At 50.8% G+C, this 54,692-nt stretch overlaps 1 protein-coding gene across 2 annotated transcripts; it reads right to left on the reverse strand.

Annotated features, from left to right (window-relative positions):
- Positions 1 to 13,814: 13,814 nt before the first annotated feature.
- Positions 13,815 to 40,245, reverse strand: ZFP64 (ZFP64 zinc finger protein). Of its 2 annotated transcripts, none has more exons than XM_066586357.1 (6): positions 40,078 to 40,245; positions 39,224 to 39,454; positions 37,605 to 37,757; positions 34,702 to 34,764; positions 25,386 to 25,637; positions 13,815 to 16,008 (listed from the first exon to the last, which is right to left on the reverse strand). In XM_066586357.1, exons 1-6 carry the CDS (start codon positions 40,118 to 40,120, stop codon positions 14,804 to 14,806), a joined length of 1,947 nt encoding a protein of 648 aa, XP_066442454.1. In that variant the 5' UTR covers positions 40,121 to 40,245; the 3' UTR covers positions 13,815 to 14,803. The 2 variants fall into 2 exon arrangements, with proteins under 2 accessions (XP_066442454.1, XP_066442455.1); XM_066586358.1 differs by lacking the exon at positions 40,078 to 40,245 and adding an exon at positions 39,861 to 40,017.
- Positions 40,246 to 54,692: the final 14,447 nt, after the last annotated feature.

Raw genomic sequence — 54,692 nt, forward strand, 5'->3', positions numbered from 1 at the left:
GTGACATCCCACAGTGTCCCCCAGTATAATAGTGACACCCCACAACGGCCCCCAGTATAATATTGACATCCCACAGCGGCCTCCAGTATCATAGTGACACCCCACAGCGGCCCCAGTATAATAGTGACACCCCACAGCGGCCCCAGTATAATAGTGACACCCCACAGTGGCCCCAATATCATAGTGACATCCCACAGTGTCCCCCAGTATCATAGTGACATCCCACAGTGTCCCCCAGTATCATAGTGACATCCCACAGTGTCCCCCAGTATAATAGTGACACCCCACAACGGCCCCCAGTATAATATTGACATCCCACAGCGGCCTCCAGTATCATAGTGACACCCCACAGCGGCCCCAGTATAATAGTGACACCCCACAGCGGCCCCAGTATAATAGTGACACCCCACAGTGGCCCCAATATCATAGTGACATCCCACAGTGTCCCCCAGTATCATAGTGACATCCCACAGTGTCCCCCAGTATCATAGTGACATCCCACAGTGTCCCCCAGTATCATAGTGACATCCCACAGTGTCCCCCAGTATAATAGTGACATCCCACAGTGTCCCCCAGTATAATAGTGACATCCCACAGAGGCCTCCAGTATAATAGTGACATCCTACAGCGGCCCGCAGTATAATAGTGGCATCCCACAGCGGCCCCAGTATAATAGTGACACTCCACAGCGTCCCCCTGTATAATAGTGACATCCCACAGCGGCCCCAGTATAATAGTGACATCCCACAGCGGCCCCCAGTGTAATAGTGACATCCCACAGTATCCTCCAGTACAATAGTGACATCCCACAGCAAACCCCACCCCCAGCCCCGAGACCCACATACTTACCCCCTCCTCCTTGTGGAAGCTCCGCTGCTCCTTTGCTCAGCGCTGTCCCAGGTGCACACCGTGATGTCAGTGTGCTTCCGGACGCCTCCTCCCCCTACTCTCGCGGAACCTAAGAGGAGACGTCAGGGGAGGGGGGGTAGGAGAATCCTGGCTGCACTCTGACGGTATTCACCAACGTGGTGAGCGGCCGACGGCGTCGTGTGCCAGCAGGGAGGGCTCTGCGTGATGCCGCTGGCAGTGGATTTTGCTGTGTAACCGGGTCAGAATCCGCATGTGCTACATTGTGGTGTGGATCTGAGCCACTCTCTAGAAGAAGTGATATCCATGTTGGAGATCCGCAGCATAAACGGTCGTGCCGTAGATTTACCATCCGCACTGCAGCTCTTCTACGCTGTGGATTTCCTCCGTAGCACGTGGGGGCGATTTCTTGTAACCTCATCCTCATGTCCTGCACTGTAAAGCGCTGCAGATTCTCCGCACCCAAATCCTCCGCAGCATTTCTTCCACCTGTGATCATCCCTGGAGATCTGTCAGGGAATCTGTCTCAGGGGCCGGATGGAGGACGCTGCAGAGAAAAGCCGAAATCTATGAGCGCCCTCTACTGGCTGCTTCTGCGACCGTCGCTTTGTTTTGGACGAGGATGGAAGGAAGCCACGTATTTACAGCCAAAACGAACCCATTTAGATGAATAGGGTGGATTCTCAGACACTTCTGCAGCGGATCTGCTGCGTGTGATTACAACACCTAGAGGACGAGCCCAAACTGTGTCCGTACACCTGCGCTGTGTCACACAGACCCCATGCACTACATGAAGGGGGCACAGACGCAGCGCTCCAGGGGGCCGCAGCCCTCCAGGGGGCCACAACCCTACAGGGGGCCACAACCACAGCCCTACAGGGGGCCACAGCCACAGCCCTACAGGGGGCCACAGCCCTACAGGGGGCCACAGCCCTCCTGGGAGGCCAGAGCCACAGTGCTCCAAGGGAGCCACAGTCATCAGTGCTAAACTAGCCGGGGTCTCACTGCCAACCGTGGGGGGTTTCTCATGTAACGATTTGGAGAGTATACAGAGAATGGCGCGATCGAGGAAAACATCCAGCGGAAGGGGATCCTGCGGACAGAAACAACTCATCACTGAAAGGGGTCGGAGGAGGATGTCAGGAATCGTTCTGACCAACAGGCTGAACAGTCAGCTGAATACAACGCTGGAGCTCCAACTAACGTGTCCGAACGCACAACTCGCCGTTCCTCCGCACGGATGGTATAACAGCAATCAGTTCCAGCGCCATTGTGTCTTAGAGAAACAGAAAGACTCCAGCGGGCAAAAGAGCGCAAAACTTGTATCACTGAGCAGCAGAAAAACATCTCCTGGTCAGATGGAGCCAGATTTCTGTTGCTGATGGGAGATCAGATTTTGGCACAAGCAGCATGAATCGCTGACCCCTTCCTGTCAGCCGGTCAGAACATGTCAGCACCGCCATCTAATCTGCAGTGACTACAAGAAGCTTCCTGTCCGCAGGGGCCGATATTCCTGCAGGAGGATTTCATCACTGAGTGGGATCTATACCGTGATGAATGGCTGCGGATCTGAAGGCCAAAGAAGCCCAACGCTACTAGACTGGGCTAATGACGGGGCCGTTCAGTGTATAACATTTGCTTTCTTGTGTTTGCATCTTCAGCTTTGCTCGAGTCACTTGTATCTTCTACTGCTGCACGTTGGCTGCCGGAATCCTTCCATTTTATGGCTAAAGACACTCCTCTAAGGCGGCGCTCCGGGATGTAACAGATGAAGCACCACAGGATGTTCTCACCAGATTTTGTGAATGATATATGGGTGAAGAATAGATGTAACTCACCCCGACGGGTCCGGAGCCCCTAGAAGAGGGAACTCCGGCAGTCTTTACTCCTGGTAAGTAGTGGATCCAATCTACAGGTCCGGCTCTTCCAGACATCCGAACAAGCAGAGCATCATTGGGGCTCCGGATGTGTATGATTGGGATACAAGTGAGAAACTGAGTAATGGTTCTATCACAAAGCCCCAGCGCTGCGAGCAGTAGACACACCGTGTGTGAAGCACTTACCTCCAGGGGTACCTCAGGAGGACGTTACTGCCATCCCGGATTAGGGGTGTCCCTGTGGAGCGCTTCACATGCATGGACTTTATCTATTGCCCGCAGCGCTGGGGCTTTGGTGAAACAAACTCCACAGACTTGCTAGACGTTTATTGGTACAGATCTACTGCAGCGCCGGACGTTGTGCTTCGTGCCCCTCTTTTCGCTGTTTGCACCCCCCTCCCTCTGGCACAGGGGGGGGGGGGGGCGGAGGGCAGCTCCGGACCCGGTGAACCAGCAGGTTCTTACTCATCTCTATAGTGTTTGTGGGCGCTGCTGGACAAAAACACAGGGTGACCGTCTGCTTTGTGGGTCATCATTTGGTTCATTGGATGTCATTAATTGGCTGGTTTGTTGGAGGCAAACCGCACACAGAAAGAAAGGAGAGGTCAGCTGATATGTTATTACAGGGGGGAATAACAGGAAAGATGGTAAATATAAAAGGACACAGTCCCTTTCTCATCACTGAGCCCAGATTACTCCAGAGCTGCACTCACTATTCTGCTGTTGGAGTCACTGTGTACATACATTACTTATCCTGTACTGCTCCTGAGTTACATCCTGTATTATACTGCAGAGCTGCACTCACTATTCTGCTGGTGGAGTCACTGTGTACATACATTACTTATCCTGTACTGCTCCTGAGTTACATCCTGTATTATACTGCAGAGCTGCACTCACTATTCTGCTGGTGGAGTCACTGTGTACATACATTACGTATCCTGTACTGACCCTGAGTTACATCCTGTATTATACTCCAGAGCTACACTCACTATTCTGCTGGTGGAGTCACTGTGTACATACATTACTTATCCTGTACTGACCCTGAGTTACATCCTGTATTATACCCCAGAGCTGAACTCACTATTCTGCTGGTGGAGTCACTGTGTACATACATTACTTATCCTGTACTGATCCTGAGTTACATCCAGTATTATACCCCAGAGCTGCACTCCCTATTCTGCTGGTGGAGTCACTGTGTACATACATTACTTATCCTGTACTGACCCTGAGTTACATCCTGTATTATACCCCAGAGCTGCACTCACTATTCTGCTGGTGAAGTCACTGTGTACATACATTACTTATCCTGTACTTACCCCGAGTTACATCCTGTATTATACTCCAGAGCTGCACTCACTATTCTGCTGGTGGAGTCACTGTGTACATACATTACTTATCCTGTACTGCTCCTGAGTTACATCCTGTGTTATATCCTCCAGAGCTGCACTCACTATTCTGCTGGTGGAGTCACTGTATACATACATTACTTATCCTGTACTGCTCCTGAGTTACATCCTGTGTTATATCCTCCAGAGCTGCACTCACTATTCTGCTGGTGGAGTCACTGTGTACATACATTACTTATCCTGTACTGATCCTGAGTTACATCCTGTATTATACTCCAGAGCTGCACTCACTATTCTGCTGGTGGAGTCACTGTGTACATACATTACTTATCCTGTACTGATCCTGAGTTACATCCTGTATTATACTCCAGAGCTGCACTCCCTATTCTGCTGGTGGAGTCACTGTGTACATACATTACTTATCCTGTACTGACCCTGAGTTACATCCTGTATTATACCCCAGAGCTGCACTCACTATTCTGCTGGTGGAGTCACTGTGTACATACATCACTTATCCTGTACTGACCCTGAGTCACATCCTGTATTATACCCCAGAGCTGCACTCACTATTCTGCTGGTGGAGTCACTGTATACATACATTACTTATCCTGTACTGCTCCTGAGTTACATCCTGTATTATACTCCAGAGCTGCACTCACTATTCTGCTGGTGGAGTCACTGTGTACATACATTACTTATCCTGTACTGATCCTGAGTTACATCCTGTATTATACTCCAGAGCTGCACTCACTATTCTGCTGGTGGAGTCACTGTGTACATACATTACTTATCCTGTACTGATCCTGAGTTACATCCTGTATTATACTCCAGAGCTGCACTCACTATTCTGCTGGTGAAGTCACTGTGTACATACATTACCTATCCTGTACTGCTCCTGAGTTACATCCTGTAGATCTTTTATTATAAAAGTATAAAACGCAACAATAAAAGCAAACTGTAACAATAGTAAATAATAATACAACCGTATACAGAGATAAGGCCCTTCACCCAGAGTCCATGGTCCACAAACAAAAGAAACCCCATGTCTGGACTCCCCTCCCCCCTGCCGCACCCTCGCACACACACTCAAAGCAAAACACAATATACCTAAAAGAAGAGCATCCAGCTATCCAGAAGAGAAAACTAAAACTAAAACTACAGGTCCAGCCGTACCGCACTGAAACCCCATCATAAACAAAATTAGGCAATAACGTAAACATAACATATATATATATACCAATAATTAACTAAATATGAAAATAAAGACCAAGCCAACCGGCATACAAAAATAACTAAAGAATTTTTTAGTTTTTTTTGGGTCCCCAGTGCAGCTTGGGGGCCATGCCCGCTCCACCAGTCCGTGCCCAGAGTTCAATGTTCGGGACGTGCCAGGCTACGGCTCAAGGCGTGAAACCACTCCCCCCAACCCCTCGCCCAACCTAACTACCACCCAGAATGTGAATATATACATATAAACATACATTAACCAATATACATGACATACACGATATATACTAACATAACCCGAAAGCCTAAGGTCGGCTCTCCTGCAGCCCTACTTCACTCCATCTTGCCCAAATCAAAACAAAAAGCTTCATGGTGCACTCACAGCCCGCCACCGGGATTGGAGGTGATAAGCCGGGCACAGACATCACAATGTACTATCCCTTGCATTTAAAAAAAGGTCTCCCTATTCTCTCCCTAATTTGCCCTAGACTGTCCTTAGTCTGCCCCTCAGTCTGACCCTTCATGGAAAACTGTCCCTGCCCTATCCCTCCTCTCTCCCTATCCTGTCCCTATTCTCTCCCTACTCTGCCCCTAGAAAATTAAGAAAACACTGTCCCTAACGAAATACAAGCCCTCTCCATAGGAGAGAAGCCTTAGATGTGCCCAGCCTCTCATACTCCAAAGAACGCACCTTCACCAGGTCACCCAGGATGTTCCTACAGACCGTATCCACGGGGAGGACTTTCAGCTCCGTCGAGATTAGACACCGTGCACTCCAGATGTGGAACCTGACCACTAGGCTAACTAGGAATAAAGTGCAGCGGTCCCTGCCACCAAGACCTCTGAAGGCTCCATAAGCCCACTCCGCATAGGAGAGGTGTGCCAGCTGAGGCCAGCCTATGGAGACCCCTACCCGTTTGTATACCTCTGTATTAAAGGGGCACTGAAGCAGGAAATGCTCCATGCTTTCCAGCACGTCGCTGCACTCCTGACGGGGGCAACCCCTGTCAATCAGAGGCCTGCTCTTCAAGTTACCCCTTACATACAGTCTCCCGTGAAAGCAGCGCCAAGCAAAGTCCCAAAACTTCAAGGGGACCCGGGTTGAATTCAGTAAACGTAACCCTCCCTCCAGGTCCAGACTTGGGCAGTCCTTGAGCGCCAGGGGCTTCTGGAAATGGGTCAACAGGACTCTTTCGTCGAGGAGCCTCCTCGTCAGAGTCCTGATCTCCCACATCCCTAGACCCTACCGGCGTATCACCTTCAGAACCAAGGTAGCGTAAGCCGGGAGATGTCCGTGCTGCGTGCGAAGGTCCTTCACTCGCCCTCCTGTCTCCCATTCCTGGAAGAAAGGCTGAAGCCATCCCCGGCAGGAGTAGACCCACGGAGGAGCCCTCTCTTGCCAGAGGTTGCCTATGTTGAGCTTAAAAAAGGTGTTTACAAGAAACACCACGGGGTTGACCATAGATAACCCCCCTAGTCTCCTCGTGCGGTATGTAACATCTCTCCTGATCAGGTTCAACCTGTTCCCCCACAACATTAGGAAGAACAGGTTGTAGACCCGAGTCCAGAGAGGTTCCAGCAAAATGCATACGCTGCCCAGGTAGATGAATAACGGGAGCAGGTATGTTTTGATCAGGTTAATTCTTTCCCGAAGGGTCAAAGACCAACCCTTCCACTGGTTTACCTTCTGAGTGGCACCATCCAGCCTGTCCACCCAATTTTGCATGGGGTAATCCCCTTGGCCGAATTTGATGCCAAGTACTTTTGCTGAAGTTTGGGGCGGAAGAGTTTTCGGGAGATCAAACGTAGGATCCCCCCTTCCTAACCAGAGACTCTCACACTTATCCCAGTTGACCATAGACCCGGAAGCTTCCGAGTAGCGGTCCACCTCCGACACCACAAACTCCGCCTCCTCTCTCTCTCTCTCGAGGACACGAAGAGCGTGACATAATCGGCGTATGCCACTGCCCTCAGAGTAGCCTCCGGCATCACCTGGTCCATCCCAACCCCTGCTATAGGTCCACAATCAACCCTCCTAAGGAAGGGATCTATCGCAAACGCATACAACAGGGGACTTAAAGGACAGCCCTGACGGACGCTGGACCCCGCCTCAAAAGGGCGGCCGGGCCAACCGTTCACCAGCGGGAAAGTCTCAGCCCCTGCATACAATGTTCGCAGCCAATCAACAAAACCCACTGGCAGGCCATATCTCACAAGGACTGACCAGAGGTACTCGTGATTAACCCGATCAAACGCTTTGACCTGATCCAAGGACAGCAGGTACCCCTCCCAGTGACCAGCCCTACCCTGCTCCACTGCCTCCCAGACACCGAGAACAGCGCTAAAGGTGCTACGGCCTGGAACAGTGCAATGCTGGGCCCCCGAGAGGAGCCGGGGTGCAAATTTGACCAGCCGATTAAACAGCACTTTTGCCAGAACCTTCCTGTCCGTATTGAGAAGTGCTATGGGACGCCAGTTCTCAATACGGCTCGAGTCTTTACCCTTTGACAGAATGATCAAGGCTGACCTCCTCATTGAGTTTTGGAGAGTGTCCGAGGAAAGACACTCATTGAAAACCTCCGTCAAGAGGGGACTCAAGAGGTCCTTAAAGGTTTTATAATACTCGGATGTTAATCCATCCGGACCTGGTGACTTTTTGAGCGCAAGCCCATCAATCACCAGTTTAACTTCCTCTATGTTGATCACCTCTGTCAAAACATTAAGGGAGATGTCATCCCCTGGCTCAGGAACAGCTTCAACCAGGAAAGCAGACATCACATCTCGATCTAGATCCCTCTTTCTCAAGAGGTGCGAGTAGAAGGATCTGACGACTTCCAGAATCCCTGATCTGGACCTGTTCAGAGATCCCGTACCATCGATCAGTCCAGTGACAACTTTACGATTCACTGACATCTTGCAGTTTCTGTAAGGGTCAGGTGAGTGGTACTTCCCGAAGTCCCTCTCAAAAACCAAAGATGCGTGCCTATTATACTGGCACCCTTTGAGCAAAGACTTCACTCTGGAGATATCCTCTCGGCTACCTCCAGTCGAGACGAGATGTTCGAGTTTCCTCCTCAGGCCCTGATAAAGACGGTACTTACTCAGGCTCCTGAGGCTAGAGAGCTGGCGGAAGAACCTCGCCGCCCTGATCTTGAACATCTCCCACCACTCTGACTTACTGCTACAAAGATCCAGTAATGGTACCTGGCTCTGCAGAAAATCCTCAAAGGACTGTCTTATCTCTGCTTCCTCCAGGAGTGATGAATTCAGCCTCCATAAGCCTCTACCCATCCGGGGGGTCTCTGCAACATTCAGGGAAAACAAAATCAGACAGTGGTCGGAGAACTCCACCTCAACAACAGATACTGGTGAAGAGATGGCTTCCTCCTTCAAATAAAACCTGTCTATTCTAGACCTGCACTCGCCTCTATAATAGGTGAAACCCGTGTGGCCTGGGGTGTGCCGGATGTGGACATCCACCAGGCGAGCTTCGCTAGCTATGCTATTAAGCGCGACGCTATCATAAGTCAGCTTGCCTAGGGAGCCTCCCCTGTCACGGGTCCTCATGACTGCGTTAAAGTCACCCCCAAAGATCACCTGCCGACTGGTAAAAAGGTACGGCTTGATCCTCATAAAGAGATCCTTGCGGTCCCGCTTGGTTTAGGGACCATAGATGTTGATTAGCCGAAGCTCTTGTCCCTTCATGAGAACATCCAGGATCAGGCACCTCCCTATTTCTAACTCAATAACCGTCAGCATTCTACCGCTGCGGTAAAAAGTACCGCCACTCCGCTATATGGCTCGGCCGCAAGAGACCAGTAAGATGGACCAAACCTCCATTCCCTCCTTGCCTTATGCACAGCTGCCAAATTTGGCAGCCTGGTCTCTTGCAAAAACAAAATGTCGGCTTCAACGCGGCCGAGAAAATCAAAGGCCTCGAATCTAGCCATATCAGATTTAATGCTGGCAACATTAATGGATGCCAGCGTCAACGGAGCGGGTGCCGCCATCATTGGTGATTGAGTTAGATGGCTTTCTTCTTCCCACCCCCCTTCTCATCAGGGTCTGAGGATGACCCCTTGCCACGTTTCTTGGACACTGAAAGGTCCATGGCAAGGGGCTCCTCAACCTCGTCGTCCTTGCCACTGGGCTCTGGGCCAGCCCTCCCCCTGGAGGTCACCAAACCCCCACAAGAGGAAGGCTCAGCACCCCCTCTAAGCCCCACGCTTGTCCTAGACACCTCTGCCTCCTCAGAGGACGAGAGAGAGCTTGGTACCTGTTGGAGAGCCCAACAAGAGGAGAGTTTGGATTGCCTTCCTGCACCTGGCCCGTTGCAGGGGAAGATTTCCCTTCCCTTTTTTTCATTTTCTTGGAGCCCTGCTTGCGCTTTTTCTTTTGCCACTCATCCTTGCCCTCACCCACACTTTCATAGTGGGAAGAATCTGAATAAGTGGCATCCTCTTCCCTTTGGATCCTCCTGACCTCCTCATCCAGCTCCCTGTCCCCTGGAGCCTCAGCCACATGATTTGCGTCCGGAGCAGGGGCCAGCATTGACCCACCTGCCACCTGGGTTTCCACCAGCTCCCTGCCCCTTCCGCGCTTCTCTTGGCGCCTTAGCTTGGCTGCCCCAGCATGTTTGTTCTTCCTTGGCTCCTGGGCTCTATCGCCTCTGCTGGTCCCCTCCCCTGCAGAAGCAACCTCACGGCTCTCCTCCGCTGGGGCCATGACCGCATTGGCGAAAGAGCGCGGACAGCAACTGAATGGGTGACCGAGGTCACCACACAGGTGACACCTAATCTCTGTACAAGATGCCGCAAGATGACCTACGTCGCCACACAGAGCGCACTTGATGACATTACAGGCTGCACTCAAATGTGTGGGGTCGCCGCACTTGTGACAGAGCTTCGGCTGCCCCTGGTAGAAGGCCAAGATACGATCCCTGCCAAGGAAGGCCGCGGATGGTATGTGGGCCACCGAATTCCCTGAACGCTTAAGTTTCACCATAAACGTCCAGGCTCCGGACCAGATGCCGTGTTCGTCCCGGTTCTTATTGGGCATATCCACCACCTCTCCGTACCGACTTATCCAACTCATGATATCGTAACAAGAGAGGGACTCGTTACGTCAAAACGGTCACTCTCTTGACTCCAGTCTGGCGGGTTACCACTTGTGCAGCGAAACCTCGCCAGCCGGGCTCGTCCTTCATTAACTCGTAGTTCCCCCAAAAGAGCTCAAGGCCCTCTGGGCGAACAAAGCTGATGTCGAACTCAGACGTGCCGTAAGGATGGATCAGGGCATAGATGTCATTCGCCCTGAAACCCATCTTCAGCAGAAGCTCCACCACCTTACTCCTGGATGGGCACGCGTCATTGCCTCTCCACTGAAGACGAGCCACATTCCTACGGCCAATGTCCTGCCCGGTTGTCGGCAGGGACCAAACGGTCTCCACCCTTTGTTCTCGGAAGGCACCAAGACCATGTCTCTCCACCCAGAGAGACAAATCCACAACTCTGCCCCCTACATTCATCGAGCTCTCCCCCCTCCTCAAGGCCTCCAGGAGGCGCTGTTGCAAAACGCCGTCCCCAGAGCCCAAAGACAAGGAGGACGCATCCCCCCTCCCTCCAGCGGTGACACTGGCATAACTTCTACCAGCTGTTGTTGCCGCTGGAGGGGTGACTGGATCCTGACCCATCCCCTGACTACTACCCGAAGCCCCACCCACCCGTACAGCTGATGGCATACCTTCCACGGGGTTGGGGGCAGCCCGAGCCTCCACGGGAGCAGGGGCAGCGGTAGTACTAGCAGTTACATCCATTACACCACTCATACCTTCCTTTTCTTTCGCTGGACCGGGACCTGCTTTACCTTTGTTTTTAATATTGCACTTGCTAGATGGTATGTCCAGCTGGAGATCAACACCAACAGAATCAGTCCTAAGTCCCGCGTTATTCTTGGTAGGAGCTGTCTCTGCAGCCCCAGCTCCGCCTATTCTCCCAGCCATTCTGGGACTTGTGGTACTCTTCACTTGCTTAGTTGTGACCGCATTACTGTCATGATGGGTGGGAGGATTGGCAGGCTTGGCTACCACCCACTGCGCCCCCTCTACACCTGACAGGCGTTTTAAGGACACAGGAGGGCCATCCAAGCCGCCACTGGTGGAACCTGATGCTGGACTGCCCACTGGGGGGCAGCCATCAGCGCCAGCACCTCCAGATTGGCCACGACCCCTCATTCCATCTTTGCAGAAATGGAATTTTGGGCCACATTAACCCTCTCTTCCCCAGTCCCCTGCACCAGACCCACTGCAGAGCCCGGGACTAGGGGTATACCAGGGCTAGCACCCCAATCTGACTTTGCAGCCGGACTGCAAATGTAGCCCAGAAACGTGCACTTGTTCCTGGGCTCTCAGCAAGGTCTCCACCCAAGAAGCAGACCACACCCTGGAACCAGCAGAGCTCTCCAACACACAGCCTTACTCCAGAGCTGCACTCACTATTCTGCTGGTGGAGTCACTGTGTACATACATTACTTATCCTGTACTGCTCCTGAGTTACATCCTGTATTATACCCCAGAGCTGCACTCACTATTCTGCTGGTGGAGTCACTGTGTACATACATTACTTATCCTGTACTGATCCTGAGTTACATCCTGTATTATACTCCAGAGCTGCACTCACTATTCTGCTGCTGGAGTCACTGTGTACATACATTACTTATCCTGTACTGATCCTGAGTTACATCCTGTATTATACTCCAGAGCTGCGCTCACTGTTCTGCAGCTTCAGAGCTGAAGTCTTCTCGCATTCCCTGCTTGTGCAGTGTCTGCTAGGTGGTTAGTCTTGTGGAACATTTAATGTGCATTAATTTAAGGAAAGGCCGAATGTTCCCCTGCATAACAGGAACTCCGTAACATATTAGGGGGGATGTCAGTTTACAAGCTTGTTGACAGTTTTCAAAAATATCCCATATAATTGGGAATTTTTCAGGCTGCCGTCAGGAGCTGTAGGTGGTCAGTAATAAAGTGCTTACAAAGTGACTCCGCAGTACACAACTGTCTTCAGAGGTGATGGTTGGGGGAGGGCTTATCAAAGGGAGCCCGTCAGCAGGCTGGAGCTGGAGGAAGCAATGGCATGTGGGGAAAGATATGTCACAGTGCGCCAAAGCTTCCTTTACGTCAGCCGGTAATGCCGCTGTGCCTCGTAAAATTTAGGTTTAAACCTTTCCCCCTCTATGTAAATAAATGAACCCCGGGGGTCTGGTGGGCGGGCCTGGACCGTCTCTGCTGCTGCAGCACCCTCCGGTCCCGGCCAGTGTGCATGATTGACGGTGGGACGATCTGTGCTTGCGGCGGTCCAGGGTTGCGCAGTAGACTGGTCTTGGGATGATGTATAAGCCACTCAGCAGCTGGCGAGGCACGGTGGTCAGCAGCGACAGTCTCGGCCCGCCTACTGGACGGCTCAGGGCTCATTCACATAGAGCGGGGGAAGGGTTAAACCTGAATGTAACAAGGCGTGACGGAATCACAGGCTGTAATAAACGCAGCTTTGGCGCAGAATCCAACTTACTTTCCCTGCCTGCCGCTGGAGTTACCAGCTCCAACCTGCTGACGGGTTCCCTTTAGATCTGCTTATGCTGAGTTACGCTTCAGAGTGTGTCCACCAGGGGGCAGTGCAACAAATTCCTGCACTAAAAGCCAAATCACCTTTTTGCTGCGGTTTTTGGGGCGCACATTTTCCCTGTCAATACGTTCCGGTGTCGGATTTCCTCCCGCAGCTTTTTTCCCATTAATGCCAAAACCCGCGAGCCGATCAGCGGCAAAATATACATCAGCAAGTCGCGGACTTTGATGTGGTTTAAGAGGCAGAATTCTCAGCGGAAATGTGATTCCGCCGTGTGAACGCACCCCTAATATCCTGGCAGAGGCTCCGGGTCTACAGACCGCCATTCTAGAGCGCTCGTTCACGCGCCGCAAACACATCGACGCCGCAACGTGGACCCTGCAAGAAGTGCAACCCGTCGCACCTCCGCCTCAATGTACACGGACAGGAGCGAGCGTCGCGGACACGCCATCTATGTCACAGACCGCACAGTGCCAGCGCTGTTCTCACACCGGAATGGGACATGCTGCGATCTTCGGATCTCGCCCTAACCCAGCGACTAATCGCTACATTAACCTACTGAAAGTCACCGGTGACCACAACCTGCGGGCTCTGGGCGTCTCGCAATCACATAAAACTCACCGGATGCATTTTTTCACTTGTGCAAAAAAAAGCCCGAAGTCCCAACTGATGTCTCTATATTGTTAACTAGAGAAGAGGGCAGCGGGGGAGGGGAAGGGGGGGGGGGGGGGGGGGAGAGAAGGCAGATGCACGAGAAGAGCGAGGCTCGCTCGAGTAACTGACCTTACCAAGCGTGCTCGCTCATCTATTGTTAACCCATCGCCTGCCAACACGACTGAACTCAGTGAAAGCGCATGCAACAACGTATTTCTTGTGTTTTTACGTAAACTCAGACTTTAATAGTTGATTTCCATCGGTGACGTGATGCTTTACATACATCTGACTAATCGCAGCGGTTTTCGCTGTCCATATTATGCACGAAAAAATATGCATGTAATTCAGACTGAAAATAAGCCCATGTGAATGAGCCCCAAGACACGCGCATTTCTTCGTGCCGTATGAGGCTCCGCCCTTCATCTCTGCCCTCGGAGGAGTGTTCACCTACAACTTGGTTTCATCCAGACTGCTTTTGAACTCCACCTTCCATTGGATTACGGTGGCTGGAACCAGTAGTCCTCCCTACCGGCCTTCTGCTTCTCCTGCCTGCACTCAGGCTTTGTCCTTGCCAAACCTCGTCTGGAACTTGTAGTACACCTGCATTTGTTCCCTGGACTCTTTGAAACCCCACGGACATCTGTAGCCTTAACTGTGTAGCTCCATCCTTCCCGCCTGTGCTTCGCCTCCGCCGCCGGGAGCCTACAACAGTACAGTCCAGATCCTTGTAGTGGGGCTAAAGAGGGGATCCCATAGACTCCGCCCTCCAGTCGCGCCTGCGCCTGACTGTGGTCCCCGCCTTTATAGCAGGTGAGCGCTCCTAATGTCATACAGTACATCAATTAGCGAGTAGGGAAAAATGGTGCAACTCATCAGGTATGAGAGCCCTCCTCTACTTCTGGTCGCCGTACGACTGCTCTACATTCACACCAATATCATTGGCGTCTATCGTTGTAGTACATTTTGCGTCTCTTCTCGCCACATCACTGACGCCATGTAACAGAACGGATGTGCACTGGAGTCCGAACCCACCGCTGTACGAATAGGACTTTTATGAGGATGGCGAGGGCCTCATCTGTGCGGTACGGGAAGATTTGGAGATAAGAGAAGGGATTTGCGCCATCACGCCAGCGTCCCCAGTATATGGACAACCCGGTAAACACAACCAACTCCCCTGGCATGTGCGGATGCATAGTTTATATCTGTCTCTACCCTACATGTAGTCCGTGCGGAATGGTATCCGCAGCGCAGAGGACATCAGGGCTTTCACCATCCTGGATGACGACTTTTCTTTGGGTGATTCAGCCGTCGGTGAAGGGTAATCTGGGGAGGACGGAGAGTTGGGCGCACCAGAGTCATCGCCTCCCACCTTCACCACCGTCACATCGTCCGACTCCTCTTGGATTAAGACGTTAAGGCCCTCCAGGTCGGAGCAGGTCATGCCGGCAGCGTTGATGAAGGTCGGGTTGGACTCCTGGCTGCGCTCCACCTCATTCTCTATCAGTTCCTCATTTATAGGGTCGGCTGGCGTGGGTGAAGCGGGTATGACCAGCTCTACGTCAGCGCTTCGAGAGGTCTTTGTCTGAGGAGACGCCATGAGGTTGACATGGCTGAGCATCTGCAGCTGGTTGTTAGTCGCCTTCCTCTCTGCAGCATCCTCGGTCTCAGCATCGTCTTTCTCTTCAAGCCTTTGCTCCACTTTCTCCGTACTGAGCGCCGAAGGTGAAACGGCCTCCGGGCTCTCCTCGCCGCCGCTCTCGCTCACGGGATTGATGGTAAGTTGCAGGACAGACAAGGTTTGCCCCTTCTGTATGATGTACTCATTGTGCTGCTTCTTGTGACTGCGCAGCGAGTCCTCCCTGACGAACGACGCCTCACAGAGGTCGCACTTAAATGTTCTTTTGGCTTCCACCTTGTTATTTTTCCGCGCCATGGACGGCCGCTGAAAACTGCCTTCCGTCTTCTGCGCGTCGGACTTCTCCTTGACTTGGTCTCCATGAACCTTCTTGATGTGAGTGGTCAGGTTGCTTCGCTGCTTAGTGTCAAACTTGCAGAAGTGACATTTGAAGGGTCGGTCATTGGAGTGGATCCGCTCGTGAACCTTCAGAGCTGCTCTATTGGCGCAGGAATAGCTGCACTCCGGGCATTTCACCGGTTGCTCCGGTAAGTGGGAGCGTGAATGTTGCCGCAGATCGGCCTTGCTGCCGCATTGGAACTCGCACTGATTGCATTTAAACGTGCTCTCGGCGTTGTGCTTCATCCGTATGTGCGACTTCAAGTTCCCCTTCATCGCGCAGTAGAAATTGCAGAACTCGCAGTGGTACGGCTTCTCCCCCGTGTGGACTCGCATGTGTCTCTTCAGGTCAGAGTTGATCTTGAACTTGGAGTTGCAGAGGATGCAGTGGAAAGGTGCGTCGCCTGCAATACAAAAGGACGAAAGGGAAGAAGGTGCAAAATGTGGAAACCTCAAAACTAAAAGGGGACTTTTGGGAAAATCTAGTAATGGACTATCTTACGCCATCAGGTCCCCCACCAGTCCGCAGAACGAAGGCACCACCTTCCTTGGATAAGCATCGACATGCTGCAGCACTCACCAGAGCACCGATGAAAAATGGTGGTCATGGGCAGGGGTATCCACCGCCCTCCACCTTCACCCCACAATCACACACCCCCATTCATTTCTTCAGAATCAGTCTCCTTCCCCCCTCTGGCAGCTGACACTATAGTTCCTTCTTACTTCCCTTGTACAATTGTGGCCAAAAGTTTTGAGACTGACACACATTTGGGTTTTCAGTTTTCTGCTTCAGGGTTTTTAGCTCCGTTAGTCGTCTGTTTCTATGGTTACTGAAGTACAATTAGAAGCATTTCATAAGTTTTTACACTTTTATTGATAAATGCATCAAGTTTAGGCAAAGACTCCATATTTCAGTGTTGACCCCTCAAGCCTTCTGCACTTCACTTCGACATGCTGGATATCAAACTCTGGGCCAAATCCTGACTGATGACCCATTCACCATAATCAGTGCTTCTCTGTGTTTTTGTTTGTCCGCCCACTTTTTGAGAATTGACCACAGGTTCTACATGCAATGAAGATCTGGGGAGTTTCCTGTCCACGGACGCAAAATATCATCACCGAGCCACTTAGTTATCACTTTTACCTTGTGACATGGAGCTCCATCACGCTGGAGAAAACTGTGTTCATCACCAAATTGCTCCTGGATGGTTGGGAGAAGTTGCTCCTGGAGGATGTTTAGATCCCATTCTTTATTCTTGGCAGTATCTTAGGCTTTGAGTGAGCCCACTCTCCAGGGATGAAGAGCAGCCGCACCCGTGAATGGCCCCAGGATGTCTTACTGTTGGTATGACACAAGACTCATGGTAACGCTCACCTTTTCTTCACCGGTAGTCATTCTTCCAGATGTCCCAAACACTCTGAAGGCGCTTCATCAGATAACATACTGTACTCAAGTCCTCTACAGTCCAATCCCAGCAACCGTCCGGGAGCTACTTCACCCAACCGTCCGGGAGCTACTTCACCCAACCGTCCGGGAGCTACTTCACTCAACCGTCCGGGAGTGATTTGATGATGAACACTGCTTTCTCCAGCACGATGGAGCTCCATGTCACAAAGTAAAAGTGATAACCAAGTGGCTCGGTGCACAAAACATTGATGTTTTGGGTCCGTGGCAAGGAAACTCCCCAGATCTCTATCCCATTGAGAACCTGCAGCCAATCCTCAAAAAGTGGATGGGCAAACAAACACAGAAAAGCACTGATTAGGAAAGATGGGTTGTCACCCGTCAAGATTTGGCCCACAATTTGATATCCAGCATGTTGGGGTGAAGTGCAGAAGGCTTGAAGGGTCAATGCTATAGATAAAGGTCTTTGCCTAAACTTGATGTATTTGTCAATAAAAGTGTGAAAACTTATGAAATACTGACAATTGTACTTCAGTAACCGTAGAAACAGCCGACTAACGGAGCTAAAACCCCTGAAGCAGAAAACTGTGTGAATCCGTCACAGAAGAGGAAATATAAAAACATAAAAGCAATAACAGAACCCGGCCGTATACTCACTGACTGAGGAGGGCAGATAGCTGCGGCCCCTCAACATGCAGGTAGCAGACCACCAAATGAGGGAGCTAATTACACCTGTGAGGGACACCGACGAGACAGCCACTCACACAACCTGCTAATATAGAAGGGGGTGGCTGCTTGGTGTATACTCCCACACAGAGTGGATACAAAGTGGCAGACCTTCAGCCCTCCTGAGTCAGTAAGTAGATGGCAATTTTCTGTGATTGTTTTTAGAAAACTGTGAAAACCAAAATTTGTGTGTCTGAAACTGTTAACCAGGACAGCAGGAGACTCCTCAGCTACACCGCCATGTGCGGCAGGGGCTACTCCTCCGAACCAGCAGTAAGCCACTCCTATTGGCTGCCCTGCTACGAACACAGGATCGCTATGTGACTATGGGAAGAGTAACAGCCCACGTGTCACCCGCACTATACACTGTGACCACCAGGGGGTGCCGTAATACAGAAGTAAAAGGCAAATACTGCTATAATTACAATCTCCATGAAGAGTAATATTTAACATAAGGGATGAAGCCTTTAAAGGGGGTTTTCACTTTGGAGCATCTCAGCCCATCGACAGGTTCTCCCAGAGCCCAGCTGATTGGGGGGGGGGGGGGGGTCGTTATTAGCAATGGGAGTGTATGGAATACCCGGGGGTCCTGAGCCCCCCAGGGATGGCCCAATATGGGGCATACTATCTATTAGTCTTCCTATGAACAGGAGACCCCCGTAGTAAGGCACTGAGGGGGCTGTCCAGGACTAACACTGGTGACCTCTCCGGATGAAGGTCAGCACTATATCAGATCCGTGGGGACCTTCCTAATAATGCAGCACTTTTGGTGATTTTGACAGCATTTTTTTTCTAGTGCCAAAAATGTGCCGGCTGTTTTCTGTGGGCCGGTAGTTAAATATGAAAGACCCCACAAGCATCGCGCCTTTTTAACGGTGATTTCTCTTTTACTGCGTTTTTTTGGGGTCTGTGGCTTTTTTTCAAAATGGCAGCAGCCTCTGGGCCGGGCTTTTTCCTGTAGGCTTCTCTCCAAAAAAGAGATAAGTGTCCGAAACGCGCCGTAAAGAAAGGAAACGCCTGTAAAAAACGTAGATATTAGATAAAAACAAAAAACGTGGTTTTCCAGGTGAAGTGCGACCACTGTGCCTGCAGGAAGCGTTGGAGACCGGTACGCCCTCCGGGGCCATGGCGACCTTGTGGGCTGTCACTAGTCGGAGGGATCCTCTTGTATCCGGGGTTTTAGTTATTTTGGGTAGAGTAAACTCTTAACCCCTCGGCAGGCGGTGGCGCTGTATGACTGATGGCGGTCTTCAGCTCGCGCTCCCCTCGCTATACGTTCACAGTGCGGTTAATTAGAATATCAGTAGGAGGCCCGCTCGCCGCTTTCCTTTATTTTACTGAAATGTATTCATCTAATAATGAAGTATTTCTCAGTTCTGTAAACAACGCGCGGCGGTCGGGGGAGGGGGGGGGGGCGCGGATGAATTTCACACTTAATCGCACTAAAAGCTTTCGTGTGCGGATCAAACACATCAATATGCATTTAGGATGATTATCCTCCGCAGATCGGGGGGCTGATATAAGTGTATATACGTTCCCGCCTAAGTGCTTCACTTCCCCCATAAACAGACAAAATTTGAATTTTAACGGCTTCTTATGGCTGTAAATGCGATTTCTTCAGGCGTTTAACTCCTTCCCGCCCGATTATTTTACATCACGGAGCTTGTGAAAGACAAATCTGAAGTTCTAAGTACGAGGATATATAGGAGCTTACGTTTAGCGCAGCGGGATTACGTGGCAGCGGCTGTTGGACATTCATCCGAAGCGCTGAAGATTTAGTAGCACATCAGTTGTGTCACGGTACCGGAGTACGACCTGCCAGATATAGGGGGGTCTCGGAGGATAGAGCAGCACTGGAGTGTTATAAGAGGAGGAGACGCGGAGAGCTGTCACATATACACGCTTTGTAAAAAAAAAAAAAAATTTAAAACATCCGCCCCCAGAAGAAGTCGTCGTTCTCCTGTAGTATCCCGGCATCCGGTCCCATCTCAGGCAGATCTGTAGATGATGAAAGTTGTGGTAATTAGATGGACGGTCACCGGAGGCCATAGAAGTGGTTCCCCCTTTGGCCTATAAGAGGCTCTCGGAGGCTCCTTGTGTGTAGTGACCTCTTCTTCCGCTTGTAGAGCTTGTTGACCACTAGACGCCTCTACGACGCAGAGAAGAGATTTCACCCCATTACCAGAGGGGGGGCGCATTATTGGGGTGTGAGAAGCTGGATGGTCATATCGATGAATTGTCCCCCACCGGCTGTTCTGACCAGACTGTTAGGAGGTGTAGGGACCAGTGGATGGAGGCAAACAAGGTGACCGGGCTCAGGACGCCCAACAGTCCACCAGTACAGAGGAGCATCTGACCAGACTGTTAGAAGGGGTTGGGCCCAGTGGATGTGTGAGGACACACAAGGTGACCGGGCTCAGGCCACCCTACAGACCACCATTAGAGAGGAGCGTCTGACCAGACTGTTAGGGGGTGTTGGGACCAGTGGATGGGGGCACAAAAGGTGACCGGGCTCAGGACGCCCCCTACAGACTACCAGTAGAGAGGAGCGTCTGACCAGACTTCTAGGAGGTGTTGGGACTAGTGGATGGGGGCACAAAAGGTGACCGGGCTCAGGACGCCCCCTACAGACTACCAGTAGAGAGGAGCGTCTGACCAGACTTCTGGGAGGTGTTGGGACTAGTGGATGGGGGCACAAAAGGTGACCGGGCTCAGGACGCCCCCTACAGACTACCAGTAGAGAGGAGCGTCTGATCGTCTGACAAGCACCAGCAGCTCCAACTGTTTCATTGTCCACCATTCAGGGACAGGGGGCGCCATTCTTACACCCCTGTGTCTTTGACACCCAGCATTGCCTCCGTTTACATTGATGTTGTGAAGGATGAAACTGAACGCTATGGAGGGGAAGCGGGTTTTCTTCAGCAATAAATCAATGTTTAGTTTGGGTGCTGACGAGGGCCGTGTTTGTGTCTTGAGACCTCGGGGTGATCGCCTCCATCCTGCCTTTGCTGCAGAGCGGCACACTGCCCCCTGCTGGTCTCATGGTCTGGGGAGCATCGCATATGACAGTCGGTCCCCCCTAGTAGTGGTACGAGGGACAATGACAGCTCAGCGATATGTTCAGGACATCCTGCAGCCACATGTGTTCCTCTCATGGCGGCTTCCAGCAGGATAATTCTCAGCCGCACACACAAGGGGGTCACAGGAGCCCCCACAACATTGTCACACTTCTGTGGCTCCCCGGTCAGCAGATTTCATAGAAACAGATTATAGGATCCCAGAATGGTGGAGTTCAAAGGGATGTTGAGCAGGGAGCTCAATGCAGGATCACTAAATCATCCCAGACAGATGCCTGACCAGTCTCTGAACACTTCCATTGAAGGAGAACTCACCACCTCCCGTGGCAACCTGTTCCATTCATTGATCCCCTCACTGTCTAATATCCATTTATGACCACTCTTTCAATACGATCACTCAGTCAGTTGTGAATCCACCTAATAGTTGCCTTGCCAATCCCATATTTGTTCAATTTTTTACAATAAGTATGGTATGAGATACTTTGTCAAATGCTTTACAAAAGTCAAGATATACTATATCCACCGCATTTCCCTGATCAACCCAAGTAGAAGAGAACAGTGAGTGGTTCAGCAATTACCTCCGCTGCTTCCTTTAGTATCCTAGGATGTAATTCATCTGGACCTTGAGACTTCAATTCATGTAAGTTAGCTAAGTGTTTCCTCACCATCTCTTTGCTTATAGATAGCCTGCATTCTTGTATTCCCCTAATAGCACAGGGAAGATCAGCTGATGTTCCATCTACTTTCTGAGAGAAAACTGATACAAAATAGGAATTTAAAAGTTCGTCCTTCTCACCATCATTCTTAACCAATTCACCATTTTCATCCTGTAAGCATCCAATAGCATCTTTGACTTTTCTTTTGCTTTTGACCCCCAAATCCTTTTTTATTGTTTTCGGCCTCTCTTACAAGCATCAATTCATTATCAGCTTTAGCTTTTCTGACCCTTGCCCTACAGTTTCTGCCGACCACATTATATTCTTCTTTCAATTTGATAAACATAGTTTTAAACTTCCTTTTTAACATGTGTGCAGGTTCTGTGTTCCAAGGATCTCATGATCACTGCCTCCTAAGGTCCCAGCCACCTTAACTTTCTCAACCATTCCCTCCCTGTTGGTAAGAATTAGGTCCAAGATAGCAGATCTCCTTGTTTTCTCTTCTACCTTTTGGAAGATAAAGTTGTCAGCAGGAGCGGATAAGAATCTGTTGGATCCATTACTTTTACCTGAGAGAGATTCCCAACAAATGTCTGGATGGGTAAAATCTCCCATGATCACCATGTTGGGCTTCTTTGAGAGCTTGGCCATCTGATGTAGAAAGAGTTCCTCCATATCTTCTGCTTGTCCCGGCGGCCTATAGTAAATGCCTACAATGGTGTCCTTTCTGCTGTTCTCTCCTTGTATTCTCACCCAAACAGTTTCTACAGAACTCCCAGCTCTGAAGCTTGAATCTCGGTGGAGATGAATGTTCTCCTAACATACAACACAACACCTCCTCCCCTTTTATTAGGTGTGTTTCTTATAGATAAGTTGTATCCTTCAAGCCTTGTATCCAATCATTTGTATCATCCCACCAAGTTTCCGTGATGCCTATGACATCATATTTCTCTTCCCGTGTTAGGAGCTCCAATTCTCCTTGTTTGTTTCCCATGCTGTGGGCATTTGTGTAGAAACATTTTAGTTTGTGATCGGTGTCTCTTACTCCTCTACTTGCCTTCTGAATTGTCTGTCTTTGTTCTTTCTTCCCACTTCTAATAGCGAGGTTCTCAGATGTATTAATTAGCTGTATGTTTTTACCTTTGACTTCCCTTCCCATATTGTTCTAGTTTAAAGCTCTCCTAATAAGTGAAGCAAGGCACCCACCAAATATATGCTTACCTGCCTGTAAGGTACAACCCATCTCTAGCAAGCAGTCCATCATATAGGTAATTCATTCCATGGTCTATAAATCCAAATCTTTGCTGACGGCACCATCAACATAGCCAGTTGTTCATCTCTAGAATCCTGTTCCATTTCCTTATTCCATGACCATCCACTGGTAGGATGGATGAGAAGACCACCTGAGCTCCTAGTTCCTTCACCTTCTTTCCGAGGTCTTCAAAGTCTCTGCAGATAGTTGCAAGGTCCTTTTTCGTAGTGTCATTTGTCCCTACACGTATTAGTAGGAATGGGTGGTGCTCTGTAGGACTGAAGAGTTCTGACAGCCTATCAGACACATCTTTAATTTGTGCCCCTGGGAGACAGCAGCCCTCTCATGAGGTGTCAGGTCTGCAGAAAGCGGCCTCTGTTCCTCTCCATAGGGACTCCCGCACAACCACCACTCTCCTCCTCTTCTTCACAACACTTCTTTTTTCCATCCAAGAGGATTCTAAGTGCTTACTATACTGATATTTGTGGGTAGAGTCATTTCTTGCTGTACCTCTTCATTGTTCTCCTTCGTGAGAGCCTAGTACCGGTTCCCCAGCAGTATGGGTGCTGACTCCTGATCCTTTGGCTTCTTTGGGTCTCATGCTTCCATTCCTGGGCTTGCTTTCTTTTCCTTCAATATCCTGAAGAGTTACTTCTGATGTCAAGGAAATCCTCAACTTCCTTAATGAGTTACAATGTAGCTATTCTCTCCTGAAGAGAGAACAATAGAACAAGTATGGGACCGTCTTGGATGCCAACTTCGGCAGCCTACAAGTTTGTGTGATGAAGGGTCAGTTATAGCAAATGTGCAGCAATATGCGGGAGTCAACATATGAAACCTGTATGTCTCAATGCCCATCCGTTTCACATCTTGTATCCAAGCTAGAGGCGGTACAACAGGGTACTAGATCCTCCATGCCCGCCTGTATCATATCTTGTATCCAAGCTAGAGGCGGTAGAACAGGGTACTAGAGCATCCATGCCATTCGTATCACATTTTGTATCCAAGCTAGAGGCGGTACAACAGGATAGTAGAGCCTCCATACCTCTCGTATCACATCTTGTATCCAAGCTAGAGGCGGCACAACAGGGTACCAGAGCCTCCATGCCCCTCGTATCACATCTTGTATCCAAGCTAGAGGCGGTACAATAGGGTACTAGAGCCTCCATGCCTGCCTGTATCACATCTTGTATCCAAGCTAAAGGCGGTACAACAGGGTACTAGAGCCTCTATGCCCTCCCGAATCGCGTCTTGTATCCAAGCTAGAGGCGGTGCAACAGTGTACTAGATTCTCCCCACAAGCGGTCGGTCTTTTTGCTCTGATATTGTAAGGCTATTTACACGCTACAATTATCGCTTAAACAACCGCACGATTGAACGAACTGCCGGCATTTGTTAATAAAATTACACATGTAGATTAATGGCTGTAATTATTGCATTTTCCTCCAGGAGTTGTTTGCTCAGATGGGTGTGTCTATGCAATGGTTATCACAGAACACACGCCCAGCTGAGCAATCATCTGCCAATGAATTTTAAGCGATAATCGTTGTGTAAAAGGGCCTTTACTTATATTAACGTTCCAATCACACAGATAAAAGTTTTAGTCATCCGACAACTTCTAGGGGAGGGAAGTTACTGACAGTGATTGTATGTAATTATATATATATTTACATACAATCACTGTCAGTAACTGTGTATGTGTATACATATACATATACACATATATACACATACATACATACACACACACACTATATATATATTATATATACATACTCACACACATACATACACACACACACTATATATATATTATATATACATACTCACACACATACATACACACACACACTCCTTCTAGGGGGAGGGATGTTACTGACAACGAGTGTATGATGTCTCTGGAGGTTATATCAGTACTGCAGAGTTATAAGAGGAGCGGCTGATATCAGTGCTGTGATATAAGCAGCCCTAGTGTCAGTTGGTACAATCAGGGTTTTTCTTCCCAGCGCAGACTGGCTGATAACATGAAGTGATAGATAGTTTTTGCCTGTGCTATACTTTTCTTTCCTTAAGGGCCCATTTAGACGATTTTCGCTTAAAAGACATCTTTTGAGTGATAATCGCTGCGTCTAAACGCGTGCCCATCGTGCACTATTCGTTCATCGCTGACTTCAAGCCAGCTTGAAAACCATTGTTCTTGCTTATCAGGACCGCATGCCGAGTTCTCTGCAGGTAGCGCTGATAGCATTCTTTCAGCAGCTACCCTGCTAGAGAACAATGGAGCTGAATGCAGATAACAGAACTCCAGCTGTTATCTGCATTCAGTGTAAGGCTTTATTTGCACGCTAATAAGCTACTAAGTATCTGAGTAGCTACTTAGTAGTTTATGCAAAATGATCACTCAAAGCTGTCACTCAGACTGTATGAGCGATTTTTGAGCAATCATCTTTGAGTTTAAATGGGCCTTAAGCCTGAAATGGCTGATAACAGAGAACAATAGTCAGACTTTAAATTCTGCTCTATGTGGTGTCATCAACAGCTGCAGGCAGCAATTACTTGGCCAACGCTCCCAGTAACCTGCGCCATTTATCATTGTTCACTACAGGAAGGATTTTTATCCAAGCAGCAATGGGAGGCAGGAGCTGCACCCCGCCGGCTGACTTACCTGTGTGCGAACGCAGGTGCACGGTGAGCTGGCTGGAGTTGCGGCTGGCGTAGGGGCAGATCTGACACTTGAAGGGACGCTCGTCGGTGTGAATGCGCTGGTGTTTGCAGAGGCTGCTGCTGTCGGCGGCGCTGTAGTCGCACTCCTTACACCTATACGGCTTCTCTCCCGTGTGGGAGCGCATGTGCGTCTTCAGCTTATCCTTGCGGCTGAAGCATTTTCCGCAGGTCTCACACTTGTGCGGTTTGTCTCCTGGAGGAAACGGAGATCCAGGTTAAATACCTGCATATAGTGCAATTCCTCAATACGTAGTATTGTTTGTGATCACTGAGCAGACTTTTTAAAGTTTCCCTCAGGACACACCTCCCCCCCCTCCCCTCACCCCCTCTGATGCCATTCAGGAGGGTTGAGGTGGGGGGCATGCATCCCTTGTGGAAAAACGAAAAATAGGTTTGGTACAGTGTGATTGTTCTCAGTGAGAAAAACCCAGTAATCCTGTAGATAGGAGACCTTGCAATGGCGAACAAAAATACATGTCGTTACAGCGAGCTATTAGGCGGTTATCAACCCTTCATCAGGCTAATGATACTACTTTGGATGGGGCACAATTATAACACAAATGCAGAGATGACACCCCTCTTGATCTAAATAAATGTTCTCACACAGAAATTTGAGACTGTCTCACACTCCAGTCTTAAAATACCACTAAACAACCTGAGAAAACAGATAAATACTTAATCAGTCCACTGGGCTAAGGAATGTGACAGTTTTATGATGTCTGTTATCTCTCCTTTAAAATCCAAACATAGAGATGGAAACACTAGTCCTGCAGCCCCACCTATTGGATGGCAACATTCTTACAAATCAATTTAAATGAATTAAAAAAAAAAAAAAAAGACAATATCCCTCTTGACCTCCTTCAGACCTTTCATATTTTCCACTTATGTAAGAACCCCGGGCTGAGGTTCATTCCATTCTTGAGGGTATCAAACATGGCCATTAATTTGTACTCCCTAATTCTTCTGTGACGCTGTGACTTGAAGTTGCCCTTCGGTATGATAACTCTCATCTGCTCCATGTTGTGTCCCTGACAACAAAAATGTTTTGCCACAGGTAATTCCGCCTTTACCTCTCTAATAGAGTGGCAGTGAGATCTCATCCTGGGTCTCAGTTTTTGTCCTGTTTCCCTGATATAAAGCCCCCCAACAGGACACTTACTGCCCCGGATCAGGGACACAACATCGGATGTGGAACATGTGAATGTCCCCGGGATCTTGTAGTCCTGCTGTGTGTTGGGGATTTGTATCCTGTCCGCGGTCCATAAATGTCAGCAGGTCTTACAGCTCCTTACATTACAGGGATAAATTCCTGTCTGTGTGCCGGAGGACAATGCACTCCTGATTATAAAGTTCCTCAGACTTGGAGGTTCCTGTAACACAAAAGCGCAGGGTCCGGGGATATGGTGGTCAGATGGTCATCCTTGTGAAGGTAGGATGGAGTTTCTTTGTAGTTTTCCTTAGTACCTCAAGCTGTGAATTGTAGGTCACTACTAGAGGTAAACGACTGTTTCCTTCCTTCTCTGTCTATTGGAGTAGCTGATATCTGGGTCTCCTGGCGGCTCTGGCGATTTCCTGGGTATCCTGGCGGCTCTGGCGATTTCCTGGGTATCCTGGCGGCTCTGGCGATTTCCTGGGTATCCTGGCGGCTCTGGCGATTTCCTGGGTATCCTGGCGGCTCTGGCGATTTCCTGGGTATCCTGGCGGCTCTGGCGATTTCCTGGGTATCCTGGCGGCTCTGGCGATTTCCTGGGTACCCTGGCGGCTCTGGCGATTTCCTGGGTACCCTGGCGGCTCTGGCGATTTCCTGGGTATCCTGGCGGCTCTGGCGATTTCCTGGGTATCCTAGCGGCTCTGGCGATTTCCTGGGTATCCTGGCGGCTCTGGCGATTTCCTGGGTATCCTGGCGGCTCTGGCGATTTCCTGGGTATCCTGGCGGCTCTGGCGATTTCCTGGGTATCCTGGCGGCTCTGGCGATTTCCTGGGTATCCTGGCGGCTCTGGCGATTTCCTGGGTATCCTGGCGGCTCTGGCGATTTCCTGGGTATCCTGGCGGCTCTGGCGATTCCTGGGTATCCTGGCGGCTCTGGTGATTTGGTCATCAGTTGAGGTGGGATGGCAGCCCTGATTAAAAAAATGTCTTTTTGAGATTGTATAACTGTTCCTCTCTGTCTGTTGGGTTGGAGTAGATCTGGTTGTATCTGATGGCCTGGCTGTAGATGATGAACTTTTTGATGTGTTTAGGGTGGAGTCTTATCTGAGGTATGTGGGACGATCAATTGGTTTCCGGTATAGGGATATCTGTATTGAGTTGTTTGAAATTTTATGGTGGTGTCCAAAAAGTAGATTTCCGTAGACGAGTAGCTTAAAGGAGATGTCTCGAGGAAGCAGTGAATTTTTTTTTTTTGCCCAGTCCCCCTAATTAAACATACATTACTAATTACCCCTGTAAATGACTTTCCTAGCTGGTTTCTACTTACCGTTCCAGCAACTTATAAAACTTTTTCCCAAGATGGCCGCCAGCTCTTTTCGCATCGCTTGCTGTAGCCCGACGTGCGCGCTCCCGAGACGCTACCAGCTGTGTCTCCATGGCAACCAGACGCCCCGCAGCCGCCGACCGGACCCCTGAAGTGAACACGGCCGACCAGTCACCCACCGCCAGGCAGAAGGTAACCGGCGCAGCCCCCCCCCCCCATCACAGCGGCAGCCCCCCCGGCCCAGCGACAGCCCCCCGGGCCCAGCGCTAGTTCCCCCGGCGCAGCGACAGCCCCCCCCGGCCCAGCGCTAGTTCCCCCGGCCCAGCGACAGCCCCCCCCGGCCCAGCGCTAGTTCCCCCGGCGCAGCGACAGCCCCCCCCCCCCCCCCCCCCCGGCGCAGCCCGGCGCAGCGGCAGCCCCCCTGGCCCATCACTTACCAGGACAGCTGGACGGCGGGACAGCTGGGCGGCTTCTCCGGACAGCTCGGCAGCTCTGCACCTTCCTCTAACAGAGGAAGGTACAGAATGGCCGCTCCAGCGCGCTCCCGAGCAGTGACAGCTCGTCTGCGCATGCGCAGAAGAGCTGTAGCGGGGAGCACACTGAAGCGGCTCGTGCTGGAAGGAGAAGACCGGACTGCGCAAGCGCGTCTAAAAAAGCAAGCTGCCAGCGAATTTAGACGGAACCATGGAGACGAGGACGCTAGCAACGGAGCAGGTAAGTGGAATAACTTCTGTATGGCTCATATTTAATGCACGATGTACATTACAAAGTGCATTAATATGGCCATACGGAAGTGTATAACCCCACTTGGTTTTGCGAGACCACCCCTTTAATGTCAGGTTTATGGTGGGTGGAATGCATTGAATCTCTTATGGAATTTTATTAATTCTTGTTCGGTGTTGGTCCCGACGATTATGAGGTCATCAATTTAGCGGATTGGTTTGGGATCGGCAAAGGCATAAAACAGGTCTGCATCCTGTCACCCTTCTTGTTTAACCTATATGCAGAAGTGATCATGCGGAAAATGGACCGAGACGAATTGGAAATCTGGTTGAAAATAGGTGAAATAAACATCAACAATCTCCGTTATGTGGATGACACAACTCTGCCTGCAGAAACAGAAGCCGCTCTGAAGCAGCTGATATGGAAGATTAAAAGTGATAAAATGGGCCTCTACCTGAATGAAGAAGACTAAAATTATGACCACAGCAAAAAATGGCCAAATTCAAATCAAACTCGACAACGAGGACATAGAATGCGTGCGAGACCTCATCTTACTTGGAAGAATAGTTATATCAGTATAACAACCAAATGCAGGATAGTGCAAACCCCTGATTACACCAGAGCCATGTATGATGTGAGAGTGGGACTGCGAGGGAAGCCGATAGGAGGAGGATTGATGTGTTGGAGCTGCTGCCGAAAGCTGCTGTGTATACCCTGGACGGAGAGAGTAACAAACAGAGAAGTCCTGAATCGTATAAGACCCGATATATCACTGGAGGACAAGCAGTCCATCATATAGGTAATTCACTCCTTGGTCTAGGAATCCAAATCTTTGCTGACGGCACCATCGACGTAGCCAGTTGTTCACCTCTAGAATCCTGTTCCATCTCCTTATTCCATGACCATCCACTGGGTGGATGGATGAAAAGACCACCTGAGCTCCTAGTTCCTTCACCTTTTCTCCGAGGTCTTCACAGTCTCTGCAGATAGTTGCAAGGTCCTTTTTGCAGTGCCATTTGTCCTACATGTATTAGTAGGAATGGGTGGTGTTCTGTAGGACTGAAGAGTTCTGACAGCCTATCAGACACATCTGTGATTTGTGCACCTGGAAGACAGCAGCCCTCTCGTGAGGTGTCAGGTCTGCAGACAGCGGCCTCTGTTCCTCCCGTTAGGGAATACCCCACAACCAGCACTCTCCTCCTCTTCTTCACAACAACACTTTTTCTCCATCCTAGAGGACTCTGTGTGCTTCACTAGACAGTTCCTTGTGGGTTGAGGAATTTCTTGCTCTACCTCTTTCTCCTTCTGCTCAAGAGCCTGGTAACAGTCCCCAGCAGTATGGGTGCAGCTGACTCCTGATCCTCCGGCTTTTTTGGGTCACATGCTTCCATTCCTCGGCTTCCTTGGGTCACATGCTTCCATTCCTCGGTTTCCTTGGGTCACAGGCTTCCATTCCTCGGCTTCCTTGGGTCACATGCTTCCATTCCTCGGCTTCCTTGGGTCACATGCTTCCATTCCTCGGCTTCCTTGGGTCACATGCTTCCATTCCTCGGCTTCCTTGGGTCACATGCTTCCATTCCTCGGCTTCCTTGGGTCACATGCTTCCATCCTTCTGCCCCAACATTGGACATTTCTTCCTCATACTTCAGAATTCTCTGGTTTGGCTTCTATCACGATATTTGGGCGTTTATTACAGAACAAGAAGTCTGCTAGAATCAAACTGTAGACCCTCTATAGGGATAAACAGCATGGAGGGGCGGCAATTACAAATGTTTGGGTATATTTTTTGGTGTCCCAACAGTTGAAGGAGGGGACAAATGGGATTGTATGGCAGAGGAGTTCGTAAAATGAGAGGCTGTAGCCCCCCATAACGGTATGTGAGGGGTGAAAGGGAAAAAAGGGGACGATATCTGACAATTAGTTATGGAATAAATGTAAGCAGATGCTACAACTAGATGGATTCAGTATATACCCCTCCGCCCTCTGCAGGAACCTAAACTGACAGTTTTTGGGGTGTTTTTTTATGTTGGAAGGATTTTCACCGTGGGAGAAGGGGGGGGGGGGGGGTGTCTTCTTGAACAGGTACATTCTGGGGTCTTTTTATAGTTGTGAACCGCTTAGAAGCTTTAGGATGTTCCCCAGAGTTACTTTTCTTCAGTTACGACACGTTTGCTGCTCGGGTCGGTCAGTGTCTGTACTTACAGCCCAACACCCTTTGCTGAATGTTCTTGGGTGTTCTGGAGCTACGAGGGGTTAATATCCTATACCAATAAAGGTAACAATGGGCAGATGCTTTGGGCTGTAGGGGTGAAGCTGAACGACCGCAGCGTTGATCCGAGTCCAGTGAGATCTCTGAAGGTCAACCAGGGTCACATTTGTGTTCAGTGCAGAGTTTATGCGACTCCGTTAGTTGTATAATGAGTATTAGACGAGTCTCCGGCGGTCCGCGGCGTTACACGGACGGCGCAGATCTGATGCGTCCGGTGGGGGAACTGTGTGAGATCGGGGGAAGCTTGGAATGATCTAGTACAGACGACTAATGATATATATCCTGTTGATATTCATCATCAGGGCCAGAACTTGTATATGGGGTGTTGTTGATTGGCGCACTCTTCTGGAAGGTCAGGGCGTGGTATCGGGGGTGTAGATTGGCGCACTCCTCTGGGGGGTCAGAGCGTTGTATCGGGGGTGTAGATTGGCGCACTCCTCTGGGGGGCAGAGCGTTGTATCGGGGGAGTAGATTGGCGCACTCCTCTGGGGGGTCAGAGCATTGTATCGGGGGAGTAGATTGGCGCACTCCTCTGGGGGGTCAGAGCGTTGTATCGGGGGTGTAGATTGGAGCACTCCTCTGGGGGGTCAGAGCGTTGTATTGGGGGTGTTGATTGGCGCACTCCTCTGGGGGGTCAGAGCGTTGTATCGGGGGTGTAGATTGGCGCACTCCTCTGGGGGGCAGAGCGTTGTATCGGGGGAGTAGATTGGCGCACTCCTCTGGGGGGTCAGAGCATTGTATCGGGGGTGTAGATTGGCGCACTCCTCTGGGGGGTCAGAGCGTTGTATCAGGGGTGTAGATTGGCGCACTCCTCTGGGGGGTCAGAGCGTTGTATCAGGGGTGTAGATTGGCGCACTCCTCTGGGGGGTCAGAGCGTTGTATCGGGGGTGTAGATTGGCGCACTCCTCTGGGGGGCAGAGCGTTGTATCGGGGGAGTAGATTGGCGCACTCCTCTGGGAGGTCAGAGCGTTGTATCAGGGGTGTAGATTGGCGCACTCCTCTGGGGGGTCAGAGCGTTGTATCGGGGGTGTAGATTGGCGCACTCCTCTGGGGGGCAGAGCGTTGTATCGGGGGAGTAGATTGGCGCACTCCTCTGGGGGGTCAGAGCATTGTATCGGGGGAGTAGATTGGCGCACTCCTCTGGGGGGTCAGAGCGTTGTATCGGGGGTGTAGATTGGCGCCCTCCTCTGGGGGGTTAGAGCGTTGTATCGGCTGTGTAGATTGGCGCACTCTTCTGGGAGGTCAGGGCGTTGTATCGGGGGTGTAGATTGGCGCCCTCCTCTGGGAGGTCAGGGCGCTGTATCGGGGGTGTAGATTGGCGCCCTCCTCTGGGGGGTCAGAGCGCTGTATCGGGGGTGTAGATTGGCGCACTCTTCTGGGAGGTCAGGGCGTTGTATCGGGGGTGTAGATTGGCGCCCTCCTCTGGGAGGTCAGGGCGCTGTATCGGGGGTGTAGATTAGCGCCCTCCTCTGGGAGGTCAGGGCGTTGTTTTGGCGGTGTAGATTGGCGCACTCTTCTGGGAGTTCAGAGCGTTGTATCGGGGGTGTAGATTGGCACACTCCTCTGGGGGTCAGGGCACTGTATCCGGGGTGTAGATTGGCGTCCCCCTCCTCTGGGAGGTCAGGGCGTTGTATCGGCGGTGTAGATTGGCGCACTCTTCTGGGGGGTCAGAGCATTGTATCGGGGGTGTAGATTGGTGCACTCCTCTGGGGGGTAAGAGCGTTGTATCGGGGGTGTAGATTGGCGCCCTCCTCTGGGGGGTCAGAGCGTTGTATCCGGGGTGTAGATTGGCGCCCTCCTCTGGGAGGTCAGGGCGCTGTTTCGGGGGTGTAGATTGGCGCCCTCCTCTGGGAGGTCAGGGCGCTGTATCGGGGGTGTAGATTGGCGCCCTCCTCTGGGAGGTCAGGGCGCTGTATCGGGGGTGTAGATTGGCGCCCTCCTCTGGGAGGTCAGGGCGTTGTATCGGCGGTGTAGATTGGCGCACTCCTCTGGGGGGTCAGAGCGTTGTTTTGGCGGTGTAGATTGGCGCACTCTTCTGGGAGGTCAGAGTGTTGTATCGGGGGTGTAGATTGGCGCCCTCCTCTGGGAGGTCAGGGCGTTGTATCGGGGATGTAGATGGCGCCCCCCGCTGTGAGGTCAGAGTGTTGTATCGGGTGTTGCTAATTGGCGCACTCTTCTGGGAGGTCAGAGTGTTGTATCAGGGGTGTAGATTGGCGCACTCCTCTGGGGGGGTCAGAGCGCTGTATCGGGGGTGTAGATTGGCACACTCTTCTGGGAGGTCAGGGCGTTGTATCGGGGGTGTAGATTGGCGCACTCTTCTGGGAGGTCAGGGCGTTGTATCGGGGGTGTAGATTGGCGCCCTCCTCTGGGAGGTCAGGGCGTTGTATCGGCGGTGTAGATTGGCGCACTCCTCTGGGGGGTCAGAGCGTTGTTTTGGCGGTGTAGATTGGCGCACTCTTCTGGGAGTTCAGAGCGTTGTATCGGGGATGTAGATGGCGCCCTCCGCTGGGAGGTCAGAGTGTTGTATCGGGTGTTGCTAATTGGCGCACTCCTCTGGGGGGTCAGAGCGTTGTATCGGGGTTGTAGATTGGCGCACTCCGCTGGGAGGTCAGAGCGTTGTATCGGGGGTGTAGATTGGCGCCCTCCGCTGGGAGGTCAGAGTGTTGTATCGGGGGTGTAGATTGGCGCACTCCTCTGGGAGGTCAGAGCGTTGTATCGGGGTTGTAGATTGGCGCCCTCCGCTGGGAGGTCAGAGCGTTGTATCAGGCATGAAGCCGATTACTGTCTGCTGGATGCAATTGCCCCCCCTACAGGAGGAGAGTTTGTTGCAAAGATAAGAGAGGTTGCATCCTTGGACGGGGGATAAAGATGGCCCGCCATATATAAGGGACAGTCCATATTGAGGAGTTGTAGGAAGGCTGATGGGATGTGGAGGAGGTGGGGTGAGAAGGTGGAGGGTTTTTGTGTGTCTTTTTTTCGGGGGGGGGGGGGGGGGGGAGATACAATATGTTTCTATATAGTCCTGATTAGCGGTGGGTGACGATCTCTTCTATGTATATGCCGCTCATGCCGGTACAGCCGGTACAGCCCGAGGGATGACTGTATTCCAAAATCTAACTTCAGTAAAAATTATCTGATTTAAGAAAAGAGTATTAATTGTTCCCCCAATGATCACACGGCGTCCGAGGAGCAGAGAGCCCCAAACTATCCTGCCCCTTCTATCATAGCCCCAGACCGTGATGTCCCCTCCACCATAGCCACAAACCAATAGTGACCAATGCAAGTGATTTCAAAGGGTTCACTTACTTATTCTGTAACTTCTACTGAATGTACCGTCAACAACTCAGCGGTTACTTAATAGTGACGGAACGGAGCAGGGAAGGTTCTGTAATGCTGCTGCACACATTGTAGTTTGGTCTGCACCCCGGGAGGTCGCCTTAAGGTACGACGCCGGTCGGGTGTGCTCACACAGCGGACTCCTGCCTCAACATGTGCCACAATCTGCGGTTTTCTGCAGAGGTTTTTAGCGCAGATTTGCCCCATCAATGGGCAAAACTTACATGTCGACTTCTGAGTGGAAACCAGCGTTTTTGCCCCAAGTAGTAACGCCACATCTTACGCATAAACTCACGACAGCGCAATTCTCTGATCCGGAATTCCGCGGATGGCTTTTGCCCGTTGGAACAAATTCTGCATGAAGATCCGCAGCAAAACACACAGCAGGAAGCGGCGGAGGGTTCTACTCTGCCATGTGACAATATGACGGCTTCCTGGCCTCCGCCTCTACAGTACCTGTGTGGGTCCTCAGGTGGCGCTCCATGTCCTTCATTCCGTACGCCGTCTTGAACTGGCAGCCTGGAGTCAGAGAGGAAGGAGAAATGTTCTGCGTCACTGCAGGCTTTATACTTCTCTAGATTATTAGACTTTCCACAACGACCCCTCCAGGTGCCACAGAGGGGGCGGAGCTGGAGCGGAGCGCCCCCCGGCCAGTCCCTGCATTACCCCCCGTGGAGGCGCTGTGTCACCAGGCCGGAAGCCACATGCACACACCTCCCCAGCCTATCATAGGAGAGTGACCCTCCCGTGAGCGACTCGCCGTCAGGAACAGCGCATGCTGGCGGTTTTCCTTTAAGCACTGTTTCCCGAACTCCAGTCCTCATGACCCCAACAGGCCAGGGTTTCAGGAGGTCCTTGGTATTACAGGTGATGTCATTCTTGTTTGCGCCTTACCACCAGTCTCCTCTACAGCATATCCGGAAACCCCGACCTTCTGGGGCGTCGTTAGGGACTGGAGTTTAGGAATCCCTGCTTTAACCCCTGAATGCCACAGGATGTAAGTTTATGTCCTGGATGAATGGTACTTAACACAACAGGACGTAAACTTACAGCCTGTGGATGGCACGGCCCCTCGCTGTAACAGTAGATCGCAGCATGTAAAGGGTTCACAGCGGGAGCGCGGCCCCTGTGATGTCATCGACCCTCGGGGATGGAAGCTAATGCTTTAAAGGAAAGAAAACACATAAAAATTAGTAACAAAAACTGCTCTTATGTTCACTTTTCATGCTTTGTATAAAAATAAATAAAAACTTAATAATGACTCGTACAAAAGACTCACATGCTGATTATTCCACATGTACCCCAATATGGTACCAATACAAGCTACACCTCTCAGAGCTCCGCCCACGGGAACGAAGACACTTCAGGGACTTTAAATGCAGCGATGCAAAAAAAATAAAATCCAAAAAAGGGTTTTATTGTTAAAAAGTGGAAAAACCTAAAAAATAATTATAATTGTGGTCTTGTGGTAATCGTACCGACCGGCGGAAAACGCTTATGATGTCATTTAAAAAAAACAAGCAAACAAAAACAGCAGCAGAATTTAGGTGTTTTTTTCTCGCTGCCTGCAGAAAAACTTACTAACAGTTGTACAATACATTATAGTGGTGCCAATAAAACCTACCGCCCGCTGCAAGATAGGCGACAGGGAAATAAAATACTATGACTTTCGGAAAGGGGAGCTAAAACTCCTCGTCACTAAGGGGTTCAGGGCCGGGTCTACAGCGCAGCCCCCCGGAGCGTCACCCCCGTCACTAAGGGGTTCAGGGCCGGGTATACAGGGCAGCCCCCCAGAGCGTCACCCCAGTCACTAAGGGGTTCAGGGCCGGGTCTATAGGGCAGCCCCCCAGAGCGTCACCCCCGTCACTAAGGGGTTCAGGGCCGGGTATACAGGGCAGCCCCCCGAGCGTCACCCCAGTCACTAAGGGATTCAGGGCCGGGTCTACAGGGCAGCCCCCCAGAGCGTCACCCCCGTCACTAAGGGGTTCAGGGCCGGGTATACAGGGCAGCCCCCCGAGCGTCACCCCAGTCACTAAGGGGTTCAGGGCCGGGTCTATAGGGCAGCCCACCGAGCGTCACCCCAGTCACTAAGGGGTTCAGGAACGGGTCAAGAGAGCAGCCCCCCGGAGCGTCACCCCCGTCACTAAGGGGTTCAGGGCCGGGTCTATACGGCAGCCCACCGAGCGTCACCGCCGTTACTAAGGGGTTCAGGGCCGGTTCTACAGGGCAGCCCCCCGGAGCATCACCCTGGTCACTAAGGGGTTCAGGGCCGGGTCTATACGGCAGCCCACCAAGCGTCACCGCCGTCACTAAGGGGTTCAGGGCCGGGTCTATACGGCAGCCCTCCGAACGTAACCCCCGTCACTAAGGGGTTCAGGGCCGGGTCTACAGCGCAGCCCCCTGGAGCGTCACCCCCGTCACTAAGGGGTTCAGGGCCGGGTCTACAGCGCAGCCCTGCCGAGCATCACCCCCGTCACTAAGGGGTTCAGGGCCGGGTCTAGAGAGCAGCCCCCCGGAGCGTCACCCCCGTCACTAAGGGGTTCAGGGCCGGGTCTATAGGGCAGCCCCCCCGAGCGTCACCCCCATCACTAAGGGGTTCAGGGCCGGGTCTAGAGAGCAGCCCCCCGGAGCATCACCCCCGTCACTAAGGGGTTCAGGGCCGGGTCTAGAGAGCAGCCCCCCGGAGCGTCACCCCCGTCACTAAGGGGTTCAGGGCCGGGTCTACAGGGCAGCCCACCGAGCATCACCGCCGTCACTAAGGGGTTCAGGGCCGGGTCTACAGGGCAGCCCACCGAGCATCACCGCCGTCACTAAGGGGTTCAGGGCAAGGTCTAGAGAGCAGCCCCCGGAGCGTCACACCCGTCACTAAGGGGTTCAGGGCCGGGTCTGCAGGGCAGCCCTGCCGAGCATCACCCCCGTCACTAAGGGGTTCAGGGCCGGGTCTACAGCGCAGCCCCCCGGAGCGTCACACCCGTCACTAAGGGGTTCAGGGCCGGGTCTACAGGGCAGCCCCCCGGAGTGTCACCCCCGTCACTAAGGGGTTCAGGGCCGGGTCTATACAGCAGCCCACCGAGCGTCACCCCCGTCACTAAGGGGTTCAGGGCCGGGTCTATAGGGCAGCCCCCCGCAGCGTCACCGCCGTCACTAAGGGGTTCAGGGCCGGGTCTACAGGGCAGCCCACCCAGCATCACCGCCGTCACAAAGGGGTTCAGGGCCGGGTCTACAGGGCAGCCCCCCGGAGCGTCACCCCCGTCACTAAGGGGTTCAGGGCCGGGTCTACACGGCAGCCTCCCGGAGCGTCACCCCCATCACTAAGGGGTTCAGGGCCGGGTCTACAGCGCAGCCCCCCGGAGTGTCACCTGGGTAGTGGCAGTTCTGCTTCTTCTGGGATAAGGAAGCGGAGATTTTCCTGGAGCGACATTTCGTGGCGATGCCGCCGCTCTGGGCCGCCGCCCCCTCACTGGGCAGGAAGGTCTGATATCCGTGTTCAAAGACGAATTCTGGAGCAGAAACTGAAAAAAAAAGATTAAGTTATTACAAACCCCGGACCCCACAGCGAAGCGCCCCCACATGGTCCTGTCCAGCCCTGCATCAACAGCTACGAGGCCTCTTTCACACGGGGTGACACGACATCTCCGCATCGCTGGGCTGTGTCATATCGCTGTGCTTTCTTGCGACAATACTGCGACTTTGTAGCAACACTAGCGAGAATTTCTTTTTTTTTGGGGGGGGGGGGGGGGGGTTGAAATATAAGCCCTACCCTGAAAACAAGCCCTGGCTACGGGAAAGATGAAAAATGTCGCAGGCTACAAAACATCAGAAATGTGAAGGAACTGATCGGAGAGGGCTTCACATACATGCCATCTGTGTCGCCCGGGTGAAGGAGGCCGTGGGCTACAGAACGCAGTATGTGAGGCTGATGGTGTCCAACGGGGTCTTTCAGGCTACATACATGTATGTTGGACCCCATCAGCCTCACATACATGTAGCCCGTGTGACCGCGGCCTTAGCTGCTAGCTACCTCACGTTTGGGGTGAAGCCACAAGCTGGCCAAAAGCCGGAGCGGCTCACAAATGGTTAAGAGGGTGTTCACTGTTTTATTGAACATCTTCGGAAGAAGTCGTCATCCCGACAGCAATGGCTGTATCACCCGGATGTCACAGCGCAACTCTCTGCCCTACTCGGGTCACTCTCCTACGGAAGTCTATAGGGCATGAGCACAGCTCACCTCCTCCCCTCCCTGCACAGATAGCAAAGCATGCCCATAGAAGTCTATAGGGAATGATCACAGGTCACCTCCTCCCCCTTCCTGCACAGATCACAAAGCATGCCCCAACACAGAAGTCTATAGGGAATGATCACAGATCACAAAGCATGCTCCCAACACAGAAGTCTATAGGGAATGATCACAGGTCACCTCCTCCCCCTTCCTGCACAGATCACAAAGCATGCCCCAACACAGAAGTCTATAGGGAATGATCACAGATCACAAAGCATGCTCCCAACACAGAAGTCTATAGGGAATGATCACAGCTCACCTCCTCCCCCTTCCTGCACAGATCACAAAGATGCCCCCAACACTCTCCCAGAGAAGTATTTTCTATTTCTAATATCCAGGATCTCTGATTGCTGCAACTGAATGTGAACATTGTTATTTATATAGAGGGACTGACCCATCAATTCTCCCAGCTGACGGTTTGTTACATTGTAGCAGTGCAGGCATCCCTCTGCGAGGTAAAGCATCCATTGTGTCCTGGTAGTTTGTTACAATGTATCAGTCTGGAGTCCACAGAACACGATCTAGACTGCATACAAATGTAACAAACCCTCAGCTGTGCAGTGGGACAAGAGAGGAACACAAAGTCTCCATTCACTGACAGCAAGCGGATAAACAGACAGATGAGGAATGAGGGTTACTGCCACGTGTTGGCGGTTCTCTGTAAGTTATGGGATGACTTGCGTGGCGCCCGGCACGTACCGGTGATGGTCTGCGTCTCGGAGGTGATGGTCCGCGCTGCTGTCTGAGACGGAGTCACCGTTTCCGCTGATACAAACTGGACGGTGTTGGCTCCTCCTCCGGCGCCGGCGAGGTGGCAGCCGCTCTGCTTGTGCGCTACAAAGGCATCCAGGTTATTGAAGTGGCTCCTGCAGAGGCCGCAGATGTGAACATCAGCGCTGAGCTCCACCAGCACCGCGGCCGCGCCTGAAACTACAGCGCAGAAAGGCGATTACATCCAGCAACCAGTAGTGGGCGCCCCTCCCCTTGTGTAACCTCCATCATGTGACTGGATGGACTGACACGTATAGATCCCCTATATACTGCGTACTGTGTATTCACAAACTGATATACACCGTATACCACAGGGGTGGGTCGTCAATAACAACCAATCACAGCGCAGCTTCCAATTTACATCAGCAGTGTAGAAAATGAAAGCTGCGCTGTGATTGGTTGTTACGGGCCACAGAGACAGAGGTGCTCTCAGACAGCTGACATAAGAGTCTGTGTGTATATATATATACTGCTTCTAGGGGGGGGGGGGATGTTACTGGCAGTGGGTGTGTATAGGTGTGTGTGAATATATATATACACTCCCTTCAGGCGGGACGTTACTGACCAGCAGGGTATATACTGTATACCATGCAGCACCCCGTACACACTGTCTCCCACGTCTTCGACCTGCAGCCGCCGCGGTGCAGGCTGGGAGCGGGTTGCTACATTGTATCAGTGCTGTTCCGGGGCCCCGTTATCCCGCAGGCCGGTTCCCGGGCTCCCGCCTCCCACTTGGCGCCCAGAGCGGCGCCCCGGAACCTGCACGGCCTCCCGGTACTCACACTGCACGCCGGGGAATCCGTCGGCGGCTGCGGCAGGGTTCATGTCCGGCCGGGGTACCCCCTGCTGCCGGCTCCGGGGTGTCAGACGGGGGGTCCGGGGGGCGGCGAGGCCGGCAACGGCGCTTATTAGCGGGAGATGCTGGAACCCAGGAGGGAGAAGGACCTGTGATGTCATGTGACGGTCACGTGGGGGCGGGGAGGGCTGCATGTAGTAGAGCGGTGTGTGTGAGAATGCCCAGTGTGCAGCAGAGCCGAGTGTGCAACCAGCTGCATGTAACTGTGTAGCAGAGCCGAGTGTGTAATCAGCGGCATGTAACTGTGCAGCAGAGCCGAGTGTGTAATCAGCTGCATGTAACTGTGTAGCAGAGCCGAGTGTGCGACCAGCTGCATGTAACTGTGTAGCAGAGCCGAGTGTGCGACCAGCTGCATGTAACTGTGTAGCAGGGCTGAGTGTGTAATCAGCTGCATGTAACTGTGTAGCAGAGCCGAGTGTGTAATCAGCTGCATGTAACTGTGTAGCAGAGCCGAGTGTGCGACCAGCTGCATGTAACTGTGTAGCAGAGCCGAGTGTGTAATCAGCTGCATGTAACTGTGTAGCAGAGCCGAGTGTGCGACCAGCTGCATGTAACTGTGTAGCAGAGCCGAGTGTGTAATCAGCTGCATGTAACTACATAGCAGGGCTGAGTGTGTGACCAGCTGCATGTAACTGCGTAGCAGAGCCGAGTGTGTAATCAGCTGCATGTAACTGTGTAGCAGAGCCGAGTGTGCGACCAGCTGCATGTAACTACATAGCAGGGCTGAGTGTGTGACCAGCTGCATGTAACTGCGTAGCAGAGTTGAGTGTGCGACCAGCTGCATGTAACTGTGTAGCAGAGCCGAGTGTGTAATCAGCTGCATGTAGTAGAGCGGTGTGTGTGAGAATGCCCAGTGTGCAGCAGAGCTGAGTGTGTAATCAGCTGCATGTAACTGTGTAGCAGAGCCGAGTGTGTAATCAGCTGCATGTAACTGTGTAGCAGAGCCGAGTGTGCGACCAGCTGCATGTAACTGTGCAGCAGAGCCGAGTGTGTAATCAGCTGCATGTAACTGTGTAGCAGAGCCGAGTGTGTAATCAGCTGCATGTAACTGTGTAGCAGAGCCGAGTGTGCGACCAGCTGCATGTAACTAGCAGAGCCGAGTGTGTAATCAGCTGTATGTAACTGTGTAGCAGAGCCGAGTGTGTAATCAGCTGCATGTAACTGTGTAGCAGAGCCGAGTGTGCGACCAGCTGCATGTAACTGTGCAGCAGAGCCGAGTGTGTAATCAGCTGCATGTAACTGTGTAGCAGAGCCGAGTGTGTGACCAGCTGCATGTAACTGTGTAGCAGAGCCGAGTGTGTGACCAGCTGCATGTAACTGTGTAGCAGAGCCGAGTGTGCGACCAGCTGCATGTAACTGTGTAGCAGAGCCGAGTGTGTAATCAGCTGCATGTAACTGTGTAGCAGAGCCGAGTGTGCGACCAGCTGCATGTAACTGTGTAGCAGAGCCGAGTGTGCGACCAGCTGCATGTAACTGTGTAGCAGAGCCGAGTGTGTAATCAGCTGCATGTAACTGTGTAGCAGAGCCGAGTGTGCGACCAGCTGCATGTAACTGTGTAGCAGAGCCGAGTGTGTAATCAGCTGCATGTAACTGTGTAGCAGAGCCGAGTGTGCGACCAGCTGCATGTAACTGTGTAGCAGAGCCGAGTGTGTAATCAGCTGCATGTAACTGTGTAGCAGAGCCGAGTGTGCGACCAGCTGCATGTAACTGTGTAGCAGAGCCGAGTGTGTAATCAGCTGCATGTAACTGTGTAGCAGAGCCGAGTGTGCGACCAGCTGCATGTAACTGTGTAGCAGAGCCGAGTGTGTAATAAGCTGCATGTAACTGTGTAGCAGAGCCGAGTGTGCGACCAGCTGCATGTAACTGTGTAGTAGAGCCGAGTGTGCGACCAGCTGCATGTAACTACATAGCAGGGCTGAGTGTGTGACCAGCTGCATGTAACTGTGTAGCAGAGCCGAGTGTGTGACCAGCTGCATGTAACTGTGTAGCAGAGCCGAGTGTGTAATCAGCTGCATGTAACTGTGTAGCAGAGCCGAGTGTGCGACCAGCTGCATGTAACTACATAGCAGGGCTGAGTGTGTGACCAGCTGCATGTAACTGCGTAGCAGAGTTGAGTGTGCGACCAGCTGCATGTAACTACATAGCAGGGCTGAGTGTGCGACCAGCTGCATATAACTACATAGCAGAGCTGAGTGTGTGACCAGCTGCATGTAACTACATAGCAGGGCTGAGTGTGCAACCAGCTGCATGTAACTACATAGCAGAGCTGAGTGTGCGACCAGCTGCATATAACTACATAGCAGAGCTGAGTGTGCGACCAGCTGCATATAACTACATAGCAGAGCTGAGTGTGCGACCAGCTGCATATAACTACATAGCAGAGCTGAGTGTGCAACCAGCTGCATGAGTGTGCATGGGACTGCTTGTGACTATGCATTAGAGAGGTGAGTGTGCGGCAGAGCTGTGTGTGTAACCGGTTGAGTCCAGTTTGCAGGATGCTGCATGTGGCAGCGCACATAACAGAGCAGAGTGAGCAAGAAGCCGCATGCAGCAGAGCTGTGTGTGCGCACAAAGCACAGTAGGATTGAAGTATGACAGGACAGACCAGATTTCAGGAAGTGGTGTTTGTTTTATGTGCGCTCAGACCCCGCTCGATTCACATCATTCACCCAGAGTGACTATACAGAAAGATTCTCGCCCCCTGATACAGTGCGGCCGGCTTACATCACAGAGTCAGAACTATTGGTTAACACTAAGGAAGATCTAAGGCAGAGGGAATGGATCACCTTCTAGGAGTATTTCAGTAAGGGGGGGGGGGGGGGTATTTTTGGTATCGGATTACAACATTGTGAGCAGAAGACTTGCAATATGCTCCAGTTCTCTGGCTGATAACAGAGAGTCCTCTTACCACATTTTCCTCCCTTGGATAGCTATCACTGGCTTATAGCCTGTCATCCTAATTTAGGGGTATATGCCCCATAGACCTGAGTGTAGCCTGTGTATCCCGTGCTTCATCAGGGTCTATCCGTGGTTTAGAGGGAGAATATACTGGATTATATCATATGATCTATAGACCATGTTCACACATGTAGTAGGTGGTCTTATTGTATGTGCAGCCCCCCAACGTGTCTCCTCTTACCCATGTAGTAAGTATGGCACACTAATGCTCCTGTGATGCGTGTACCCATTCCAGCTTCTTGCATACATTTATCACAATTATTGGCACAAGTCCAAATTTCCTGTATAGCGTAATCCCCCTCCCCCGCCCCCAACACAGTCATTCTTCATAGTTCTCCCCTCTCCTGGATGTTGGAGGGAAAACCACTGTCTGTGTAGTAAACACTGTCAGCTGTTGCCTCCTGGGCTACCAGTAGGGGGCAAGGTCCCTGTCTGGAGGTGTTTAAGGTGAGCATCAGGGGATCCATCAGGTGTGGTCAGCAGGCACGGTCAGCGTAGGCCACTTTGACTCTGGTCTGGTGGATCCATGGTCAGCAGTCGGTGTAGCTGGGATAACGGTGTATGGACCCTTCCACCAAGGTTTACGAGGCCTCTGGTGCCAATCTGTCACCCAGACTTTTCCCCCTGGAAGTACACAGCGGTATCCAGACATATTATGTAAGTACACAGCACTATCCAGACATATTATGTAAGTACACAGCACTGTCCAGACATATTAGGTAAGTACACAGCAGTATCCAGACATACAGGTAAGTACACAGCAGTATCCAGACATATTAGGTAAGTACACAGCAGTATCCAGACATATTAGGTAAGTACACAGCAGTATCCAGACATATTAGGTAAGTACACAGCAGTATCCAGACATATTGGGTAAGTACACAGCGGTATCCAGACATACAGGTAAGTACACAGCGGTATCCGGACATACAGGTAAGTACACAGCGGTATCCAGACATACAGGTAAGTACACAGCAGTATCCAGACATACAGGTAAGTACACAGCAGTATCCGGACATACAGGTAAGTACACAGCAGAATCCGGACATACAGGTAAGTACACAGCAGTATCCAGACATACAGGTAAGTACACAGCGGTATCCAGACATACAGGTAAGTACACAGCGGTATCCAGACATACAGGTAAGTACACAGCGGTATCCAGACATACAGGTAAGTACACAGCGGTATCCAGACATACAGGTAAGTACACAGCACTATCCAGACATACAGGTAAGTACACAGCGGTATCCAGACATACAGGTAAGTACACAGCGGTATCCAGACATATTAGGTAAGTACACAGCAGTATCCAGACATATTAGGTAAGTACACAGCAGTATCCAGACATATTATGTAAGTACACAGCACTATCCAGACATATTATGTAAGTACACAGCACTGTCCAGACATATTAGGTAAGTACACAGCAGTATCCAGACATACAGGTAAGTACACAGCAGTATCCAGACATATTAGGTAAGTACACAGCAGTATCCAGACATATTAGGTAAGTACACAGCAGTATCCAGACATATTAGGTAAGTACACAGCAGTATCCAGACATATTGGGTAAGTACACAGCGGTATCCAGACATACAGGTAAGTACACAGCGGTATCCGGACATACAGGTAAGTACACAGCGGTATCCAGACATACAGGTAAGTACACAGCAGTATCCAGACATACAGGTAAGTACACAGCAGTATCCGGACATACAGGTAAGTACACAGCAGAATCCGGACATACAGGTAAGTACACAGCAGTATCCAGACATACAGGTAAGTACACAGCGGTATCCAGACATACAGGTAAGTACACAGCGGTATCCAGACATACAGGTAAGTACACAGCGGTATCCAGACATACAGGTAAGTACACAGCGGTATCCAGACATATTAGGTAAGTACACAGCAGTATCCAGACATATTAGGTAAGTACACAGCAGTATCCAGACATATTAGGTAAGTACACAGCGGTATCCAGACATATTAGGTAAGTACACAGCGGTATCCAGACATACAGGTAAGTACACAGCGGTATGCAGACATATTAGGTAAGTACACAGCAGTATCCAGACATATTAGGTAAGTACACAGCAGTATCCAGACATATTAGGTAAGTACACAGCAATATCCAGCCATACAGGTAAGTACACAGCAGTATCCAGCCATACAGGTAAGTACACAGCAGTATCCAGCCATACAGGTAAGTACACAGCAGTATCCAGCCATACAGGTAAGTACACAGCAGTATCCAGCCATACAGGTAAGAACACAGCAGTATCCAGCCATACAGGTAAGTACACAGCAGTATCCAGACATACAGGTAAGTACACAGCAGTATGCAGACATATTAGGTAAGTACACAGCAGTATCCAGACATATTAGGTAAGTACACAGCAGTATGCAGACATATTAGGTAAGTACACAGCAGTATCCAGACATATTAGGTAAGTACACAGCAATATCCAGCCATACAGGTAAGTACACAGCAGTATCCAGCCATACAGGTAAGTACACAGCAGTATCCAGCCATACAGGTAAGTACACAGCAGTATCCAGCCATACAGGTAAGAACACAGCAGTATCCAGACATATAGGTAAGTACACAGCAGTATCCAGACATACAGGTAAGAACACAGCAGTATCCAGCCATACAGGTAAGTACACAGCAGTATCCAGCCATACAGGTAAGTACACAGCAGTATCCAGCCATACAGGTAAGAACACAGCAGTATCCAGACATATAGGTAAGTACACAGCAGTATCCAGACATACAGGTAAGTACACAGCAGTATCCAGACATATTAGGTAAGTACACAGCAGTATCCAGACATATTAGGTAAGTACACAGCAGTATCCAGACATATTAGGTAAGTACACAGCAGTATCCGGACATACAGGTAAGTACACAGCAGTATCCAGACATACAGGTAAGTACACAGCAGTATTCAGACATATTAGGTAAGTACACAGCAGTATTCAGACATATTAGGTAAGTACACAGCAGTATTCAGACATATTAGGTAAGTACACAGCGGTATCCAGACAAGTGCATGAAGTTCTGCCTTTGAGCTGAAGTTCCTTTGGGCAGCGGTTCTGCTTTTCTTGTAGTCTGTAGGGTGACCACCGCATCTCCAGCATAGCGTGTGCCTTCATCCATGAGGCTGCTACCAGCTGTGTACTGTCCGACATCAGGAGCTTCGAGAGGTGAGTCCCCGAGATCAGGATGGCTGCTGAAGACTTCCTCCATCACCTCCCAGCAGTTATGGCCAGGGGTTCCAGTTCTGGTCGGCAACAGAGTTGCTGGATTTAGAGTAGTATATACTTCCAACTTCAGTCTTGGGTTTTCACATAGGAGGCCTTGGAACTTGGTCATGCGAGCATTTGTCAGCCAGTGGTGACCTTTGGCGTCCATCAGAGTTAGGACAGAAGGTGGCACTCGTACTCTAAGATCTTGACCCAGGGTTAGCTTGTCAGCTTCCATAACCAAGGCCACTGTTGCTGCCAGTCTTCTCATCCCATAGTCACATTATCAAGTTGTTTGGAGAGATAGGCAACTGTTTGATGCCATGATCCCATCATCTGGGTGAGAACGCCGATCACCAGTCCCTTCTTCTCATGAACATGCAGAATAAGCGGTTTCTCCAGATTAGGCAAGGCCAGTGCGGGGCTTTTAGCATAGCTTGCTTGATGTTGTCTTAGGCCCTTGTATGTTCCTGCTTCCAGCAGTAGGGGGCATCTTCACCTCCCTTTGTGACTTCATAAAGGGTTTGGCCATTTCAGCAAGGCCAGGTATCCATGTGGTGTAGAATCCAGCAGCTCCAAGGAATTCTCTGACTCTGTGGTTGGTACAGGGATATTGCAGACGGCCTACTTTCTTTCAACTCCCAGTTGTACCTTCCCTTGCGAGATGTGAAATCCCAGATATTTGACAGTTGCTTGGCAGATCTGTGACTTCTTCCTTGAGACTTTGTATCTGGCTTCATAGAGATGACAAAGCACTGTCTTAATGTTCTGCAGACTTCCTTAAGGGGTAGATTCAGTTATGAGGAGGTCATTCATATGCTGCAGCAATACATTGCCTGGCGGGAGGATGTGGGCGGGAGTTTTGCAAGTTGTAAAGGCATCTGTCCATCCAGTTCAAAGGGCACTTGGGCCTGTAGTTTAAGGGGCGCTAATAACTATGTATAGATATATCAGAGGTCAGTACAGAGATCTCTCCCATCATCTATTATACCCAGGACTGTAACAAGGGGGCGCTCTAATAACTATGTATAATATATCATGGGTCCATACAGAGATCTCTACATGATCTATTATACCCAGGACTGTAACAAGGGGGTGCTCTAATAACTATGTATAGATATATCAGGGGTCAGTACAGAGATCTCTCCCATCATCTATTATACCCAGGACTGTAACAAGTGGGTGCTCTAATAACTATGTATAATATATCATGGGGTCAGTACAGAGATCTCTCCCATCATCTATTATACCCAGGACTGTAACAAGGGGGCACTCTAATAACTATGTATAATATATCAGGGGTACAGAGATCTCTCCCATCATCTATTATACCCAGGACTGTAACAAGGGGGCGCTCTAATAACTATGTATAGATATATCAGGGGTCAGTACAGAGATCTCTCCCATCATCTATTATACCCAGGACTGTAACAAGGGGGCGCTCTAATAACTATGTATAATATATCAGGGGTCAGTACAGAGATCCCTCCCATCATCTATTATAGCCAGGACTGTAACAAGGGGGCGCTCTAATAACTATGTATAATATATCAGGGATCAGTACAGAGATCTCTCCCATCATCTATTATAGCCAGGACTGTAACAAGGGGGCGCTCTAATAACTATATATAGATATATCAGGGGTCAGTACAGAGATTTCTCCCATCATCTATTATACTCCGGACTGTAACAAGGGGGCACTCTAATAACTATGTATAATATATCAGGGGTCAGTACAGAGATCTCTCCCATCATCTATTATACTCAGGACTGTAACAAGGGGGCGCTCTAATAACTATGTATAGATATATCAGGGGTCAGTACAGAGATCTCTCCCATCATCTATTATACCCAGGACTGTAACAAGGGGGCGCTCTAATAACTATGTATAATATATCAGGGGTCAGTACAGAGATCCCTCCCATCATCTATTATACCCAGGACTATAAGAAGGGGGCGCTCTAATAACTATGTATAATATATCAGGGGTCAGTACAGAGATCTCTCTCATCATCTATTATACCCAGGACTGTAACAAGGGGGCGCTCTAATAACTATGTATAGATATATCAGGGGTCAGTACAGAGATCTCTCCCATCATCTATTATACCCAGGACTGTAACAAGGGGGCGCTCTAATAACTATGTATAGATAAATCAGGGGTCAGTACAGAGATCTCTCCCATCATCTATTATACCCAGGACTGTAACAGATAGCTGTTTGGTTGTTTTTGCCCCTCATCGGTATTCAGCAGGTTTCTGGCTTGGCTAGTGAGAGGCCAATGATGTGGGTCAGGAGGAGTATCATCTGTCCTTAAGGAGAGCACCTAGAAGATGTGTGATGAGCAGATACTAGGACATGGGCTGTTACATAAGGAGAGCTGGACAGGGTCATAGAAGGGCATAAACTTGGCATTAGGACCGGTAGAACAGGAGGAGCGATGCCAGAGTCTCAAAAAATGACCAAACTATCAAGTGACTCCATGATAATGGCGTGGGGCAGCCCGATATCCTGTAGTAGGACCTGCGCTCACAGCCCAGCACCGCACAGCTCGAGTGGCATTCCTCAGAGGACACCAGAATTGGCAGTTCCACCATTGGCGCCTTATTCACTTCATAGATGGGAGCATGTGACAGACGGAAAATAGTCTGAAGACAACACAGTGAATGTTCTGCTCTGTGCAGCATCATTCAGCAGGAATGGTTTGGTGGTGGGCCAGTCATGGTCTTGGGACATGGAGAGTATGCTTAGATTGTTGCAAAACCCTCCACTTGATAGCCAGAGGCCCCTTGACTGCTATTAAGTAACAGGATGAAATCCTCAAAGCGCTTGCCAGTCCATTGTCAGACTGGGTTCCTCCTGGTGCAGGACAATGCTCGGTCTCATGTGCCCAGAGTGTGCAGGCAGTTCCTGGATGAGGTAGGCATGGATGCCACTGACTGGTCATCATGTACCCACGCCTAAATTCAATTGAGAACCTCTAGGGTGTTCTCTTTCATTGTATCCAATGCTGCCAAGTAGCGCCATAAACTGTCCTGGAGCTCATTGATGCCCTGATCCAGCTGTGGGAGGAACCCCTAAGGACCCTCCGTCGTCTCATCAGAAGCTGCCCAGATGTTGGGATAGCGTACCGGCACATGGGGGCCATAAACACCACTGAGGCACATTATGAGGTGCAGTGATGATCTTCTAGGTTATTTGAAAATCTGCCCTCAGCCGCTTGATGACTATTCCGTTGACCGCAGATACGACAAGCAGCGCAGTTTATACCAGTACAGATTTTCTTACACAAAATGCACAGCGCTCCATAATTAATGACCCGTGCAGCCATGGATCTCAACCGTCCACAGCCAATCCACGTACAACGAAGAAGAGCACCGGAACCATTTCTTTCTTTATCAGAGTGTGAAGACATTATGCAGCGTCCGAGGAGCAAGCCCACAGCCGAGGAGATAGCGGGGTAGATAAAGACCTTGTCATGGGGCTCTACCATCTCCTTCCCTGGGGGTAGCCCAGGACCCGTCCAAGTTACTGCTGGGGGAGGTCACAGGGAAAAGTAACCGGAGGTTACTTGTAGCCTGCTTTGTCACGCATGACGCCATTGTTCCGTCCTCTGGGGTGAATCCTGACGACTGAATAAAGTAGTCCACACACACGGAAACATCCTGGACAAAAGCGGGAACGGTCGGTAATGTCCATGTACTGTAACTCCAGAAAACCCCCTTTACAACAGCAGTTTGGCACAGATACAACAAGACAAGGTGGTGCAATAGGGAGGATTCTCATGGTATTCCGGACGATCCACAGTCCTAGTTATCTTGGCGACTTTCTCCAACTCTCTACCGGTCTATACTCGCGCATCTGGCGCCTTTCTTTTAGCCAAGCAATGGTCCTTCTTTCACTCAGTGCTTAGTGGTCATCGCTCAGCTTCCTCCATTCTTTCCACACACAGACCAATCAATGTCTGTGTGGCTCAATGACAGACGTGTAAGCAGAACTTCTTGCACTGACTTGCATCCACAGATAAGACTGGACTGTACTCCCAGACTAGGAAAAACCACTTTCCTTGTATCCTTGCAAGCACATATATAAGACATAGTAACATAGTATGTAAGGCCGAATGAAGACAATGTCCATCTAGTCCAGCCTGTTTATCCTCCTGTGTTGTTGATCCAGAGAAAAGCAAAAACCCCAAGAGGCCAGAGCCAATTAGCCCTTTTGGGGGAAAATTCCTTCCCGACTCCCTAATGGCAATCAGACTAATCTCTGGATCAACCCCTAATAGTTCCTACCTGCCTGTATACCCGGATTAACAATTAACCTAAGATTTATATCCTGTAATATAGTAGCGCCCTAGAAAGACATCTAGTCCCTCTTACACTCCTCTATGGATCCTGCCATCACCACTTCCTCAGGCAGAGAGTTCCACAGTCTCACTGCTCTTACAGTAAAGAACCCCCTTCTGTGTGGTGATGAAACCTGCTTTCTTCTAGACGTAGCGGATGCCCTCTTGTTACCGCCGCAGTCCTGGGTATAAACCGATCCTGGCAGAGATCCTTGTATCGTCCCCTCATGTATTCATACAGAGTTATTTGGTCGCCCCTTAGCCGTCTGTTTTCGGGGGTGAATAATCCCAGTTTTGGTGCCTCTCTGGGTATTCCAGTCCCGTCATTCCATGTATTAGTTTAGTTGCCCTTCTTTGAACCCCCTCCAGCACTGTAACATCTTTCCTGAGCACCGGTGACCAGAACTGTACGCAGTATTCCATGTGGGGCCTGACAAGTGCCTTATATAGTGGGAGGATAATGTTCTCATCCCTCGCCCCTATACCTCTTTTACTGCACCCCAAGACTTTATTAGCATTCGCAGCAGCTGACTGGCATTGGTTGCTCCAGTTTAGTCTACAGCCCACTAGTACCCCCAGGTCTTTTCCCTAGCAGGACCCTATTTAGTGTGTATTGGTGACATCCGTTTCTCCTGCCCATGTGCAGAACCTTACATTTATCAGCATTGACCTTCTTTCCCCCCCCCCCCCCCCACCCGATCCCCGGCTTATCTCGGCCCGTTTGTAGCCGCACATTGTCCTCCGTTGCATTGATTATATTGTATAATTTTGTGTCATCTACAAATATTGATATTTTGCTGTGCAGCCCCTCTATCAGGTTATTGATAAATAAATTGAACAGAATGGGGGCCAATACTGAACCCTGTGGCCCCCGCTAGTGACGGGGGCCCAATCAGAGTATGAACCATTTATTACCACCCTCTGCTTTCTATCTCTGAGCCAATTCTTTACCTAGATACACACAACATGATACATTTTCCAGACATAACCCAGATATTAACCCATTCAGTGCTGCAGAGGTGCAATACACATAACTGTAATGAACTTCACAATTAAGAAACCGACAGGACAATGGCACGAGACAGACATATAACATTATGGAGGGGCCCCACTAACTCTGGGCCACTACAATTACAAACGTGACCATGATATGCATTAGGGCCCACATGGAGTGTGACCGGCTGCACACAACAGTGATTGGTCATTTTTTACAGTTGGATGATTCTAGCAATGGGTGGAGCATTAGTCAGACCCTCTAATGAGACAGGAAGTGGAGTTCAGACTACGTTAGACTCTATTGGACAATGCGATGGATGTAGCGGCTATCCGACATTGCGCTGGGTAGGATATCTATTATAGGGGGCAGGGGGCTTGCTCCACCTCTACTGCTTATCCTTACTAACGGGGCATTTATTATATAGGTGCTTCCATACTACTGTCTTCAGGGGCGTTAACAAGCTGTTGACTGGATTATGGGGCACCAACCCCGGAGGGGTGTTACCGGACCTGGCTTCATAATCAGCATTGTGTCCACCCTGCTCATGTGCCTCCAGCCTACCTCCACGGCTGGAGATGCTGCTAGGGTTCTCATTTTATTAATTGTGGTTCTCTTACCAACAGACCCTTAATTCAGCTGCTAGCTGGCAATGTTAGCAACATATCTAGCGGTTTGTACGCCGTGATTGGGCTGTTTGCGCTCATCTTTAATTTTTCTTGGGTACAAAGAAATTCCACATCCGGCCGTGTGAGCCCGGCGTTATTCAGACCGCGACCTGTAATACGTAATTTACAAGAAGCCCCGGGAACACTCGCCTTCCTGCAGTTCCAGGAGCAGCTTGTTGAGCGCCTTCAGTGTGAGACCGCCGCACCTGGGCAAGATTACGAAGCCTCACAGAGCGCCACTTTACACCCCATCCCTGCCGCTGAGGTCACGAAATACCCCCCAAAAAAGCATGGGTGGAGGGGGGATACCCGGTTTTATTGCCCCATGTGCCCATCCCAACCAGCTTCTGTAATTACCCGTCTTCAGAAATACCACACAGTTCACATTATTACTTTTATCTAAGATTTAGGGAACGCCGAAAAGGGCGCGCGGGGGGGGGGGGGGGGGGGATTATTTTAACATGTCAATTTTTATTCTGTACAAGTGAGCAATGGGGCCTGGAATGTATTCAGTTGTGCCCCGCAATCCAACGGGTGCTCCTTCCATTATAGGCCGAGCCATGTTTCCTGTAAGTAAATTAGGGCTACAAGGGATATGTTTCTGAACACGGGACAAACGGGGGTATCCATTTTGGGGTGAACGTCTTCATTCCTATGTACGCTGGACAAAAAAACTGTTTTTAAATTGACAAAATTGCCCAAAAAATTAAAATTGTAATTTTTTCCTTTTGCTTTGCTTTGATTCATTCAAATACTGTGGGGTCAAAATACGCAGTACACCCCTAGATGAATTCGTTAAGGGGTCTAGTTTTTCAAGTGGGGTCATTTGTGGGGGTTCTCTATCGTTTTGGCTGCTCAATGGCTCTACAAGTGGGCAATGGGGCCTGGAATTTATTCCGTTGTACCCTGCAATCCAACGGGTGTTCCTTTCATTATAGGCCGAGCCATGTGTCCTGTAACTAGATTAGGGCCACAAGGGGTATGGTTCTGAACACGGGACAAACAGGGGGAATCCATTTTGGGGTGCAAGTCTTCATTCCTATGTGTGCTGTACAAAAAAACCTGTTTTTAATTTGATACAACTGCCAAAAAAAAGAAAATTGTAATTTTTTCCCTTTTGCTTTGCTTGAATTTATTCAAAAATTGTAGGGTAAAAATGGGCAGTACACCCCTAGATTAATTTAAGGGGTCTTGTTTTCAAAATGGGGTCATTTGTTGGGGTTCTCTGTCGTTTTGGCCGCTCCAGGGCTCTACAAGTGGGCAATGGGGCCTAAATCTCAAGTGCCGAGTTACTCTCAAGTGCCGAGTTACAGGACGGTGAAAACAGTGAGGTGAATGGAGGTGTATGGGGAGATTGTTCACTTGCGGAAGTGACGTCAGACGCCAGGAGTAGTGACACGAGACGGAGGCACGAGCGAGCGGGGAGCTGAAGGGGACAGCGGAGCAGCTCAGCAGCCGAAGCAGGTGCGGGGGCAGCGGCAGCTGAAGCAGGCGCGGGGGCAGGAGTGACCAGTGGGACCGGAGCGCAGCAGCCGGCGCCAAGAGGCCACCAGGAGTTCAGCGGAGCAGCTGAGACAGGAGTGCAGAGTGAGCGGCCGCCGGGACAGCGGGTGACGTCACCAGGAGGAGCGGAGGAGCTGAGTATCTACCTCTGTGTGTGTTGGTGAGCTGTGTGTCTTCTGTGTATCTGGTTGGTTGTGTCTTCTGTGTGTGTGTGTGTCTGGGGGTCTAAGTGTTTGTGAGGGGGGGGAAAAAAAAAAAAAAAAAAAAAATTTGACTGTTTGCGCATAAGTGTCAGCGGGTAAGAGGTTGCGCGAGAGAGGCAGCGGGTGAGGGGTTGCGGCAGCGGGTGAGGGGTTGCGGCAGCGGGTGAGGGGTTGCGGCAGCGGGTGAGGGGTTGCGGCAGCGGGTGAAGGGCTGCGACAGCGGGTCAGCGGTTGCGGCAGCGGGTCAGCGGTTGCGGCAGCGGTTGCGGCAGCGGGCCAGCGGTTGCGGTAGTGGGTCAGAGGTTGCGGCAGCGGGTCAGCGGTTGCGGCAGCGGGTCAGCGGTTGCGGCAGCGGGTCAGCGGTTGCGGCAGCGGGTCAGCGGTTGCGGCAGCGGGTCAGCGGTTGCGGCAGCGGGTCAGCGGTTCCGGCAGCGGGACAGCGGGTGCGGCAGCGGGTCAGCGGGTGCGGCAGCGGGACAGCGGTTGCGGCAGCGGGTCAGCGGTTGCGGCAGCGGGTCAGCGGTTGCGGCAGCGGGACAGCGGTTGCGGCAGCGTGTGAGCGGAGTGTGAGCAAGGCTATCTTCACTACTTCCACAAGTAAATTGTAGATCCCCATTA

The sequence above is a fragment of the Eleutherodactylus coqui genome, chromosome 13 (genome assembly GCF_035609145.1).
Source record: "Eleutherodactylus coqui strain aEleCoq1 chromosome 13, aEleCoq1.hap1, whole genome shotgun sequence".
Classification (NCBI taxonomy): Eukaryota; Metazoa; Chordata; class Amphibia; order Anura; family Eleutherodactylidae; genus Eleutherodactylus; species Eleutherodactylus coqui.

Excerpts from the sequence above, each read along its gene's own strand:
- ZFP64 (XM_066586357.1), bottom strand. The coding sequence starts at position 40,120 with ATGAACCCTGCCGCAGCCGCCGACGGATTCCCCGGCGTGCAGT. Across the intron at positions 34,765-37,604 it reads GCAGAACTGCCACTACCCAG|GCTGCCAGTTCAAGACGGCG; the intron begins GTGACACTCCGG and ends CTCTGACTCCAG. Across the intron at positions 16,009-25,385 it reads GCACCTGCGTTCGCACACAG|GCGACGCACCTTTCCACTGC; the intron begins GTAAGTCAGCCG and ends TTTGTATTGCAG.